Source organism: Arachis ipaensis, chromosome B5 (genome assembly GCF_059453495.1).
Source record: "Arachis ipaensis isolate K30076 ecotype BB chromosome B5, ASM5945349v1, whole genome shotgun sequence".
NCBI lineage: Eukaryota > Viridiplantae > Streptophyta > Magnoliopsida > Fabales > Fabaceae > Arachis > Arachis ipaensis.
Window position 1 is genome coordinate 151,579,626 of NC_142440.1, and position 60,351 is coordinate 151,639,976.

A 60,351-nucleotide genomic window follows, 5' to 3' on the forward strand; every position below is an offset into this window, starting at 1 on the left:
AAAAATTATATTTAAAAATTATTTATTTGGTTTCATAATAAATGATCTTTTTAAATTTGAATAATTTATTAATTAGTTTGTACTTATTGTAGCATATATTTAATAATTTATTAAAAAAGAATATTAATATAATGAATAAAAAATAATTAAAAAATATTTTTTAAAGAATGGTAAAGACAAATAAACCCCTAACTAATTTAAATTTAGAGACAATTAGGTCCCTGTCCATTTTTGAACCTGACACGTCAGTAATTTTCGTCGAGTTTTCGCCGTAAAAGTGACAGAAGGACCGGGTTGGTAGACGGAGTACATGGTCAGGGATCGTAATAGAACGTGTTTTTGGTTAAGGATCGCCTTGTCATTCGGAAAAATGGATAGGGACCGGGTTGGTACTTTACCCACTTAATCCATAAGTTACAATCGCAAATTCAAAAATAATGACAAATATAGACAACATAATATTCTACATTCTTAAGATTATAATTTCAGCTTCAACTGCACTAATTTTTCATTTTAGAGATATTTTTCACCCATCTTTACTAACTGGAGTTTCATTTCTTCTAACTATGGCTTCTTCTTCAACATCTGTCTATTTAAAAAAATCGCACCATCTCATATCGGTAGTCTACAACATAAAAATCCAGAATAAATTAAAAGGAAGAACAACTATAAAACCAAGAAGAATTTGAGAAATAAGACACAGAATCAAGTTGCAACCATTCAACCTACATTATAGTTAGGGCATCCATAAAATGGTCTCTCTGGATTGGAATCCATCCCGGACCATCGAAGAATAGGTCGCAACCCACAACCGCACTAATGTGAAACCTTTCTACCTCTGTCACGGTGTGCGTTTTTCACCCATCCATCATGCGAACGAGCTTTACTAGAACTATCCAAGTCTTGGCTGGTGCTTCCCAACATCCTTTCCTACTCTTGAAGAGACTACTATGATTTGGAGAAATTGGGGCGCTAGATTTTATCAAATTGTAAATGGTTAAATTGATGTCTTAAAGAATTTGGTCACGTCATCTCACCGTTACAGTGTCAGGTGTCAATTAAAATTGGCAAGTCATCTTTTCGATAAAGGAAAATGACAGAAGGGTCGAATTGAGGCACGAGTCAAAATTTTTTAAAAGTTTTGAGGGTTAAATTGAGTTGGGGTTAAATTTCAGGAACCATTTTGAGTATTAACTCTATTGGCGCATATTGGTACATATACGTCTTTTTCCAAAAACATAAAAACCTAAAAAAAAACAAAAAAAAAAAGTATAACCGTTGCTAAGTTTAGGGGTTTCATGGACTATCAAATTGGGTTTAATTAAATTCAAACTCATTTGAATATTTTATTAGGTTTATTTTAAAATTTAAACCCAATTTTAAATTTTGTCTAAGTAAATCAGATCTACCCAGTAATAATTAGTAGTATATACAATTCTACAAATTATAATTAAATAACAATTTGATAAAAATTTGTTCTAAAAAAATTAAATTTAATAAATATTATATAATATATATATCAAAATAAATTATTTTAAAACAAAAGTAATATCACATAGTATAAAAAAATATTAACTGAAAATAAAACATAATATTTTATTATTAATTTTACTAAAAATATATTTTAATTATAAACATGACTTCGAGATCGGAGGGTTATGCTTATGCATATATAAAATCTTCTGAATGAAATAAGTACCTTAGAATAAGTTTAATAGAAAGCCATTAGCCAATGAGTAATAGCTCAAATGGTATAGACTTCTCATACTCAATTAAGAAGTTGCGGGTTCGAGTCTCCTATCTTTTTAAAATTTGAGCCAATGAGTAATAGCTCAAATGGCATAATCTCCCCATACTCAATTAAGAGGTTGCGGGTTCGAGTCTCCTATCTTTGGTAAAAAAAACAAAAAACAAAAAAGCCAGTTAGGAACAAGAGGGTTATGCATATAATATATCTTCTGAATGATTCTTTTCAAATTGATATATCTTTAGCATGTAACATCCTTTTCTCCCTGACTGAATCAGTATAACAAACTAACTAAACATAGCATTATTAATCTATATAACCGAGGTCATCTTCTGCTGTTTACGAGTTTCTTTAATTTCTTCTTTTTTTTTTCTTTCATGATGTGAGTTCTTCCTATTTCTTAGGACGAAGGTTTTTCATTAATAATAATGTGAATTGAGCTCCCAAAAAAATGTTGATCTTTAGCTTTAATAATATGGTAAAAACACATGAAAATCTTGGGTTTTTTTTTTTTTTTTTTGTATTGCAATGTTTAGTGACTCATTATGGGTGCTTTAATGATCAGCGTTGAGTGTTACCCTAAATAAACTGTGGCGACTGCGGAGTGTGTGGGTTGATGGGGTTTGCCTACAACTACTTTTATGTGATTGAAACGTTGGGTTATCTCTTTATTGTTAAAAATGCTATTACACTAAAATATATAAATACATTGTTTAACTTATTTCTAAGAAAAATATCAAAAGACTATCAATATTTAAAAATATGAGATAAAATATGTTGTTGAATTATTAAACTAAAAAAATTTTAAACTAAAAAAATTAAATTGATGATCTAATGTTTCTCTATTTTTAATATATCTTTTATATTTTAATATATATTTTATATTAATAGATTAATTTTAATGTATACATAACATGATTAATACATAATTTCATTCTAATTATATTTATGGCATATTGTGTATGCAAGTATTATGGCAAAGGATTTGATGGTCTTGATTGAACGTATTTTAAATAAAAGAAAAAAAAATGTGGTTGAATTTTTATTGCAAAGACAAATAAAATTTTTACTAAATTAAAATACGTAAATAGAAGACACATCGATTCTTCTAGTGATGATATAAATCTCGTACGGAAGGATTTATGTGTCTCGCAACCCATTTATAAATATTAAAGATTTATTTATAATTAAATTTAATGATAAATTTATTTATCTACAAAAAAAATTAAAAATTTATTTATCATTTATAAGAACTGACATTTAAAATTTATATTTGCATACAAGTCTTATTCTTATTTTTTTATTTAAATCTCACACAAGACTCTTAACTCAGGAAAGACCAAATAACAGCAGTATTAGTTTTTTATTAAAGAAGAAGAGCATGAATGGTAGTCCTCTTTATTTCATCAGGATGATGATATACACTTCATGAGAGCTTCGAGTTAATTTTTTCTCCCAACTAGGAGAATGAGAATGAGAAATGATATAGATTTTAGGAGAGAGTCTGATAATTTTGATTTGCTAGAATTAAGTGAAATAGGGACGGGGTTTGCCAGATTGGTAATCAAACCTGCATCAATCGATTATAGATTTGCTCCAAAGCAAAAAGCGAAATCCAAGTGCAATTAATCGATTGGTTAAACTAAAATCAAATGTGATAAAACTTTTTGAACTTGAGAAGGGAGCTAAATCAAGTTAATTTAGAATTGAAGTTTTAATGTTTTGTTTTTGTGGAAGTTAAATATGCAAAAGATTTTTTTATTTTGTCTCATATTCAGAAATAAAACAGAGAAAGGAAGAAGAGATAGAGCCCAACATGTATCTTGGTTCAGTTTCTATGTGTCATGAAACCTACATTCAGTCTCCACTAGAACTATGGTGAAATTTCTACTATAATCAAACAGATTACAAACACCAATACTAATGAATTACAACCTAATTCATCTAGTATCTTTCACTAAATTTTCTACCCCAAAACCTAGCAACCCAAGTACTGTCCCAACTTGGAAGGAGAACCTAGTCAGATTCAGAAACACGAAGTGCTATTCCAACTTAGTAAGGGGAACCCGCAGATTCAATCTACCACTAAGTGCTATTCCAACTTAGCAAAGGGAACTAATCCTAGTTCAACATCTCAATTACACAGATTTTTCAGTGGCTCTTTCATGCATCTTTCTAACCTTTTCTCTCATGGCTTTTTTCACTCAAATAATCAGCATTTTCTCAATACAAAAGATGACACAAGACAGCCATAACAAAAAATCAGAAATGAAGCACTAGTAGAAGAAAAAGAATTCAGCTCGATTGAGAAGATATGATGCTCTGAATTTTCTCTCTTTTTTTTGCTTTCAAATGTTGAAGTGAGGCTTCTTATAGAATCAGTTTGCTCTTCCAATTTGCTCTTCATTGACTCTTCCAATCCCTTGTACCATCAATCCATTGGAGCTGTCACCTATGGCATGCAGTTCTTTTTCCATCCTGCTCTACTAACGCTGCTTGTTGGAGGGTCTAATCCACCAACCTCTATTGTCTTTGGAGCTGTTGTCTTCCTTGGCATGCAAAACACTTCCATTTTTTAGTCATTCCAATTATTGTCCATAGCTCTGCATTTTTGTTTTGCTCTTTCAAACTTTACTTGTGATCTTCTGCATTTTGATTTGCTGATGTTCTTAGAGTGTGTTTATATCCTAATGTCTTGAAAGTGTCCTAGTTGTCCTTGTTGTGTTATTAATGTCCTTTTGTTCTAGCTGTCCTTTATTCCATAATGAAGACAAATGCCCATTTATCACTTTACAAATCCATAGCCTTCTTCCTTTTCATTTTTGTTGAACGGTGCTTGTTAAAGGCATTGGACTTATGCATTGAATTGAAGCATTAAAGGAATACTCAAGCAACATTGTTGGGCTGAGAAATGAATAATAGGCCTGCATTAGTAAAACATACTTTAAACCATAATTGGGCTTTAACCCAATAAATGTTTGTCATCATATATATAATCCCAAAATCAAACTTAGCTCAACAATCTTTCCCTTAATGACAAACATGATAAAAGAAGATAATTGAATTTAAAATGTTAATTTAAATAAGTTGAGAACACTTTCCTTTGATGACCATCCAAAATGTATAGTGCTCCCCCTCAAAATTAGCATTTCTCTCCTTTAATCTTGGCTTACTTCTTCAAGTGGTTATAACTTAAAACAGCCAAAAAAAATTACTAAAGCAATATATCACAACAACAATAACACAGAGCATAAGCAATTAAAGTTAAGCAGAGTAACACTGCAACACACAAGACAATACATATCATTAAGCATCATCATCCATAACCTAAGCCAAATCTAACATTTCTTTTCTTTTCTCCCCCTTTTGTCATCAGGGAGGAAAATGAAAGACCCTACAAAAAATTTGTTAGTGGCTAAACACATGCAGTCTGAAGTAATAGCAAAGCAAAGTGTTAAATTAGAGATGAGAGTAGCTAGGCATCAGAGTTGGAGTCATCAGAGCCTTCATCCTCATCCTCATTGTCAGTGATGGTACACTCAACTTCAATTTCCTCCACATAATTTTTGAGAATGCGAATGCATCCCTTGTCTTCTTAAGTGCAGTTTTCTCCATGCCTTCAGCTCTCTTCCTTTTGGCCCCAAAGTTGATGAGAAGATCTGTCAGATTCACGAATTCTTGGAGAAAATCCTCCATGATTCCAGTCATGATTCAGATTTTGGTTGAATTGAACTTAAGAATCAATGAATCATTACCATGAACCGGAGCTTTAGTATCCTCATCAGTGCTTCTACGTTTGGTCGCTATTTTCTTTACTACACCACCCCCTTTAATGTAAGAATTTAAATTTCCTAAAAATTTCAGTCCCAAAATCAAAATTATAATACTGAAAAAAATATTTGTGAGCAACATGGCAAAAGGCAAAGCATTTTTTGAACTCACACATGCATGCATGTGCCTCAACAACAAATAAACGAATGAAATGAAAATTTTAGAAAGAAGAGCAAACATAATCCATGTATCACAGAATGAGAAGTGGGGTGAAGGAGTGAAGAGTGGCGTGTGTGAAATGATTCATGAAGAGGAAAAAAATAAATCTAAAGTAGTGCAAAGGTCTCAACTTGAAAATATTAAAAAATATTTTGAAAATAATTGAGTTTAACAGTAGTAACCAAATGAACCAAGTTTTCAAAAGTTGATAGAGTTAATTGTTGAAAACAAAAAATAAATCCAAGTCAAAATAGAAAACAATGGTTTTAAATTTTAAGTCTCAAGTAGGCCCAACATTTTTGGACATAAGTGGTCCATCTGTGAGTATGCAAGCAAACACCCTAAGCCCACCAAATTTGAGAAGCCTCCAACGATTTCAGTTAGTGACAAGTTAATAAATGAAGCCCACTCATCATCCTGTCCAAAATAATCTCATCTCGATCTATGAGACAAAATGCTCAAACCAAAATATCAGAAAAATTAAGAAAAATTAGATGAATCAAGAATGTCCAGTGCAGTTCGTAATTTGTAGAACCTCTCTTCTATCAATGGTTTAGTGAAAATATCAGCTAGTTAATCTTAAGATTTAACAAACTGAATATCTAAATTTCCATTTTGCACATGTTATCTTATAGAATGAAATCTAACTTCAATGTGCTTTGTTCTTGAGTGCAAAACAAAATTTTTTAAAATATTTATAGCACTTATATTGTCACAAAATAATGGAATATTAGATACTTTCAGTTTATAGTAAGCTAACTGAGTTTTCAACCATAGTAATTGAGAGCAACAAGAAGAGGCTGTAGTATACTCAGCTTTGGCAGTGGATAATGCCACTATTGCTTGCTTCTTGCTTGATCATACATTGAGTGATTTGCTAAGAAAGCAACATATACCATTGGTGCTTCTTCTATCAATTCTATCCCCAGCAAAATCTGCATCACAATAACCCACTAATTGAAAAGAATTGATTTTGGGATACCATAAACCATAATTAGTGGTACCAAGCACATATCAAATAATCCTCTTGACAGCTGAGAGATGAGATTCCTTGCGTTTGAATTGGAATCTTGAGCACACACCAATACTTTGTATGATATCAGGCCTTGAGGAGGTTAGATACATCAAAGAACCAATCATCCCTCTGTAACGTGTCTCATCAACATCTCTAGCATGTTCATCTTTGTCAAGCTTGATATTTGAATGCATGGGATTTTCATTGGCTTGGCACATTCCAGCCCAAATTTCTTGACAAATTCCTTGGCATATTTTTCTTGATAAACAAAAATGCCTTCTGTAGTTTACTTGATTTGCAAGCCTAGGAAGAAAGTTAATTCTTCTATCATGATCATATCAAATTCACTTGTCATTAGCTTAGCAAAATTTTATGCCAATTTGAAATAGCTTGAAGTCGCAATGAGCCGCATAGGCTAAGAGCAATCTAATGGCTTCCATTCGAGCTATATGTGCAAATGATTCATCGAAATCAATCCCTTCCTCTTGATCATAGCCTTGAGCAACCAATCTTGCTTTGTTTTGGACAATGGTTCCATCTTCACCCAATTTATTTCTGAATGTCCATTTTAATTCCTCTTGATAAACGATGGCCTCTGCATCAGGATTTTCTGCTGCGACAGGAGATAATTCCAAATTGTCTCCTGCAGAATCAGTGTTTTCATTGCTTGCAGATGGAGTTTCTTGAGGGCTTGAATTTTGTTAAACTTTCTCAATATTTTTGGTCAATTCAACTTCAAAACCTGGACTATCATCAATACAAATACTAGGAACAATGTTAGATTCACAGAATATGACATGCATGGTCTCCTCAACTGTCTTAGATTTCTTGTTATAGACTCTATAAGCTTTGCTATTTGTGGAATAACTAAGAAAAATACCTTTATGTGTTTTAGGATCAAATTTTCTCAAATTTTCTTTGATATTCAGTATAAAACGCTTGCAACCAAACACATGAAAGTAATTGAGATTAGAAGGATGTCCTTTCCAAAGTTCATAGGGAGTTTTCTTTAAAAAATTTCTTATGAGTGTACGATTTAAAACATAACAGGCTGTATTTACAGCCTCAGCCCATAAGAATTTGGAAACCTCATATTCACATAACATAGCTCTAACCATTTCTTGTAAATTTCTATTTCTTCTTTCCACAACACCATTTTGTTGTGGTGTTCTAGAACAAGAGAAGTTGTGTGATATGCCTAATTCATCACAAAAAAATTCAAAGTATTGATTTTTAAATTCTTTGGCATGATTACTTCTAATTGAAATAATTTTTAAACTCTTTTCATTTTGAATCTTCTTGCTAAATTTTTCGAAAATAGAAAATATTTCATATTTATGAGCTAGAAAGAACACCCAACCAAATCTAGTGTAGTCATCCACAATAACCATTCCATAACTTTTTTCTCCTAGACTTTGAGTCTTAGTTGGTCCGAACAGATTAAGATGCAACAACTCCAATGGTTTCTTAGTTGAGACATCTTCCTTGGGTTTAAAAGAGATTTTGGTTTGTTTATCCATTTGACAAGTATCACAAGTGATGTTTTTTATTAAATTTAATATTAGGAAGACCTCTTACTAAGTATTTTTAACAAGCTTAGAGATTTGGAACATGCTAGCATGTCCTAGTCTCTTATACCACATCCATTTTTCAAATTCTATTAAAAAGAAACAAGTAACATTTTGAACTTTAAGATCATCTAGTGTGAGACCATAAACATTGTCACTTCTTTTTGCAATAAATAAAACAACCCATGTTTTCTCATTAATAACCCTACAATCTAATTTCCTAAAGGTTATAGCATATCCAAGGTCACACAATTGACTTATGCTCAATAGATTATGTTTTAACCCATCTACCAAGAAGACACTATCAATGCAAGTAGAAAAATCTTTGCCAACCTTACTAATAGCAATTATTTTACCTTTACCATTATCTCCGAAAGTGACAAATCATCCATCATACTTGTTGAGTTTGATGAAGAAAGTATCATTTCCGATCATATGCATTGAACATCCACTATCAAGATACCACATGTCCAATTTCTTCTTGGATGTAAGCCAAACCTGCATGTTCTTCAACTGACCTTAGGTATCCAAATTCATTTGGAACCTCTCATGTGAAATCTTCTTGGTTGTCTAAGAGTTTTATAATCATGAACAGCTTTATATAGTTTACTATCATTACCAAAAAATCTTAGAAAGATGAAGCATTGTAGAGGATTATGACCTTTTCTATTGCACTTATAGCAATGGCTCTTGTTCATTGATTTTTTTGGCTTACTAAAAATTTTTGGTTTGACACTCTTGAAAGAGGAAACTTCAAATTTTTTAACAATTTATTTGAAAACAGCCTTGTTTTCCTCTTTAAATTCAAGTCCAGGTTTTTTACAACCAAATCTTTCACCAACAAGTAATTTGTCAAGATTTTGTGAACCTTGAACAAATTTTGTTAAGTCTTTTCATTAAGGCTTTTAATTTTTTTTATTCAACCTTTCATTTTCAGCAATTAAATCAATGGAAACAGTGATTGTATGCTTGAGTTTTAATTTGTTTAATCCAGCTCTTAAAGCATCATTTTCTTCTTTTAAAGAAATTTCATCATAAGCTTCAGTTGCCTTTACTTTTTTCAGTAAAAAATTATTTTCAGCTCTCAATGCTTCATTATCTTTCTTGCATTTAATATATTTATCTACGAGTTTCTTAGAGTTCACAGTAAAGTCTTTGATAATGTAGCGCAATTCATCAAAAAATAGGTCAGAGAGATCTACCTCATCTTTATCATCGTGATCAGCCATCAAGCATAGTTGAGCCTCTTGATCTGAGCCTTCAAAACTGGTGTCATTTTCCAAATCTTCCCATGTTGCCATTATCACTTTCTTTTTCTCCTTTTTTGATTTTTCGCCTTTCCTTAATTAAGGACAATCTGACTTGAAGTGACCCGGTTCCTTGTAGTGGTGACATGTGAACTTGGCTTGATCCTTCTTGAAGTCTTTGGATGAAGAACTTCCTTTGCCTTTATTTTTGAATCTCAGTAATCTCCTCATTTTTCTTACAGAGAGCACTATTTCTTCATCTGAGAAACTATCATCAGATTCCTCTTCTTTGGATGTCATTCTTGATTTCAGTGCTACATTTTTTTTCTTGTCATCTTTGTCTTGAGACATGTGAGTAGTTTTATCATAGGTAATTTTTATCAAATCATTTTTTTCAGAGATGGCTGTGTTTTTTACTTCTCACTTCTTAGTAAGACTCCTTAAGATCTTCCTTACCAAAGTTTCTTCGGAATAGCTCTTCCCTATGGCATCCAGATTGTTGATAATTATTGAGAACCTTTCGAACATTTGATTGATGCTCTCATACTCCTTCATATTGAACATTTCATACTCCTTCATCAGCATGTCAATTCTAGTATCCTTCACTTGTTTAGTATCTTTATGGGTGAGTCTGAGCTTGTCCCAGATTTCTTTAACCGTCTTGCATCTTGAAACTTTTTTGTATTCTTCAAAACTGATTACGCAGTGCATTAGGTTGATTGCCTTTGCATTGAGTTCAACCTTCTTCTTTTTTCCTCTGTCCACTCATTGTCTTCTTTTGCCACAACTTCTCCATCAGCAATTTGCTTGGTTGGAACATCTGGTCCGTTGAGAATAATCTTTCAAATATTGTAGTCGATTGATTGCACGGAGATTCTCATTCTCTCTTTCTAGTAAGAGTAGTTGTTTCCATTGTAGTAAGGAGGTCTATTATTTGACTGCCCTTCAATGAGTGTGTATGCCATGATGTTAGGACCCATATTGTTGGCAATGGATCTTTGCTCCAAGTTGTGAAGCTTGACTTCTTGATACCTTGCTCTGATACCAATTGATGGAACTTCCTGAACTTGAGAAGGGGGCTTGAATCAAGTTAACTCAGAACTGAAGTTCTAATGCTCTATTTTCGCAGAAGCTAAATATGCAGAAGATTTTTTCGTTTTGTCTCATACTCAGAAATAAAATAGAGAAGGGAAGAAGAGATAGAGCTCAGCATGTATCCTAGTTCGGTTTCTATGTGCCATGAAACCTACATCCAGTCTCCACCACAACTATGGTGGAATTTTTACTATAATTAAACAGATTACAAACACCAATACTAATGAATTACAACCTAATTCATCTAGTATCTTCCACTAAGCTTTCTACCCCAAAGCCTAGCAACCCAAGTGCTGTTCCAACTTGGAAGGAGAACCTAGCCAGGTTCAGAAACACCAAGTGCTATCCCAACTTGGTAAGGAGAACCCGCAGATTCAATCTACCACTAAGTGCTATCCCAACTTGGCAAGAAAAACCTAAACAGATTCAAACTCATCAAGTGTTATCCCAACTTGGCAAGGGAAACTAATCCTAGTTCAACATCTCAATTACACAGATTTTTCAGTGGCTCTTTCATGCATCTTTCTAGCTTTTTCTCTTGTGAATTTTTCACTCACATAATCAGCCTTTTCTCAATACAAAAGATGACACAAGACGGCCATAACAAAGCAAATAAAAAATGAAGCACTAGTAGAAGAAAAAGAATTTAACTCGATTGAGAGGATATGTTGCTTTGAATTTTCTCTCTTTTTCTTGCTTTCAAATGTTGAAGTGAAGTTTCTTATAGAATCAGCTTACTCTTCCAATTTGCTCTCCATTCCTCTTTCAATCCCTCGTACCATCAACCCGTTGGAGCTGTCACCTATGGCATGCAGTTCTTTTTCCATCCTGCTTCACTAACGTTGCTTGTTGGAGGGTCTGATCCATCAGCCTCTGTTGTCCTTGGAGCTGCTGTCTTTCTTGGCTTGCAAAACACTTCCATTTTTGAGTCATTCTAACTGTTGTCCATAGCTCTGTGTTTTTGTTTTGCTCTTCTAAACTTTACTTGTGATCTTCTGCATTTTGATTTGCTAATGTTCTTGGAGTCTGTTGATGTCCTAATATCATGAGAGTATCCCAGCTGTCTTTGTTGTGTTGTTAATGTCTTTTTGTTCCAACTGTCCTTCACTTTCCATAATGAAGACAAATGCCCATGTATCACTTTACAAATGCATAGCCTTCTTTCTTTATATTTTTGCTAAACGGTGCTTGTTAAAGGTATTGGACTTATGCATTGAATTGAAGCATTAAAGGAATACTCAAGCAACATTGTTGGGCTGAAAAATAAATAATGGACCTGCATCGCTAAAACACACTTTAAACCATAGTTGGACTTTAACTCAATAAATATTTGTCATCATATATATATAAGCCCAAAATCAAACTTAGCTCAACAAAATGTTTAACTTTGCACGTCAAATCTACACATATTCTCCCTCCTCTGTCCTCCATGTTTATTTTCTCTCAGACAACCGTAGATATCTACTTTCTACAACATTCATATTTTGCAACCTTTTATTAGTCTCTTATACCTCTGCGACTACTCTGTTCTCTATTGATAGCACTTCATTCAAATCCCCACACTTCATCCCATATTATTTTCCATCCACCTACGAGTTCGTTATACACAATCACCGCTGCTACTTCGAATCTTTTCTTTATTGTCCCTCATCTTCTGATGCAAATCCACCTTCTACTCTTTTCTCTACTTATTTCTTTAAATTCTGTTAAAACCGTGTGAATATGGCTTTTTTTTGCAATAAAAGTCAACATTGTTGGCTAAGAAAATAAAAGAAAGAAAGGTGCAAAATAACCACCGAATCGGAGAATAAAAATTGGCACTACAGTTATATTGTAGCACATGCCCAATTTTTTTTCTATAAGTAGAACCCTTCTTACAACATTGTTACTCGTCCAAAACAGAAGCAATTCATAGTTTCTGTAAAATAAATTCTCTTATAGTGAATGTAATACTATAGAAGATAGTGTATGATATAAAATTAGAGTGTTGTGAGGAATAAACATTTGATTTTAGATAATTTTTTTAGTATTTGTTAGTTACTATAAATTATAGTAAAATAGTGTCTTACTATGATCACACTATTATTACAAGTACGATTGAATATAGTAGATTTTTTTAGAATTCGGCCGGTAATTTTTTTTCAATAATTTTAAAATTTTCCATGTTAAATTAAGAATGTTATTTTATTGTTCATGGTACACCTACAGTTTTATTTACTGTATTTAGGGTGATTTTCTACATCAATTTTACGTTAAAAAGTACCTAATTCTGATTATCTCCAACAGATTCCCCAATTCCATATACAAAATCTACCACATTCCTCCGCTATTATGGTCATTAGTCTGTTTGACTGTTATGACACTAAAAAGGACACATAAATTACTTCTCTCACATATTGTAATGTATTGTAACAGCATGGGCTACAATATAATTTTATAATTGTTTCTAATACATAACTACAATATTATGTTCTTTATAATTTTTTTAATATTAGATATGTTCCAATTATCTAAATGAGCTATTAACAATTTAATATTAGGTCCACCAACATATATATGATTAATGATTACTTCGGATTTTTTTTAAGGTATTCCTAATCCAGCAAATTAAAAATTAATTTGTTGGATATTTAATTAAGCGGATTAATGAGATACCATTAGACCAATCCAACTTAATTTATCTCAGATATTATATTGATACAAATTTAACCTGTATCCACTAATTTGCGTAAAAGCCAAGATTTTGTGTTTTTAACCTAGAGAGGCCCATGATGATTCTGTGTCCAAAACCCCATGATTTATTTCATCCCAGCCCACACAAATTATTGGATATTGTATTTTGTTAACTTGCATCATTTTCCACGTCCAAAAAAAAAAAACTTGAATCATTTTCTCGAATTTAGCTTCATATTTGTCATTGTTAGTTCATTTGTCACCCATACGTATTGCCAGTAATTTTCTTTTACGCCATATTATATTGAAGTAAGAAAACTAATTCTGACAAAAAATGTAGGATAACTAATTAAAGCACGACCAAGAATCATGATATTCCAATGTAGATAATAATAAATACATACAAAATACGAAACACATTTTACATGTAGTAGACAAGCAAACATATTATAATTCATGATAATCATAAAGGTAACTTCGAAACAATGTAGGAGTTATTTCGAGAATTTGATCATTTTTGTGATCAAATTATTATAAATATAGTAGTTCATGCATGCAAAACTCTGCTGTGATATTCTCCCAAAGCCCATATAGGAAATATCATTCGATACGAAGCATAGGTCAATAAACCGTTCCTAAAATATGCTCCTGTGACATCCTGTATTTAAAAATTATTGAAATTATGTTGATGATTGAACGTCATACAAGATATATTTTTTTTTCTTTGCTAAGTGCTACAAAAATAAATATAAGAAAGAAATAATGAAGGTTAAATTATCTAATCAGTTCTAATAGTTTTATTAAATTTATAATTAAATTTTTATATTTTTTTAATTGTCTCTCTAAATTATTTTCAATTTTTCAATTATATTTTTATTGTGATAAAAACGTTTAGATTAATCAAATATTCTGTTTTGAAATTAAAGATACCATCACTAATTGCTAAATTTTTAAACATGACTTCTTCTTTTTTTCATACTTTGACAGAAAAATCCTTCACTTTCTCCCTTTTTTTAAGTGTGAGAAAGAAGGAAGAAAAAGACTATTTTACCATTTCGGAAAAAAAAATCATGTTTAAGATTTTAAGAAATTAATAATGGTATTTTTAATTTGGAAACAAAATATTCTATTAATCTAAATATTTTTGTCACAATAAAAATTTAATCATAAAATTAAAATGGTTTAGAGATTCAATGTAAATAAAAAAATAAAAATTTAATTACAAATTTAATAAAATTATAAAAATTAATATAATTAAACCAATAATTAATTAGTTACCGGTTGAGGGAAGTCTCCATCTTCCATTTGTAAATTGATTAGTAGCTTCATTCCACGGTGTATGGGTGTTGGATCAATCTCAGCCTTTTTGACACACAATAAAATTTTATATCATAAGCACAAGTGCACAACATGTACACGTACAATTCTTTGCATCTGTATATTAATAAACAGCCTCCGCGCATGAGTATATTACTATGAGTATATTAATCACATTCATTTTTTTATATGATCATTTGCATAATTAATTTAAAAGATAATTATTTTTTATAATATAATATTATATAATTAAATAACTATATAAAATATTTTATACGATTAGTATATTAAAATTAAATTCTAAAACAAATAAAAATATATCTATCACAATATCTTATTTGATCATGTTTTCGTTCCAAAAAGATCTAAGATTTTACTTACTTGTCCTGCCCCAATAAGAGATAATAAAACCCACGATGTTTGAACTATATTTTCCCGGTTACCTTCTAAATTTGTATACACCTGTTTAACAAAGAAATTAAACATGTTATATATATGAGCACAATTTTAACCATTAGGAATATTTTGTTTGTTTATGTCCTCTGTATAGTATACATTATTCAGAAGCAAAATGAAAGTAACAGAGACCTTGTTTCGGCATGACAAGTAACTTTCACCCCAACCGCCATTAGGAAGTTGTTTAGACAACAAAAATTGACAAGCTTTGCGCAATGAAGGACAGTTATGGTAGTTCTTTCCAACGGCTTTTAGTGCCTCTACAGCAAACCATGTGCCATATGTATAACAAACCCCCCAACAACCATACCTGAATATGTATCATTGTGCTTACCATCTTTAATTACTTTGAATTCTTATAATTATATTTTTTTATATAAAAAAGGGAAAAAATTGAACAAGATTACCAAGAGCCATCAGGATTCTGTGTGGTTTCAATGAAATGGATTGACTTGGAAATTGATTGATCTATTTCCTTCCTTCTGTGGTTTGGGTAAAGCTCTCTGAATATAACCAAGCCCAGCATTGCTGATGAAGTGCACTCCACGTACCTGTGAACTCAAATTAGTTGCATTAGTTATAGACCAATAAAGTATAATATATGTTGGCAAATAATTGTTTGAAACAGTAGTATTAAGGGCCAGCATATTTTGTGATTTGTAATCATCAACTAATTATTATTAGTATTTTTAATGGTGTGAGATTATATCTAGTAGTGTAAAATTACACACTCTTTTCTTAATAGTTAAATGCTATCTAGATTTTAATGAAAGGGTTGACCCACTAGACTTTCTATTTTCGAAATTCAGAATATATATAATTAAGAAAACGTTTAATAATAAAAAAAATTAACAAAAAAATAGTTCAATTAATAAATATTAAATAAATTAAGTTTGAGCTAATTTTTTATTGTCTTCCTAACTTACTAATGTAATTAATAATAATGCTAAAGAGATAATATTTAAAATTACTTATATAATATAATATCCATAATTTTATACATATAACATTCATAATTATATATTTAGTATATTTAAAATTGTACAATTATTTTAATAATAATTAATAAATATTAAATAAAATAAAATAAAATAAATTATTTAAATTTATTTTTTATTATTTCCTACACATTATTGATATAGTTAATTGTTGAGTTTAGATAATCAAATTATGATTAAGATGATAACTAAACATTAATGGGTTATTGTCAAAATTGTTTGTGTGATTTGTTTGGTTTAGTGTACAGAAAAATAAGTTAAATGAAAATGGACCAAGAAGCTTGAGATGCAACCCAAACCCCGTATAGCCCATGCATACATACAATATGTATCACACATTGATCATTCTATTACTCCAAATTTTGATCTAAAATGGAAAACGGCTGAACCAAGAAAAAGGAAATAAGCCACATGTTATGTGTAAAAAATAAAAGTTGGCCCAATTAAGCAAGCCTATTTTGGTCCATAATCAAATTCAGCTATTAGAGCAAATTGATCTAGAACTTAGTAGCTGAAATTTGAAAAAGAAAAGACAAGCTCAATCAACAAAGTAGCCCAAGAACCAAGTGTGATGAATTAAAGAAAGAAAACCCAAGAGACCAAGCTTCATATGTTACTCATTCATAGTAATTGAAACTTAAAATTCAATTCAATTTAATTCTTTGGAAAACTTCCACCAAAAGTTTTTCTCTTCTCTCTCCTCTCTCCTCTCTAATGCTTCGATTACCCCATGTCTTGGTAACTGAAAGTTAAAATTCAATTTGATTTAATCACATTAAAAGCTTCACACGTTACTTCACTTCTTGGGAACTGAGACCTGGAATTCAATTGAGTTTAATCTGCTTTGATGGCTTCCATTAAAAGTTTCTCTCTTCTCTCTCCTCTCTCTCTTTCGGTCACGTCTATCATCAGAAAAGAAGATAGCAGAAAAAAGAAGTCTCAAAGAAAAGGCTATGAAGAAAGGCTTAGAAAGATATTTTCTACAGAAGGAGAGATTTGAAGAAAGGTTTCAAGATTTTGTTGCCAAGAAAAGGAAAGAATCGGCTTCGGTCAAGAAGCAGATATACCTCGATAAAAAGTTTATTTTCGTTTTTGTTCCACCAAGAAGAAGATAGCCTCTGAGTCTCAAACTGAAAGAGACAAAAATGGAAAGTTTGAAGCTAGCTTGAGTCAAACGCTCATCAATGATCAGAATCAAGACTTGGAGCTAAAGCAAAGTTCAACAACTCAGATCTAAGATGCATGAAAAAAAAGGTTGAAAGAGAAGATTGAAGGTATGGTTGCATGTTTGATTCGGTCACTGCTTCTACCCTCTCTCTCCTCTGTCACGCCGCTGCTGCATGTGTATTGGAAGAAGAGAACCAACATGTGTTGAAGAATGTTTCAAGCTCTGGAAGTTTCACTCCTCTATAATAGGGGTGAACGGCCAAGGATTGAAATAAGGAGTGAGAACACACGTTTGGGTTCCTATAGCTCTTTGAGCTGTTTATTCTTTTCCTTCATGGCTTTCATTGAATATTTCTTTTTCTCCATTTAGTCTGTCTGTATTTCATCGGTAAAAGGCAACATGTGAAGTTTTATAAGAAAAAGTCAATGAGTGAAAAAAGGCAGAGAGTTAAAGAAAAATTCATAGTTATCTCAGAAATTCTTTGTATGTATTTCTGTTTTGTTGTCATGATCTTGAGTGGATTTCCTTACAAGTTGGGTTAGCACTTTGCCATTGAAAGTTAGGTTTGAGTCCTAGTCAAGTTCAGGTTAGGTCAGAATCTGGACTTGTTCTCTTACAAGTTGGGTGAGCACTTTGCTGTTGAAAACTAGGGTGAGTCCTACAGGTTGTGTTAGAATCTAGACTTGTCCCAGATAGGATTGGGTAGATCCTAGGGAGAATTAGTGAATGTAATTCTGTTGAAAGATAGTGAAATTCCGTCACTGTTGTGATGGAGACTGGATGTAGGCTGCATTATACTTAGCAGCTGAATCGAAATACATCTTGGTATGATTCTTTCTTCTCTGCTTCTTCTCTATTTCTGGTTCTCAAAAGACAAAATAAAAAATATCTTTCAACTTGTTATGAGACAAAACAAAAATGTCTCTTAACTTGTTACGAGACAAAAAATAAAAATATTTCATAAAGTTTATTGAAAAAATAAAAATAGTATTCTATAAAAAGAGAAGTTAAGATTTAACTCATTTCTCTTAGCCACTGATTACTATCGTTAATAAAGAACCAAAAAAAGTTGGTTAGTATATTTAAAATTTTATTAGTCTGTAAGAATTTCAAATACACTAACTAATTTCCTTTTCACTCATTATCTCTATTAATATATATCAAGGATAAATCTTACTCCATCTCAATGATAGCGCACTCAAAGAATTCAGTTGGATTGAATTTCTGCATTAAATAAATAAAAAATGTGTCATATCTTTTCAGTTAAACGAAGTCTTAAATTAATATTGTGTCCAATTTTTTTTCAAATTTTCTTACTTCTAACCACCGAAAGGCTATCTGAGGCTCCCAGACGGGATATCCACCATTACTACTCTGCAATTGAAATCCAATAAAATCACATTAAACTATTTGTTGCTTCCACCAAATTGTATGGGTGAACAAATTGATTTAACTATTTATAAATTATTCAGGAAATTAAACAATAAAGAGCTAATAAAAATTAAGCACATCTAAAAGTTGGATATATATATATATTTAAAATATTTTCATCTAAAGTTTATATTAGCTAATTATTTTTTTTCCCAAATTTATTCTAAGTAAACAATTTAAATCAAGTCCTCAATAACAATTGACATTAAAAAGAAATTAAAGCAGAATATTCTGAAAATACTCACTACTGTTTGATGCAAGTTTTTTTAATATTCTCATAATATATATTCAATTCCTTGTTTTGTTGGCAAGTTAATATATAGGATTCTGATGAAAAAATTTTATCAATTAAGAAACTTAACGATCAACTTTTAAATTATATAGACCATGATAAAACTATAAAAATTAATAAAATAATTAAACCAATAAGATCAGTATTTTTAACTGGTTAAATTTTTTTATCAACTATAAAAATTTAATAATAAACTTTAAAAATACATAAACCATTGCAGAATTAAAAAAATTTACAATTAAACGAATAAAAAAGAATGCATATATATAGTCAAATAATAAAGTAATAATAATGAAAAACGTCATGATAGAAAGACATACTTGTAGAGAGAGAATCACATTCACAGCATCATAATATCTTTGCCCTTCCATTTTTTCTCCAACTAGTTCAGTTGGCAATTTTGATAATAGAAGTGCAGCCTACATATAAATTTAATTTGTAGCAAATGTCATCCTTTGAATGCAATTAATAATATACCTACCATCTGTCAAGCACGCTTCACAAGATAAGATTTTACAGTCTATATTTTGATAATAATACAATAAGTTTGTGACTTATTAACATATTATATTATAAGATAAGATGATATAACCATTTTTTTAATTATCACGTAAATTTTTTTACAAAGATAAAAAGTTAATAAAAAATGAAATTATGATAAACAAACTAACTAGATTACTATTTATTTGTAGATATAATACATTATTTAAATATTTATATTTATCTTTTTAAAAAATATTAGGTGAACAAATATTTTTTAATTAAGTAATATTACACATTCAAATTTTTTATAAATTAAGTATAACTAAATTAAATAGTAATATTTGGAATATAATATATACTACTCATAATTAATTTTTATTGATATTAGACTAATTTAATTAACAAAAACACTTAGATGTGTAATATTATTCTTTTTAACCAAATTTTAAACAGACAGTCTCCAAAAAAAATTATTGTTTTTTAAATTAAAAACACATAAATCTTTGAAAAGAATACAAAAAGTTTTTGGTTATAAAAACAAAATTTCTGTACAAGTATCAAAACATTATCAGAAACAGAAAGAATAACGGTTGAGAGGGAAGAAGAGAGAAAACAAAAGTTGAGTGAAAAAAAAAACCGAAAAAAATTTGTCGTCACACATTTATTAGTGAGGCGATGCTAGAAAGATTTAAAAAATAATTAAAATTTATCTTATTTAATATTTATTAATTATTGTAATAATTAGTAAAAATATTTGATAATCAAACAAAAATAATAAAAAATAATTAAAATTTATCTTATTTAATTTTTATTAATTACTACAATAATAATTAAAGTTAAATAAAATAAATTTTAATTATTTTTTTGTTTTTTTAATATTATTGTAATTAATAAATATTAAATAAAATAAATTTTGACTATTTTTTAATAATTTTCTCCTAAACATTTTTGTATTAGCGAACTAACCTTTAGTCCTTCTCCAGTGCAATCGGAGACTGGCATACCTTGATCACGAACTGAGAGTGGCCACCCTCCTTTTGATATATGTCTAAGCATTGCCTTGAAGTCACCTTTTGGATTCTCACGAATCTTTGATTAACATGAATAATATATGTTATTGCTTCTGTATTAGTAAGGCATAAATGATTATTTGTTATTAATTACCTGCGAAGCTTTGATGAAGTCATGTGCTTTCTTAAGTACATATCCATATTCCTCGTTCATATTACATGCAATTATTGCTTGTACCGCAAATGCAGTATCCCACATTTGACTTCCCAGAGCCTGTATTAAATTTAAATCAATCTATCATAAAAGAAATGTATGTGTTGAGGATTTTATTAAATTTATCATAAAAGAAATGAATCTATCATTAAATTTATTGCTTGTACCGCAAATGCAGTATCCCACATTTGACTAGCTAGTATTACTCAATTTTACAGGATAAAATATATTTTTTAATTTTAAAATTTGACAAAAATTTTAAAAATATTCATAAATTTTATTTTGTTTTAAAATTTTTCGATTTGTATCAAATATATTTTCGACGGCTAAATTTTTAAAAAATTTAAGACTAATCTAACAATAATGCATAAAAATTATGCTTGATTTGCTTGTGTTAAAGATTGTTCTTATGAAATTGTTGTTGAATTGGTTTTAAATTTTTTAAAAGATTAGCCATCAGAAGTATATATTTGATGCAAATCGAAAATTTTTGGACAAAATTAAAACAAAATAAAACTTAAATATATTTTTAAAACTTTTACCAAATTTTAAGGATAAAAAATATACTATTAACATTTTATAAATTATGATTTTCATGAACCCAGTTATATAATTTCAGACACTTTAATTTATTACGTTGATCAATTTGATAAGATTTGATAAAATTTGGATACAATTCGATACTTAATTTCATTGTATACACTTATTTTATTTTGATCTACAGTATAATCTTAAAATATAAAAGTATCAACTATTAAATATATCTATTAGTATTTAAATTTTTTAAATTTTATTACCTTAATTATTAAAAATATAATATAATAATATAATCAATCATTGATGAATTGGTGAAATTTATAATTTACATAAAGATTATTCAATAGTAAGAAGTCATAAAGACTCGGGATTTGCTTGGATGGGATTTTAAGAAAAAATTTCTTTTTAGTTATATTTTTTAAAAAAATTTTATAAAAAATAAAAATAATTTTATGTTTAAATATTTTATGTAAATTTTTTTTATTTATTAATTATGTTTGGGTATAATAATATAAAAATAATTTTTTATTTATTTATTATGTAAACATTTTTTTAAAAAAAATTAAAAATATATAAATTATAATTTCTTAAAAAATATTTTTATTTTTTTAGTATTTTTATTTTTACTACTATAAATTTATCAAATACACTAAAATATAAAAAAAACAAATTAAATCTTTTTTTAATAAAAAAATCTATTTTTATTAACTTAATAACACTCAAACAAATATTTACACCTCATTATTCATTCGTTATCTAATAAAAGTATAAAACCTCTCTTTTCCAAAAACTAAATGTACTTTCTAGAGTTATTGAGACTTGAGAGAATGATAATGCTAACCACAAGTTTTAGGCCATCTTCAGCAACCCAGAAATAATCAGGGATTCGAGCTAAGTGAAGTTTGAATGTCTCTGAATTTGGCTCCTCAACCCAATGAGCAATTAAAGACAAAACCTTTCATTTTCATTCAATAACAACTAATTACGTTTACAGATATTTAAATTAAAATATATTATAAACAATCATACTATTTGCACATAAAAAATCATTCATTCAATAAGAATAAGTACTTAATTTCCATAAAATATTTTAATTATGCTGTCGGAAAAAAAATTAAATTATTAGATTATATAACATATTTAATTATTTTAGTAACTGATTATTTTGATCTAACAGAGTATTTTAGTATTGCAAATACCTTGCATTAGGAGAAGGTAAACGTTGAAATGGATAGAAAAATATAATATTAATAGTTATATATTTATATCTCTAACATCCTTTTTTAATAAGAGTTTCTTTTTTGTTTAATTTTTGTGCAGGCTTATTAAACTCTCTTAATTTTTTAGATAGAAAGTTCTAATATCATGCCATGAAATTATTTATTCAAAAAATTTAAACTGATAGAAGAAGATAATATTAATAATTATATCTCTAATATTATCTCTCAAATAAGAGTCTCCTTTAAATTTGTTTGATTTTTGTATAAATTTTTTTTTTATCTGTCTTATTTTTTATTTTTGGGGTTTACTAAGTATCAAATTCTTAACTTTTAGACACTAAATCCTAATACCATGTCATAAAATTATTCATCCTGATGTCCCAAAAATTTAGAGTTCAATTTTTGGTAAATTCTAAAATAAAAAAATAACATAAAGCAAATAAAAAAAAGAAGGCCTGTATAAAAAATCAAACAAATCCAAAAAAGATTCTTATTTTAAAAAAAAATATTAAAAATATAACTATTAATATTATTTTTTTCTATCAATTTAAACTTTTAAAATGGATAATTTTATAATACTCAACAACCACAATTCAAAGCTCAAATAATCCAGGTGTAGAAATGTAATCTGGTCTAATCCAAAGAATACAAAGGAGTTCTTTAAAATATGGACAAAGAAAATGATAGGTAGCCATAAACATATAAAATAATTATGTATATACTTTGTAATTATTTAAGAGAAATACTAAGACTATCAAAATTTTTTGTTTATAGTCACTATTTAGTCATTAATTTTAATTTTTTTAGTTTTATTTTATTAATTTAATAATTCAATAACATATTTTATCTAATATTTTTAAATATTAATAATTAATTAATAATTAAAAATAATAAATTTTAATTATTTTTTAATATTTTTTATCATTTAACAACTAATGGAGTTTGGCAAGAAGAACAAGAACAAATAACATCTTAGAAGAAAGCATATTTGTTTGAAATTTTACATTGTCTTCTTTTTTATAATTTATCTTATGTTAATTATTTTTTAGCAATGTTATATAACTAATAAATATTATTATTTTAGATTATTATTTAATTTTTATATCCATATTTATAAAAATTTATACGTAAGAAACACATAGTTTATATCAATATTTATTAAAATTTACACACATGAGTTAATACAGTTTGTATCTATATTTTCTAAATTTTACATATATAAATTAATATGTTAAAGATAATTTAATATTTGTGTTGATTAAATATAGACTAAAATTATTAAAAACTGCTAACTCTTAAAATTTTTTAATTCTTTTTAGAGATAACAAGTATCAAATTCTAAACTTTTTAATCATAAAATTTTAATACAATATCATAAAAAAAAATTTTAAAAATTTAAACTGATAAAAAAAATATAAATAATTATATTTTTAACCCTTCCACTAAAACATAAAAAGAGAAATAACAAACGAGTAGATAGGTGCCAAGTAAATATGGTGGCAACGGATAAGGTCACGAACTCAACATATGCAGCCAAGAAGTGACTACTTATATTACAAGGATATATAACATGTAATATATTAATTTGGTAATTAAAAATATATATAAAAATAAAAGTAGTAGTAGTAGGTACAAGAAGAATATATAATTTATAGTTTCATATATCAATGTAATCTTTCCACTAACTGAGTAAAATGTAACAAACTTCTTTTTCTAAAGAGTGTAAAATTTATTTTGAAGCTTTTTAAAAATTTTAAAAATATTTATAAATTTTATTTTAATTTTAATTGTGTCTCAACAATTTTTAAATTATATTAAATATACCTTTAACAACTAATTTTTTAATATATTTAAAATTAATTCAGCAATAATTTTACAAAAAAAACTTTTAACACAAACAAATCAAATATAATTATCATGTATTATTATTGAATTTGTCCTAAACTTTTTAAAAATTTAGCCATCAGAATATATTTAATGAAATAAAAAATTTCAAAAAAAAATAAATAAAACTTAAAAATATTTTTAAAATTTTTTAAAAAATTCAAAAATAAAAAATATACATCACCTTAAAAAACACCAAACATTGGTAAAAATATTAATAGATCAGATTCATTTAATGGATAATAATTATTATATCAGTAATATTAGAAAAACAAAAAAAAAAACAAAATTTATCTTATTTAATATTTAATAATTAATAAATATTAAATAAAATAAATTTTAACTATTTTTAATTAATTATTTTTTATTATCAAATATTTTCATTGTTATATATACCTTCTCCACAACTGCCATGCAAAGGTAGTTACTAATGTCATCCTCATATTTTATATGATTCATGGTGACTTTTAATGCCTTCTCTCTAAGCTTGGAAAACGGCCAAGTGTTTAGAAAGCGTTCTCCAACGTGATAAAGAAATCCCCATAACATATCTTGGATCAGAGGATGTGGATAGTAGAGGTCCTCCTGTAATTCGAGCATAAAATCATCAAAATCAATCAAAACATAAATTTTATATTTAATTTCACAAATTAAATAACTATTTAATTGATATAATATTTTAATTATTTTTTAAATTATATATTATATAAATATAATTGGTATTATATAGATTATATAATTATCTGTTATTTTTTATTTGAAAAAAATTTTAAATTTTAACTCTTATATTATCTTAAAAAAGTTATATTTTATATTAATTTTTTTAACATAAAAAATTCTGATCATAATTTTTTAAATATCAATGAGTCAAATGATGAATTTTAATAAATTTTTAGAAATTGTTTAATGTTTCATTTTACATTCTTAAGTTTATAAAAATATAAATTTTTTAGAATTTGAATTAAAACACAAAAGTTGAATTTCTATTTTTATTTATTTTAATTTTTTAAATATTTTATTTGAATCTAAATAAAAGATATTTTTTTATTAACATTTATATTTTAAAGTTTATATAATTAACGTAAAAAATGTCAATAATCTATATCAGTACTAAATCGAATAAACTATATTCGATTTATTATTGATATAGCACATATAATAAATCGAATCCAATTAATTTGATTTACATTAAAAACGCGTAAATCGAGTTAATTCGATTTACATATTGATATATATATATATGTAAACCATTTTATTTTAGGACATTTATATAATATTGATGCTATTTGATTTGTTTGTGTGATTTATCCCAAAAATTAAGTTATGAAAAAGTTTAAAGAGTGGTTTGTTAAAAATTTTACTTTAATTAGGTGATAATATTTTTGGAAAAGTTATTTAACAAAGTTAAATTTTTTAAAATAAACTTCTAAAAATATTAGTACTTATATTTGATAAATTAAACTAAAAATAATTTTTAATAAGATAGTAAATAAGATAGTAGACAATATATAGGGATATGAGCTTAAAACCCATGTTTTAACATCAGGGAATCGGAAAAAAATTAAATTAAAGTATGTATTAATTGACCTTAGCAACAATATTTCGAGCTTTATTCCAATTGATTTGATCATAAGGTTCGTTGTACATTTCTTCTCTTAAAGATCTGATCAAATCAGTGAGGGGAGCCACAAATTTCTTGCCATATACGTATGATATGGGCATGTAAACCAAGCGAGAATAGGACAGCATTTGACCTATCATACAATGAAGTACTTGACTTATTAGGACAAAAATTATATAGAAATTATATAGAAACCCAAAATGTATCTCATGGACTTATTATGAACCTGGATGAATAGGGCTACATTTGGGTACGAGCCATACTTCTGGTGGAAAAGGATTGGAACCTGACCACTCATAAACTCCAAGCACCTTTCATCAAATCAATTAAGTAAATTAACATGCATGTATATATGTGTGTGTTTTCATACGTGCCATTTGTCTAGTAAATATATATAACTTTCATATATTTAAAAACTATATTTATCAAGTAATGTATATACCGAAACCCAGAACTTTCCCCATGAAGGAATAGCCACTAAACCACCATGGTCAAGAATCCATTTTCTGGCTCTGGCCATTGGCATGTCTTCATCATCTTCAAGTTTTTCTCCAAGTATTCTCAATGCAACATAACTCAATGCTGATCCAAACATTGTGCTGTGACCCACAATATGGGTTCCCCACCCACCATCTTCATTCTGTCTCATGAGAAAACGCCAAGCAATAATTACTCAAAAGTCAAAGCATCCTAATAACTGCGACATATTTAAGATACAACTATACTAGTTACGGAAATATTTGGTAACCAAAGAAAATCAACCAAAAACAGCCATAATTTATTTTATTTAGTATTTATTAATTGTTGCGATAATTAATTAATACTAAATAAGATAAATTCTATCTTTTTTTTTGTCTACGTAACATATTAAAATCAGTCACTAAAATTATTCATTAATATAAAATATATGTAAAAATATAAAATAAGTTAAATGACACATATATTTTTACACAAATACATGATAACTGACTTTAATAGTTAATTTTGATATACAAATAATATTATTATTTTGTTAAAGAAAATTCTCTCTATTTTTTTTGCAAGTTTTATTCGAAATATAAATTGACTTTGAAGGATATTAGAACATGTAGGATGCTTGGTCACCAGTACTTTAGCGGAAAAAAATCAGCAGAAAACTAGTGTTAGTTCAACTACAAAATAAATATAAAAAAAATATTAGTCGATTACCTAATATTTCTCTATCAAATATTTGGTTTTCCAAATAAAAAATTAAGAATTAAATTGATTGAGCATTTTTTTACATATATACCTGATGATTATACAAATACCGTATCACTTCCTTCTTATGTTCTGCTCCTAAAACAACATCCAAAGATTCTGTTATGTATAGTGCCATTACCTGCACCACATACATAAATAATATAATACACTTAAGTAAAATAAAGTTGAATATGAGAAAATTTTGCGAAGCTAATTTTTATCCACAATCAACACACTAGTGACTAATAACTCTCTTATCGCATGATTAAAAAGAGTGTTTATCATATATATATATATAAATACGGATACAATTAGGCTTACCAAGGGTTGAATGAAAAACAAAGGGCCAGCTAACTCATTAGGCCAGTAACCTTGATGTGATTGAACGGAGGAAGAGAAAGTGAGAGCTCTTCTCATTGTTGTAATCAATGCTTCTTCTGTTATCTTCTCTTCTTCTCCCACTTTCACTGCCGCTGGAATTGCTCCACATATATTCTCCTTTCTTAGCTGCAATCGTACGAGTCAAGTTATTACTTATTAGTAAGGTTATCTTTTTTCGACAATTTAATTTAAATATTAGTTACATTGTAGTGGCAAGAGATATATAATCAATTTTGTAGTTTATTTTTTGTATTTGTGGAATATTATTTTTAAAGAATAAATCATGATTAGATGATTAATACATAGAAAAATATTATTTATATATCCTACAAACTTCTATGGGACGTAATTTAAAACTAAACTTTTAGAAAGTTTTTAGGTATATTGGTACAGCGATATTTTAATAAATTTTAATTATTAATCTAAATTATATATATTATATATTTTTTTATAATTAAAATAAACAATTAAAAATTATTAAAATACCAATATATATCGATGCACTTAAAAATTTTTTAAAACTTTTTATTCAAGAGAGAGAAAAATATACCTGCATCTTCATCAATAGATCAGAACTTTGTTTGGTGGAAAAACGATTATTTGTGAACTCTTGGCGAAATCTTTCAACTTGAGCACGTTCTTGTGGTGTTCCTGCATTTGGATCAAACTCCCAATATTGTCTTCCTATAAAGTTGTTCGTTGAGATTAAGTCCTTTCCTCCTTCCCCAATCTTCAACTTCCACATCCTTCACTACAATCAAGTTCTCTCCTTACTCTTGTAATTCATCAAAATCAATACTAAAATAAAATAAAATAAAATAAAATAAGGCAAGGTTTTAATTGATGTTGGCCCAAGTTTGAGAGTAGTAAATATACCCCAGAAATAGAAACTTTCCTTTGTTAGCTTATTATTACTTGATAAGGATGAGATTCTAGCAATTCAAACCTAAAGGGGACCTTATATATATATAAGGAGCGAGGAGTATGACTAATATCTCTCCTTCCGTTGCCTAATTTAATATAGAAAAAGTACAGATAACTAACAACATTTTTAAATAATATGTAAATAATATAAATTAATAGAGTTAAAAGAATAAATTAATTTTAAATTTAATTAATAATATTAAATTAAAATATAATATATTTTTATTTAATTAATAATTATTCATATTATTTAAGATGGTTATTGTTTACTTAATATTTTTCTTTAATATATGCTTCGATAGTAGCATTAAAAACAACTAATAATTAAATTCCATTAGTTGTGTTATTATTGTCGGTGGTCATTAAAAGGGTCAATAATTGTGTTAGTTGTTGATAGGAGTGACAAACGGAAACTTTGTCTGCTCAATCAAAAGTTTGTCTTTTGTGGATTGGTTTATTTTATCTTATCTAATGAGACGGTCTTAAAATTTTATTCTGTCTTGTCTAATAGGAGATTAATAGGTTAAATTTATCAATTTTTTTATTATTATTAAATATTAAATAATATATATAATTTTATAATTATTTTAATAAATTTATAATTTTTAAAAATATAAAAAAAATTATAAAATTTAAATTCACAAATATTAAAGTCTTTAAAATTATAAATATGTAATAAATATAATCATAAACCAAATTTTTGAAAAAAAAATAATAAAATTAATATTGTCTAAAATAAAATAAATATTGTCTAAAACATATAATTAAATATCTACAAGTTTAGAACATAATCAATCAAGCGTAAAACATAATCCAAAACACTAAATTAGAACATTTTCAAAAAAGAAAAAACTATTATTTGTACCCATAAATTTTGCGAACGCTGACAAAAGTACTCATCAAACAAGAAAACTAACGTTATACCCATGAAAGATGGATTTCGTGTGACAATAGTACCCAAACCGTGATTTTTCGTTGACTTTTTAATAAAATTCCCAAATTACCCCTTGTATCTTCTTTCCCAAATTTCAAATTTCGCAACCCATTACCATGTTCAACAACAGTCCCCTTTTGTCTCTCTTCACCATCATCATCGATCGTCATCAGAATCCAAAGTGAAATTCGTGGAATTCTCCAACTGCTGCATCTCAACAAAACCAATCGGCCTGTAACTGGCAGCAGCAGAAGAAGATTCTAGAGATCCTCCATTCCTCGCAGAGATTACCGAATAAGCACCAACAGAAAGAACAACCATGAGAGCAAGTTGGCAGTTGAACTGAAGCGTGGCAAGGACGCTGGCTCTGTGGTAGTCCATGTGGCCTTGCACCTCAGAGTATAGTTTCCCCTGCTCAGCTGGTGCAGGGAGCACCCTTGCGCCACCCAGCCGGAGAACAAAGCCAGGCCAATCTGAATGATCCACGTGCCCTGAAGGATGAAGCCCATTCCACGGCCCAATTTGGGGAAAGCGGAGCCCGGAGACTTCAATTCAAGAAAAGCGGAGAAAACACATATAGCAATGGGAACCAGCAAGAGACTGTAGTAACGGTTTTCGACCCCGCTTGGATCCTTCCTCTGAAGGTAGAGAACAAGAGGAATTCTTGGACGAAGACGAAGGCGGCAAGGAGTTCTAATAATGATGAGGGGAGAGGGGGGGGGAAGGTGAAGAGAGAGAGGAGGGAGTAAGAGAGGAAGAGAAGGGCGATTGGTAGGAGCTGGAGTTGGAGGACGAAGCCAACGGTGTCGTTTGAGTTGTGTGGGTCGAAGAGGGAGACGAGGGAGTTGATGATGAAGAAGGCAGAGAAGATGGAGACGGAGATGGAGAAGAGAGAGGATTGAGATCGAGAATGGGAATCTTGTTTGCGGTTGGAGAAGGTGGCTTGGAGGGCTTCGTGGGAACTCACCGGAGGTGCAGAGGAAGACGAAGGATGAGGGTTGTGAAATTTGGAATTTGGGGATGAAGATAGAAGGGTTAATTTGGAAATTTTATTAAAAAATCAACGAAAAATCAAGGTTTGGATATTATTGTCATACGGAACCCATCTTTTATGGGTACAACATTAGTTTTCTTGTTTGATGGGTACTTTTGTCCGCGTTCGCAGAATTTATGGGTACAAATGGTAGTTTTTCCTTCAAAAAATGTTCCTAACAAAAAAAATTGTTGGACCCGCTGGGAAAGCCCGTCCCGCCCTGCCAAAACTTAGCGGTACGAATTAGGTGGACTTTTAAAGTGTGATGGTCTCATTTTTTCAGCTTGACCTACATTTTTTAACAGGTTATGCGGGCCGACTCGATAAATTTAGGCCTATTTGTCACGGTGGCTGTTAATGACTTTACCATTAGCAAACATGTTTAAAAATTAAAGAAAATTATAAAAAATAACTTAAATTTGTCTTATTTAATAATTATTAATTATTATTAAAATTAATAAATAATAAATAAAATAATTTTATTTTTTATTTTTTTAATATTATTATACTGTTAAATGGTTATATTATATTATTTATTTATACTTTTTTTTTTATAGAATTTTATTAGTAAGTGTTTTAGAAGTAGTATTATATAAGAACATTACAAAATAGTTTAAAACGTGACAAAAATGCTTCAAAAATTAAATATATAGTCTCCAAAGATATTTTAAAGGTTAAATTTTGATACAATTTTTTACAAGTATATATAATTAAAAAAATTATACATTTTTCCCTTAAAATTCAATGAATTTAAGCAAAGTAGATTTTTTTTTTGTGAATGGTCAATAATATTTTAAAAAAAAAAATTTAGAAAACAAAGTCTGGTTTGATTTTTTGTATATACATACTTTTTAAATAGTTTATCTAAATAATTTTATAAAATTTTGAATTAAATATACAAGCGATTTGTCGAATACAAAACTTATTTATCACTTATAAAATTAATATTCTTTTTTAGTATTTTTTCATTTAAAAAATTTTCAAAATAATTTTATTATATTTTAAAATATATAGAGGATTTTTTTGTCATTCACAAATTTAGAAAATAATTTATCAGCTATCGCAAAATATTTTTTTGTAATTTACTCTTATTCTTTTAGCTAATGTTATTAAAACACACATTATAAAAGTGTAAGTCTAACATCAGCAATATCTGATCTTCAGCAATATAATATAATATCCAAACATATTTCTAATCAAATCAACAAGGGAAACGGATGAGAAGTACCCTCGTATTCAATGCGAGTTCTCCCGGTCATGGATGGTGCTATAGTAGTTATCACTTTATTTTTTATTTCTTAAATAATAATGATAATATAAAAAATTAATAATAAGATAAAATATATTTGTTGTCTTTAAAATTTGTTAAAAATTTTAAAATATTTTTAAATTTTATTTTATTTTAATTTTATTTTAAAATTTTTCGATTTGTATTAAATATATCCTGATGATTAATTTTTTCGAAAAACTTAGCACCAATTTAGTAACAATTTTACATAAACAATTATTAATACAATCAAATTACAGATAATTGTCATGTATTATTAAAGTATTAGTCTTAAATTTTTTGAAATTTTAGCTAACAGAGGTATATTTGATTTAAATAAAAAAATTTTACGACAAAATTAAACAAAATAAAATTTAGGAATATTTTTAAAATTTTTTACCAACTTTAAGAATAAAAAATATACTTTATCCTTAATAATAATACAATAAATTTTAAAAAATGGTATCCTATAGATTCAAACGTGGACAAAAGTATCTGATATAAGTTGTCATAAAATCACTCATCTCAATAGTCTCTTTTAGATTTGTTTGATTTTTTGCATAATTTTTTTTTATTTTTTATTTGCTTGATGCTATTTTTCTTTTATTTTTAGAGTTTACAAAGAATCGAATTCTAGACCTTTTAAATATAAAGTTTTAATATCATATTATGAAATCACATATTTAAAAAATTTTATGTCATAAAATTATTTATTTTAAAAATTTAAATTAATAAAAAATATTAATAATTATATCTCTAATACTAACTATGATGAATTTTATTTCTGCCGGAGGATTTTAGATAGTCATTTCAAAAGTGTGTGAAAAAAATTATGTCAAAATTAATATTTGTACTACTTTTAGTTATTTAAAACAATAAAAGTTGGTCATTCACATAGTAATAAAATTCACAAAAAAAAAAAAACTCAACATAAAATTATTAAATTTTAAAAATAAAAAAAAAACTTAATATAAAATTATCAAATTAGTAGTGTTTTTTATATATTTTTTTCACCTACATCTTTTGATTTATTATCAGTACAATCTTTTGAGTACATTTTTCCCAATAATTTACTGAGTAATAATACATGCATGACTTGTCAAAATAATAAATAGTTTATTCTCTTAATAAAGATTTTCAAACTCAAGTTCTGTGAAAAATATATAGGAATTTAATTTGGATTTAGTTACTACTATATATAATATGCTTACTCTCTCTTAATTAATGCTCTCTCTATTCACTACAAGAGAGGCGGGAAATGGCGGCGGTTTTTTCATGAATTGGCGGTGGTTTTAAACCGCCGCAAAACCATTTTCCGGCGTTTTACTGGTCTGCCATGGATATGGGTGCCGCGGTTGGATTTGGCGGCGGTTTCCAGCAACCGCTGGCATAACCGCCACTAAATCAAAATTTCGCGGCATAATAACAGAAAACCGCCGCCGAATTGTGCTGACACAATTTCCCTCGTATTTACCGGCGGTTTCTTAACTGCCGCAATGTTTTTCGAAATGTTTGACTGGCCACACGTTTAGTGGCGGTTTTAAAACGGCCGCTAAATGCTAATGTAGTTTCTGTCGGAGATGCTGGCGGTTGCAAACCGCCGCCAGATATAAAAGTTTCCACACTCATTGAACCAAAATAGAGGCGGTTTAAAACCGCCGCTATGTAAACAGAAATTTAAAAAAAAATAAAATTTTGGCTCTTTCAAAAAATAACGCCAAATTGATTCAAAATATTATTCAATGATTTTTTATAATTCTTCTTATATTTTTTATTATTTTAAAGTTTGAATATTTTCAACCTTAGAATCTAAACTTGTATCAAAAACAAAATCGAGATATAAGCAAAACAGGAAATATATATATCCATGAAAATACGAACAAAAAGAAATCTCTTTCAAAGAGTTGCTCAATCTAATTCAATAAAATGTTTGCTTCAATGCAACATATCTCAAATCCTAATATTCTAGTATTCACTCTATCATTCCACGAAACACATTCCTGCAGCGATGTCTGGTGGCAATTCCTCACCCTGCCGTTGAAACAGATAAATCAGAGCACTCTCCATCGCCTTCATCTTTTTCTTATCTGCTGCTGCCTCATCCTCCATCGCCTTCCTCTTTAACTTCTCGCCTTCCAGCTGTCCCTCCAGTTCAAGCAGCTTCTTCTGAGTCTCCTCTAGTTGGACTCCGTTGCCATACCCATGTGAATTTGGCCCGAAGAGCTGACTAGGAGTCGGTCCAAAACCCACACCACGTACTCTACCCGGTTTCTCTTTTCCAAAAACCTGAGCAATGGAATCATTCTGAGACAACACCCTAGATGACTCATCCTGTTGCTCAATCTCCTCAATTCTTTCCTACAGACACAGATTAGCAAATACAACAATTATGTTGATGGGTCCATCTCATGTCAAGAACACACCAAATGATAACATAGGTAAATTAGCAATGACAACTAGAGTCTATAAACATAACAGGAAAATTAGCAATGACAATTAAAGTAAGCTGGAATATGAATTGTGAGAGTATCTTGGTCCACTTTAACATAGAGTATCAAACCATTCATCAAACAGGAACAAAAACAAAATAACATAGAAAAATAGACTATTACCCTATTTGAGGTCATAACTTTATCGATCAATTATAAATATTGGTACTTACACCGATTGCTCTTGCTTCATCATTCATGTAGGAGCCGTCCTTTTTTTTGTGCACTGCGATCCATAACTCCCCTCTTCCGACTATTCTCCCTTGTTGTTCCGACTGCATCAACAAATTTTATGCTATTACCGTTCTCCACACAATCAAGGCAATCTCAAGTCACGGAAATAGTCCAAAGAGTGAACAAAAAAAGTTATATACCTCTTCTTCGATCCGTCGTGCAAAGCTTTTTGAACCGCCAGTGTGTGTATATTGCTGTTTTGATCGATTCTTCGCATTTTTCTTGCACTTCTCCTATTGGTCCAATAGAGACAAAAGGCGAAGATAAGATGATCTAAAAAGACTCAATGCAACAATAATTTACATAAAAGTTGTTTACCAATGATATACTAGATTACCTTCGTTTCAGGTTTGGCGCGATACTCAAGGAACCATCTCCAATGCTCTCGATCGATTCCCGGCGGACGGTTCTCAATATTTTCTTCAGTCGTGGACGTTGGCTCGAAATAAGCATTATACAACCTCAGCCTTGTCTCCTTCCAGGACTTCCCCATACTTTTCAAGATATTTTTTTTATAACTCCTTCGCTATCTTCATCAATGTGGAAAATTTGCTATACAGATAACCAAAAATTTGTCAAAAATTGTAAAAATAAGCAAGATATTTCAAAGGGGATATAAACTTTTACCTTCACACATTCGCTATAAACTTTGTCCTTTGTGGTAATCTTCCGCCAGCTTTCCTCACAGATAGGAAACTTTCCAAAGTCTGATCCTAGCAGACCAAGCACGCCACTCAACAGTCCAGCTTCGTTTCCAATGGCTTGCTTTGCTCTGTTGAACCTGAGGACGATCTTTCTACCGTTAGGCCGTTCCATAGCCTCCCTCACGCTTAGTCTTGCCGGCTTGATTGTGCCATCGGAATCTATAAGCCAAACATAATACCTTATGTTTATCCGTAGTGGATAGCATACGAGAATAATAAAACTTAACAAGAGTATAAATCATATTGAACACATCAAATTTACTAGCTAAATTACCGATTATCCTGACTTCCCAAAACTCTGTAGTCTTGCGTCCTTTGCGATTCTGAGCTCTAGAATCAACAACAGACTCATCAGCTGCTTGATCAACAGAATCTACATCATTAGCGTTATCTGCCGAGTTTACATGGCTTGGCTCCGAGTTCTGAATGTTAGTTGTGCTCGTTTGTGGAGTCGGCCTTGGTATACTGCGCGGCGGAAGGAACGGGCGTGAAGTTGGAGGGACACTATCACCACTGTCCAGGAGAATTTCAAATTCATCGTGGTGGGAAACCAAGGCCGGAGGTGGGACCGGAGGCGGAGCCGTTTGTGGTTGCTGACATCCTTGTCCTACTTTCGGTTTTCTTGTGAAACGCCCTTTTCTAGCCATTTTAGGAGGTATAGGGCGCCTGTTTCAACCTAAAAAAGAAATAAAAATAAAAAAAGTCAAAGCACATTCATGCTGTTTTGGTAAATTTGTTACAATCAGAATTGATATATAATCCACATTAACTAATTCATATAGAAAACACAAGTCTGAATATGGATATAAGATTACATATATGTGGAAATATAATTTCTGCCTAGAAATCTAAGATACTCCCAAACATTTCACGGGAAAAGATCCACATACATTCACGAGTGTAGCAAACGGCAACTCCAAATTTCATACATTTAAGGCTAAGTGACTAAATAATTTATATGAACATGTTGCACCAATCAGCAGGGAATATTTGAAATATATATAATGCAGTATGTATAGGTAAGTATCACCAAACCAGAGTATAATGCAATGTACATATTAAACTTAGGTAAATGCTATGGTATCTATCACTTTGTACCTAAGTTACTAAAAAAAAGTCAATAAATAATATTTAATAAATTTTACATGATTTACTTTTTATTTTAAATATTTTATTTTTTACTTTAAAAAAAATGTTAGGCAATTTAGGTACCATAACAAAGACACTATAGAACTTACCTTAAATTTATTAATGGTTCTGTTATCTAAAAAGGAACATAAAATTTATAATTGTTGAAAATAATTATTGAAAATTTAGCTATAGAGATAGAGAGTATAATTGGCTCAGTAAAGAGTAAAGAGTAAATAAAGATCCTATTTGTCCAATTTGTCTCCAAAATTAAGAGACAGTGAAACATTTTGCTGTTCTCGTAGGCCTATGGATTGTAGTAGAGTTGCCATGTTTGGATCTCAAACTTTAGCTTTTGCATGTTGGCCCAATAAATATTTCTATATAGATACACAATTATACACACAGAAACGTGAACCAATTAGTTACATTGATTTAGTAGCTAGTTTATTAATATGTTTAAATAAGTACTTATGCCTATACACATATCAATTCTATAATAATCATCGAATAATAATCAAATTTGAACTGCAATACAATAAGAAAACCATGCTGCTCTGAGGATTACATATAAATATTAAGGATGAGATAAAGTAGGAAAGAGACAAACAATTGTATTGTAAAGTGAATGGAAATATGTAATGAAGCATGACAGCAAGCTAAGAAGGTATTGAATCTTACTAAGCTTTAGGTGAAAATAAGACAAAACTATGCTAAATGGCCACGCTGGTGAGTGCAAACGGGGGTAACATCTAACTAGAAGCTCTCATAATTTCCTGAATTAGTCAACGCATTTTTAATACCAAGTCAAGTATACTTCTAAAAGAGTGGTGCATTTTAAACTACCAAATCTAAAACCTGTATCCCCTTTCGATACACAAACTTCTAGGTCCCACTCCTCCGTTCCCAACTTTACATTGGATATACCTCTTCATAAGATTCAAACATGCGCATCAAATTAATCCTTTTCAAGTGATATATGCATTTCGGTGGTTCAAATTATACAACCCAAATTAGCCCATACATAAAGCGGACGTCAATCTAAGAATCTTAAACAATGATACTACAGAGCAGGTTATAATAGTGTAGCCTCAAGTAAGCAACAAACTGAATCAAAAGGGGATCCTCATTGTTCATTAATATTCATAAGTCCTTATTGTATTACGGGCCTATACACCTTCATATTAATATTCTATTCTGTTCACCTCTTACCCAGAAGAAAATAGGCTTACGGTGAAAGGAACAAAACAAATTTCAGTCATATTAAGAGCACCCACTGAAATCAATAATTTTAAATTCACCCATTTTGGTGTTAGAAAGAGGGAGGGTTACCGGAGTAGAGAGGTTGGGCACCGGAAGACGACCACACAGGCGGAGAGACCTGAACGACCGGCAGCTTCTCGAGACAACAAGGTTCCGACGCAGGTTATAGATTTCTCCTTGGTGCCCGAGATGTCAGAGCTTCTATGGGTTGGGGGATGCCTTCGTTAAATGTTTTTGAGTTAGGGTTGGAGTGTATAAGGATTTGGGAGCATATTATATGACTGCCGCAGAGGCTGGGGCACGAAAATTTTCAATCAAAGGAGTTCAATTAAATTGGCGGGTCATTGATTTTGCCTAAAACCCAAATACCTTACACCTGACTTTTAAAGCTAATTTATTAATAAGATAAAATAAAGCATCAGTAACTAAATACAATTGAAAAATGCACTATGTTAGCGATGACGCAAAATTGTATAGGGGTTAGTCGATATAATAATAATAATAATAATAATAATAATAATAATAATAATAATAATAATAATATAGTATAGGGGTTAGTAATAATAAATAAGATTTATTATCAATCGAACAGATTAATAAATATTTAATGAAACATGTAGTAAACCAAATTTAATGGATTTGACTTAGCTGAAAATATTATTGAATAAAAATAGAATCAAGTATATAGTCGAATTAGATGTATGTTTAAAATGCTAATAAATCGAATGAATTGGCTTTGATTTACATGTTTACTGTAATTAAATTCATTTTTAAAGGAAAATATCATTATAAATGTTTAAAATTTATTTTTCATAAATCAAACTAAAAATAATTTTCAATGGGCATAATTAATAGTAATTATATTTTGCAAAATAATTTTTTAAAGTTAAAAATATTATAATAAATATAAATATTTAAAAATTAACTAAATTTATTCATTTTTTGATATTTAAAGATACCCTAAAGATTTTAATTTTCACAAGAAAAATTAAAAGCTTGCCGAAGAACCATTCACGGTTTACCACAAAATTTTAAGCCCTGGCGAATGAAAATTTAGTGCTGTGTCACATTCTCTAAGTTATCCAACATGAAACATTATATATTTTATTTATTATAATAACTTCGCAGTTAATAGATTATTTATTTAATATAAATATTATTAGTTGTGCTTACTGAAAATTATTTTTAAAGTTTAATTTATCAAACTTACATACGATGTAGTTTATTTAAAATTTATTTTTAAAAAACTTTAAATAACAGCAAATGAAATATGTATAAAAGTAGACTTGATGGCCTTCATTGTGGCATGGAATAGTGATAAATCCAATTCATCAATTAATCGACTCTAAAAAATAATAACTGTCCCAATCTTGGCTAAATATTACATTCCCCAAGTTCTGTAACATGATAATACTTTTCAACAAGAAAACCGTCTCAATATAACAATCTGAGAAGTTATAAAGTCACGACAAAACCAATGAACAAGGTTCGACTTTCCTAAATAACCTGAATTGAAAATGTTCAAATAACTTAAAGCTCTGTCCTCACGGATTCAAGTACCGTGTTGCCCAATTAGCCAAGTGCCATGCATTCTTCTTTCCAGGAGACATTCCACTGTAAGGATATTCATTCTCATCTGGTGTTTTGTTGAGGTCACATGACAGCATTGAGCAATTTCGTCCTGCAGAAGTGGATTCATCAGACCCATCAGAGGAGACAACGTCCTCTTTCTCGATCGAATCTGGAACCACCTCTCCTGGTTCTTCGGATGCCTCTTGGATCTTTGGACGAGATAACCCTAAGAGTCCAGCATCATATCGAGACACAAAGCAACAATTGATAGATTAGAGTGTGACATACAATCATATTATATTACTATTGCATATATAATGTATTTCTTACTGTCCCATAGTCGTTCAAGGCCATGTTCTATGAGCTTGAATTCCTCCCGTGATGCAACATCCAGTTCAACGACCAGAGTATTTTCATATCGTGTCTGTACAAAGTATTTATTATTAATACTATGAATAGGAAGCAGAAGAAAAAATGAAAGCACACATAGACCAACTATCAATCAAAAAGATAATAAGGACAGCAAGATCATGCCCATTATTCTTATCACTGGCATTAACAAAAAATTCTAATAAACCACCGTAAACTCTTTCTCAAGTCTTAGATTCTTATCACAAGCTTCATAATTAAGAAAGAAGACCACGTGTTTTTTTATGAGAGATAAGTCCATGCATTGGTCTCAACTTACCATTTTATCAACTACACTTTTCCAAGGCTGGCCTCTTAAACAACTCAATCTTAAGTATGCATTCTTAAATGGGGTTTTTAACTGAGATTGTAATATGATCCAAGTATCCATCCACCTGGATTTTTCCGAAGGGTTACTTTCTTAATTTGAACTCCATTTTATTTGGTTTTGGTTTCAAATGGTGAGATACACAATATCACGGTCATGATATATCATGGACCACCTGAAACTTGTAGGGATATGTTAGTAATCTTTTACAATGCTAAGTGAATTAGAAAATCACTGGCCATACTAAATAATTGGGTGCTTTCTTGAGCTAGCTCAGACCATGTCAATACAAGCAATTACAAATTGAGTAAATACAGAGACCGGCACATATTTGTATGTGGTAGATGCTAGCAGACAACTTAAAGCAACTAAATTTCTTCTAGCAAGGGGAATAGAGTTTACTCTCATATAAAATAAGCAATTTTACCAAAACAGCACAACGTAGGCATTTAGCTACATAGACAGAGAGATGTTGTATAAATTAGATAAATCGAAAGGTAAAATAGGAAGTATTACCTTCGCCTCGTCAAGTATTTTCTGTGAGAACCACAATTCCGTACTTGTTCTAAACTCAAACCCAAATTTAGCCCGGTACTTTCGGTCCCATTGATGCAATTCCTATAGATTTAACATAACCGCGTGAAATGGGTTACAACAAAGAATTTGACAAGGAAACACATACTAATAAATTTGGGATCAGCAAACAAACCCTCATCAGAGAACCCGGCGCATGACTAATGGCTCGAAAGAGGTGACTTTGCCCAGAAAAGGCATCCAGCCATGACTGTATACTCGACTCTTTGAACCACAACTGCCTTGCAAAGGATGTTGCGTGGTCCAACGAAGGGAATGGAGACGCCTCTATCATCTTCTCTGCGAACAAACGGCTTGTGGTAATGGGATAGAAGTCTCGACTCTCCAATTTCCCTGAAAGGCAACGGAACTATTACCAACGTACAGGGACAATTAAAAAAACGTGATTGTAGGAAATCTTATATGAGAGGCAATAGTTAAAAAAAATCGATTTATATCAGAACCCAGTCAAATAATATCGATTTATACGAGGGGATAAGTACTAAATAATAAGAACTAACTCAATCTAGATATCTTTATATGAGGCGGCCTCATCACAATCCTCAACCACGTCATTTGTGGACTCCTCTAAAATCTCATCTCTTGTCAACCGCAAGCCTTCGACATCAAATTCAGGCAAGCTAGTCATACACAACTGGGGATGAAAGTCGACTTCACAATGTTCATAATCTTCGCCCATGTCAAACAAATCTCTTGGCATCACATGGACTACTACACTCCACCCGTTGTCCACCTCATCCTCCACGTAGAACACAAGACGCGCCTCAGATGCTAGGATGTACGGCTCATCGTCTTCTCGATCACCGGTGTGAATCGGATTGGCAAAATTGACACAGGTATGACCCAACTCGTCTTGTCGTATGCCTCTGCCCGACGTGGTGTCTGCCCAGAGACATTTGAACAAGACTACATTGAACTGACCACTATAATTTAGCTCGATGATGTCTACTAATCTCCCGTAGTACGAGACACCGCCAACGGCAACATTGAGATCCCGTTTGCTTGCATAACTCCGGGTATCTGAAGTGACATAAACCCCGCTATTTTGTGTTTTCAGCCCTTCATCCCTTGAGACGGATCTAAATTTAAATCCATTGACGTTGTAAGCTTGAAAGCGTCTGGCCTGAGCACGGGGCCCACAGGCAAGCCACTGCAACTCGTTCGAATGACTGGTGCTTCCGAATGGGACCTGGAATTGAACCATTAGATGAAAGATAGCATCAAATGGTACTGGGATCCTATGATATTAAGGATTACCTCATGCCTGAACCAGTTGGGGAATTCTCTGTGCACCACACTATCTATGTGAGCCTGGGACCTCGTTCTACTTCGCAGTTTTCTCTTTGTGATGGCTCTGTACTCCCTATGCATTCAGATAAATATTGACGTATTCAATACTATGATTATCATATAGGTTCACTGCAAAATTTTGGACCTCGGTCTTGATACTTACTCCAAAAATTTCTCAACAGCAAGGCAATTGACCAGTACATGACGATGTGCTTGAAGGATCTCAGTGGCTGTCAAAGTAAAATATGAAGCAGCCCCGGCCGCCTTTCCAACTACTGGGAACATGCTAGAAACCTCACTGGGCAGGGCATCATTCAGCCGATCGTCAACCCGCGTCGGTCGGTTGATCCTAGTCTCGACATTATCTAGATATCTTGAACAGAATGTGAGAATCTCTTCTGACAGGTAGCCCTCTGCAATAGATCCCTCCGGTTGTGCCCTATTACGCACGTACTGCTTGAGACGACATAGGTACCTTCGAGAACATAACACGTAAAATTATAGCTGCCGGCTATCTTAAAAAAACAGGTCGAGAATGTCAAGTAGATTTTTACCTCTCAATTGGGTACATCCACCGGTAATGCACTGGGCCACCGAGGCGTGCCTCCTCGACCAAATGAACCGTTAGATGAACCATGACTGTGAAAAAGGATGGTGGAAATATCATCTCCATGTGGCATAGTGTGTGGACCACACGATCCTGAAGGATAGGGAGTTGATGAGGATCTATGGATTTGCTGCATAGTAGTCGAAAAAAGGCTGATAACTGAGCCAAGACGGCGGACACTTGGGTGGGCAATGTGTGTCTTGACGCAATTGGAATTAGATGCTCCATTAGAATGTGGCAGTCATGACTCTTCAAACCCGATAACTTGCGCTGTTTTAAATCAACACAACGAGAGATGTTGCTGGAGTACCCGTCTGGGAAGACCACATTCTTGATGGTCCGAAGAAAGACATCCTTCTGTGGATTAGACATGGTAAAGATTGCAGAAGGATACTTTCCACCTTCAAGTGGCCACATATCATGCCTGATTCCCATCAACTGGAGATCTTTTCGAGCCTTTAGGTGGTCTTTGGACTTTCCACTCTCGTTTAACATGGTGAAGACGATGTTGTCGCACACATTCTTCTCTATGTGCATCACGTCAAGGTTGTGGCGTATTTCGTTGTTCTCCCAGTATGGGAGATCAAAAAATATACTCCTCTTTTTCCAGGGAGACTCGTCTTGAACCACGGTCTGCTGTCCGCGCCTTCTTTTACCGCCCACCGCGCCCACCTTGCCGTGTGTGACTGGCACACCCTCCAACTGTCTCAAGATATCCCTGCCAGTCAATTTGACAGGCGGGGATCTATCCTCTACATTTCCATCAAATCTAATCCGGTCCTGTCTATATCTGTGATCGTGATTCAAGAAGCGACGATGACCCATGAAACACCATTTCTGACTGAAGGTGAGTCGCCTCGGATCGGCGTCCAAATTGCACGTGGGGCAAGCTCTCCCGCCGTACGTATTCCAGCCAGATAAATTGCCTAATCCAGGAAAGTCGCTGATAGTCCACATCAAAGCAGCACGCATCTTAAATGTTTTCTTCTCAGAGGCGTCGTACGTATCAACACCGGCCCACAACTGCTTCAACTCATGGATGAGGGGTTGTAGGTAGACATCTATGTCATTGCCAGGCATTTTAGGGCCGGGAATAATCATAGAGAGAATAAAGTTGGTTTGTTTCATGCAAATCCAGGGGGTAAGTTGTACGGAATAAGAATCACTAGCCATATTGAATACTTTGAACTAAGGTTTCCATAAGGATTGAAGCCATCGCTGGCCAGGGCTAAGCGAACACTGCGCGGATCACCAGAGAAGTCAGTGTATCTCCTATCAAATGCTTTCCAGGCCTCACCATCCCTGGGATGCCTTAAATAACCGTCAGAATTGGTTCCTCTCTTGTGCCACAACATGTCCCTGGCTGTCTTGCTGGACATGAATAATCGCTGCAACCGTGGAATCAGAGGAAAGTAACGGAGAATTTTCGCCGCCTGAGGTTTCCCATTCTTCTTGACGACGACGTTGATCCTTACTACAGAATTCTTCCGGGTCTTTTGCTTCCACCTGGATGCTCCACACTGTTTGCATCTAGACAGGTCTTGGTCGGAGCCCTGGTATAGCATGCAGTCATTTGGACATGCATCTATCCTCTTGTACTCAATACCAAGCTTCCGTATGATCCTCTTGGCATCGTGCAAGGTCTTCGGAATCTTTGCATGCTGAAAGGCTTCCCCCAATAGCTCTAGAATCAAACCGAAAGCCTTATCACTCACTCCGCACATGCACTTTATATGGTACAGTCTTACCAGGAAAGAAAGCTTCGAGAATCCTAAGCATCCCGGATATAGTTCTTGCTCGCCATCCTCAAGCAAGTCTTGTAAGGCACGAGCCTCGCGGGTAGGTTCATTGGAGGAGTACGGCAAGCCATCCACACCGTCTCCGACATGTTCATCCATCGAGTCTTCATCATCCCCTTGCATTCCCGTGAAGTTAAATGCCTCGTGGACCATGTCACGCATTTGATCACCAGAGTTACGAGTGGGTTCTAATTCTTCTCTGCCGTTAGAGCTCTCATCTACGATCCTCTCACCGTGATGTAACCAAAAGGTATAGTTCGAGGGAAAGGGTTTCATCAGAAGATGATCGTAGGCGTCCTCTCTGGTTTGGTAAAACCGGAACCCACACAAAGGACATGGGCAAAGTATCATCCCATCGGATGATGCATTGGCAAATGCGAAATCAAGGAATCTATTCAGACCATCCATATATTCTACACTACCACGTGGCTTTATAATCCAACTCTTATCAATGTCTAAATAGATGAAATAGCACAAACAAATAAATGAACAGTAAGACTTTTACATAGAACTTAAAAAGCAGTAACAGTTTATCACAGTTATTGGATGGGAGAGTACCATACGTAGTAAGCTCCACAATATATTGCAATCAAAACTATGTAGAAAGAATTGGGGAGGTTGCTTACTCATTGTCAAAATTCTGTGCTTTATAAAAAATTACTGGTAGAAAGAATTGCTGATCCCAAGTCCAAAAAATGAAAAGACAAAGAAGGAAAAACCTTAAAAAATGATGGAAAAAAAATAATAGGAGTAAGTTAGATTTATGTAATAATTAATAAGAAACTAAACTATCATAATGAACAGAAACATCAAATACAAATTTTCTGCCCTTAATTGCGGGTTATCTAAACAAAATAAGGAGAGAATAGCCGGATATAATATCCTCTGTTATGCCTAATTTAAATTTTTTGAAAGATAAATTTGACTAAAAAGATCATTTGAAAGAAATAAAAAGTTCATTTTAGGGAAATATTAATAAAAAATTAATCTAACATGAAAAATTTTGGAGATAAATCTAAACATTTACTACCAAGTTTCTCGAGCAAAGCATGCTGGCATGTTTATGTCGATGATGAAGCTCTTAGCCATGATTTCAAATGGTTATTAATAAAGCAGCTTAACATGCAGTGGCAACTACATATATTAATACTTATATAATTCATATATAACTCTCTCATGCAGTGGCAAAAGCCTATAAATACGTTGAAGACAACCATCTAGATATCACAAGCCAAGGCTAAATTAATCCTTCTAATCAACATTATGCTGCCAAATGAACCACAAGTAGAAAAATTAAATAAATAAAAAGAACATTCAATTACAAAGCTCGAATATTGTTTCGGATATTGGATAATTAATGCTCTGCGGCATATTATTTTATCTGTTGATAATCCGGGATGCTTTGCACTAACTCATTGGCAGCAAATTCATCCTGGACTGAAGTGGCAAGTAAACATGAACCCCACCCCCATCCCCGGTGGCGGAAAAAGAAACCGTAATGAAAAATCCATTGTAACTTCTCAAACAACTAGCTCAAATCAAATGCCAAGTAATAATTCGTACGTAGGGTCATAGACAGTGAAGCAGCAATTCATTCATCAAGACAACCAGCAAAAGCAGCTAGTATTTCCAACATGTTCAGCCCACAAAACATTAAAGTTTGTTTTCATCATCAGGGTCATATTCATAGCAGATATATTACATATGTAGATTGAGTAAATTGGACTGAACCTGGTTCAAGACCGCCACCAAGCACAATGGAAACTTCAATTCTGAAAGTACCAGGCCTGAAATTAAAGGAAACATCAAACTACACAATATAAGACTTAAGAAAAGAAGCACATTTCATTTCAAATAGCAATGGCTACACGTACAATTTTATAAAGTGAGGCGTTGTATTTATTTGCATCAAATTTATTATTGGATAGGAATTGAAATCCTAAATTAATCATGATAAAATAAAATGTTACACTCATCAGTCATCACGTACAATTTTTTCCCACCTTCGGATTACTTAGTGTGGCAGCAGAAATATAAAGGTGAATCATATGATAGATAACAACAGAAAAGCATGCAGAATCTAATTGAAATATAGTTCAAATAGTGTTTGATAAAGTTTTCTTTTCCAAAACCAACTGTAGTCGGTCTAATAGTTAGTTCACTAGTTCATTTAAATAAAGTGTTGAAAGTTCGAATCTTGTTTTATACATGTAACAATTCGTTAGCCAACAATAAAACTTTAAATGAAATTTTAATTTGTGATAAATTAATTTTGGATATGCCGAACTGATGAATACCGAGGAAAAATAATTCTCTTTTCCTGGGCCTTGATATACCACAGTACAGGTCCCAAATTCAACTTTTACAAATGGAACCATAAAGTTTTTATAATTTGATAGTAACGCCTCATCATAGTTCACCCAAATGAGCAAATAGTTAATTACTAATAATTCAGCTCATTTGTTTTGCAGTGAATAAAACAAAAACCGTAAGCAAGGGAAACAGAGCACAACAACTATAAAGTTAGGACAAACAATTTTGAGTTTACTATATTTTAGGATGGAAAAAAAAAAAGCTCATGTTGAGAAAAGAAGTTAAAATCTCATACCTCATTTTTTAGTCTTCTAATCAGGTGTTATTTTCCAAGAACATAAAAAAGATTAAAAAAAATAAAAGTTTTTTATTTAAAAATAAAAAATAATTAAATGAATGAATTAGGACTCTTAATAATTTGGTATGTTTTTTGTAAGCAACTTGCCTTATGAATGTTGGACAAGATCTTCTAGTCTGTGCCTTGTCTTCACAACAACAATATCATTGAATTAATTTTCTTTTTATTATTATTACTATTATTCTTGGTACAAATCTCTAACCTAAAATTTTATTATTAAAAACTCTTATCAAAATTTGTTTAGGCTCTTTATCATGTCCTTTTGGTTAAAATGAATTTTAGGACCTACCGAAAAAAAAAAGCGCCCAAAAAAAGAGTGTGTTTTACCCTACTTATAATGTTTGATAATTTCTCAGCAATCGAAACAAACACTCATCAATTTTGAGAGACGCATATATACTAAAATTTGGGCATACTGATAATAAAACTTATGCTGTTAAGCATGCATTTCTCTTTGCCAAATAGAACTTGCCACTAACATATAACATTATCCCTCCTAAGTCCTTGCCTTTCTTTAATTCTATTTTTAAGCCAAGAAGAGAGATCTTGTTTTTTCAAAAGAAAAACTTTGATTGATGATCACATTACATACTGAAGAAAAAAAAAATAGGGGAAGTAAAGGTCCCACGTGTGGAACAAAATTTGAAGCATATATATGTAATCAGTAATAAACTGTAATTATATATCTTTATCTAAATTTTCTAGCTTTATGTATAGTAGATGTTGGTGTCGGTCTACTTCTACTTGGAATTCCTATATAGCATTGTGGGAACCATGCTATTACTTTTGGATAGATTGGAGCCACCATTTCCAAAGTGCTTTGGATTTTCACTTCACTCACTTTCTCACTTGCTCTCTCCCTATCTTTTCTACTTAGCATATGCACTTGCAAACCAAAAAATAAAAAGAAAAGAAAAGTGAATTTGGGAATCCTATGCATCCCTCCTTATATTCCCATCTTTTGTTTCCTTTTGTTGTGTCATTTGTTTGAGATTACAAGACTCCCATGTTTGCTATATACCTTCATGTAGTATTATTCGATTTAATGGACTAAATGCTTTTAAAATATGTTACTTTGATGAATGAAATCCACTAATTAATTAAATAAATTATATACATTCACGGTTTTGCTAGGTAGACATAAAAAAATTTAAACTAAGGAACAAAACAAAACCAAATCCTAAAGGACTTTAACCAAATAGCATTTCATAACTAACTCAGAATTAAAGCAATGCAAAAAAAACCAAATCCTAAAGGACTATAAGTTCAAACTCTAACATGGTTTTAATTTATTTTATTGTATTACTTTAAAAGCTGCAAGGGAAACACATCTCATATAAAGGATTAGTTTCACCGTTTCTCATAACAATTGAAAACAGGGAAGTCCATAGAAAAACAAAGCTATTTCTTTGGTTAAATTTATCCCAAGGTGACAATAATGCTATTACTTCTATCAATCAAATATGCTACTTTAAGATAAACACTATATACCCCCATTCACCTCTGTTTCTTATAAATACAAAATGTATATGTGGAAAATATAGAATGAATGTTGTTTTTTTTAGGGATAAGTATACACTATTAAGGAACTAAAATTTTGCAAGTCTTTTAAGTTCAGTAAAATAACACTGTTAAAGGAGATTGAGATCAAGAAAGATCAAGAAAGTATCTAACTGCAGGGGAGTTTTTAGGTCTCTTGCTTATTGCATTAGGAGTTGACAATTGTTCAAACAAATAGGGATTATTCTCTCAACCACAATCTTCTGGTGTGATGGTGTTAGCTGCTATACTCCTATTGGTCCCAATAAGCCAATTTTGCCTTAGCCTCAACAATAATCATATAGGAGACTCAAACTCAAATGATGTTAATATTAACTCCATATTTTTCCATGTTTAGGTTCTAATTAAACAGGGCAAGCGCTATCAGGGAGACAAGGTTTTTTTAGTTTTCGGGCACATATAAATGTGTTAGAATCCTGCTTGTTTTCCTGCAGTTAAATATTGCAGTAACCATTAAATGCATGACTGGTTCATTATACAGTTTGAATTCATTCTTCTCACTTTAGCATCTCATCCTAGATTGGGGTGAGCTTGGTTTCTGAATTCTAATTATTTAACTTCAAAGGAATCACAATGTTACCTTATTTATTTGCTGAAAAAGGTTAATGAAATTCTGCTGAAATAAAATGTTAACCTCTTCTAGCAAAAATGTTTTCACAAAATATACCAAGGTCTAAAGCACACTTAACGGACCAGCAAAACAGCAGTTGAAAAATAAATTACCAACGTTCAATGATCACTTGGAAGAGTCAATTTTACAAAGTGCTAGTTTTTTTAAAATATGGCTTCATTAGATATGTATTCTCAATATACCATTCATCCTTTATCCTTAAAGCATCATGTGAATTTTAGCCTTTTTAACCCCAACCCTTCCAATTTAACAAACTACCAGGTAATGCATTCTTTTTTTAACTGGTGCTGAGATCGTGCAATATTAGATATGCATTCTTGTGTAGTTTGAATGATCAATTCTACTACTCACCAAGCCTAACGAGGAATAGTACAACAATAATAAATCAAGATCTTGATATTCATATATAATAAGAAAGTAGAAAGAAAAAAAACCTTGTTTGGAGTGTGCTCTAGAAGCTTCTATGCCCCAAATTATTTTGCAATTATTATCAACAGCGCAAACAACATCACCCTTTGGCAATTTTTGTGCACAATACTTAGCAATCGACACCGAACGAAGTCGCTTCCTGCAACAGAACCGGGTTTGTTGATGAGGTTCTAATCAGCAATGTCTCTTAAAAGATTGAAATACAATCTGCTAAGTAATCTAACTCAATTATCTATCTAGCCAATCACAACTCACGTGTTCAGTTGGTTAAAATTATGACAGGAGCAGAATAATGAGTAGCCAGCTGAGCTTGCTCACATGTGACCAAATCAGATGAATCAAATCCATAACCCAATCAATGCAGCAGTTAAAACACGAAGGAAAGCTTAGGGTGTTAGAACTAACCAGGGACAAGGAGAAGCCGCGATAGCTCAGGATAGCGAACGGTGGAAGGTGGCTCAACAGTTTCGTGCACGGCCGGCAGAGGACCCAGTATCGGCAGCACCTTCGCAGTGAAACAGAGACGGCAGCAGATCTCGCGCGCTTCGAAGGACTCTTCGCGGGGTTCTGCTTAATTTGGGCAGTTTTTGAATTAGAATTTATAGGAAAAATTAAAAAGGGGTAAAGGAGAAATTGAGTTAGCAAATCTTCACCTGGTGGCGTTTTGCGATGCAATCGCCGCTGATTTGTGGCCCGCGAAAGAGTCCTGCCTTCACAACCTTATTTTGGAATAGCAGCAATGGGTGTGCTTCGCGGGCTCCCAATTACTCTTCGCGGGTTTTCTGCACATTTGGGGGGAATCAACTCAGGGTTATAGGAAAAAAAAAGGGGGCAGAATAAAAATTAGAATGCTTAAGATTGAATCCTCACCTGGCGGCGTTTTGTGATGGAGTCGCCGCTGATGATAAGGCACGCGAAGAAGTTCTGCTTCCCCGGCATGTTTCGCGGCGGCGAGGTGTGTGGCCTCCAGATCTTCGCCGCTATTTTTGCGTCCCGTTGGTGATGGCGGCGTTTTTGGTGGAGTCGCCGCTGATGATCGTGGCACGCGAAGGAGTTCTGCCTTCCCCAGCAGCTTTGCAGCGGCGAGGTGTGTGGCCTCCAAATATTGGCCGCTATTCACCGTGTTTGGCGTAGTGATTACTTTATTTTACTAATATTATTCACAATATTTTTTTATTTTCTCCTTTTCATATTAAATTTCAATTAATATAATAAAATTGTAGGTAATAAATTTGAATTCAAATTTTATTTTTCATTTGATAAATTTCTAGTCGCATAAGGATGGCTATTTTATATAAAAAATATTATATATAAACAAAAAATCAGTTCTTAAATTAATTATTATATATTAATATATAAATATATGTGATATTTAATTTATTTTTAATATTATTTATATTTTAATATATATTTTATATAAATACTTAATTTAATGATTCATTTTTTATATATATATAATATGATTTATTTTATATTAACTGGCTTTTTTCTAAATCTATCAAGATCAAAAAAATAAAAGATATATTAACATAAATATAGATATTCAATATTAACTTATTACTAATGTTAAAAATCAATAACCAACGAACTATAGTTCAAATGACAATCTCCCACCTAATCAAAGTTACAGATTCGAGTTTCATTCCAATCTTTAAAAAAATATTGAAAAATAATAAAAAGTTATTAATTTATTATAGTGATGACTGCAGTCCATGCATATGAAAAGCTCTTCAACAAAGTGCCTGATATCAGCCACTTTAAAATTCTTGGGTGCCTTACCTTCGCTTCTCCTTAGAAGCTCATAGAAAGAAATTAGATAAGAGGGCTCAGAAATGTGTGTTTTTACTTTTTAGGCTTAAAAAATGGTAATATGTTCTCATGGATATTCCCAGAGAAATTTTTGTTTAAAAAAATATTCAATTGAATGAACAATGATGCTTTCCTTTTCATAGCCCTCCGCACCACCAGCATCGTCTATCTGAAAGAGCCTAACAGCGAAAACGATACAAATGTTCAACACAAGAACAATATAGAAGCACTCACAACACAATATGGCAGCAACTATAACAAGCAAATATAACAAGTAAAGCAATAACAAGAACACACCGAGATTTTAACGTAGAAAATTCTCTCAATGTGAGAGGTAAAAATCACGGGTCGTCCAGACCAATGAAATAGCTTCACTATAATCAAATAAGGTACAAGAGAGTCTCAAACAAAGCACAAAAACGTGCATATAACCAGCCAAAACATCAAAGCACCAAAACTTACAAATTAGAAGAAAGAAGATGAAATATACCCAAAAAAATAGAGCTGCTGTCGAAGCCAATTTATCCCTCTGAAGATCTCCAATTAAAATCTCCACAGTTCAGAATGAAGAACAAGATGTGAAAAAACTACAGTCCAAATTTCAAGTCGATCCAACGGTGAAAGAATGAGAAACTGCCGTTCCAAGATTGCTGCTCTGTGTAAAAATGGAAAACCTAATTTCTCTCTTGCGAAGTCAATTTCTCTCACTATAAATCTCCAATCAACATCTCCACCGACCAGAATGAAGAAAAAGATGATAGGAACACGCAGTTTAAATTTTAAGTTGATCTAACGGTGAACAACTGAGAAACTGCCATTTGAAATTTACTGTTTTGGAAAAAAACAGGAATTCTGTTTTTCCCCTTCTCTTTCTCTCTTTGGTGGCTACTCTCTTTCTCTCAAATAACCTCCAAAATCTGAATTAGGGTTGTGACACTAGCGTGCAAGAATACACCCCCAAAATATTGGGCTTGGGCCTCACAAAGGAGAGAAAAAAACCCAACAAATCTCCCCCTTCTCGACTAGGTGGAGGCTCTCGCCATTCCGGCGATCAAACAACATGTTTCAAACTTTTCTCTTGACAATGCTTTTGTCATCATATCAGCACCATTGTCATCAGTGTGAACTTTTTCAAGTTCCAACAACTTGGAATCTAACACATCCCGTATCCAGTGATACCTAACATCAATATGTTTAGATCTTGGATGAAAAGTAGAATTCTTGGCAAGATGAATAGCACTTTGGCTATCACACAACAACACATAATGGTCTTGCTTGAAATCAAGTGCTGCAATAAACTTCTTCATCCACAACAACTATTTACATGCTTCAGTTGCTGCAATAAACTCTGCCTCTGTGGTAGAAAGTGCAACACACTTTTGTAGCCTTGACTGCCATGAAATAGCTCCCACTGCAAACTTGACCAAATAACCTGAAGTAGACTTTTGAGAATCAATATCTCCTGCCATGTCTGCATCAGTAAAGCCAACTAGCAAAGGTTTCTCATCACCAAAACTCAAACTCAAGTTAGTTGTACCTTTGAGATATCTCATAATCTATTTAACAGCATTCCAATGTTCTTTACCTGGATTAGAGAGAAAACGTTTCACAGTACCAACCGCATGAGCAATGTCTGGTCTAGTACACACCATAGCATACATCAAGTTTCCAACAGCTGAGGCATAAGGAATTTCATCCATTGCTTGTTTCTCCTCATCAGTGATTGGACACTGCTTGGTGCTCAACTTAAAATGAGGAGCAAAAGAACTAGCAACACATTTGGCATCATTCATGCCAAACCTTTGAAGCACCTTCTTTATGTACTTCTCCTGTGACAAATAAAGCTTCTTGGAATCTCTATAACGAGTAATAGTCATGCCCAAAATTTGTTTGGCAGGACCCAAGTCCTTCATAGCAAAGAACTTGCTCAATTGTTTCTTCAACTCATTAATCCTCAAAGCATTCTTGCCCACAATCAAAATATCATCCACATAAAGCAAAAAAATGATAAAATCATCATCAGAAAATTTTTGCACAAATACACAATGATCTGAAGTTGTCTTACGGTAACTATGCTTCCCCATAACAGATTCAAACTTCATGTACCACTGTCTTGGAGCTTGCTTCAACCCATAAAGACTCTTCTTAAGCTTGCACACAAAATCTTCCTTTCCTTTAACAACAAAGCCCTCCGGTTGCTCCATGTAGATCTCCTTATCTAAATCACCATGAAGAAAAGTTGTCTTCGCATCCATTTGCTCAATCTCTAAATCAAGAGACGCTGCTAATCCAAGCACAGCACGAATGGATGACATCCTCACAACAGGAGAAAAGATCTCCTCATAATCAACACCTTTTCTCTGGCTAAAGCCTCTAACAACCAAGCTAGCCTTATACCGAGGTTTAGAATTGTGTTCTTCATTCTTGATTCTGAATACCCATTTGTTCTTCAAAACTCGCATACCCTTTGGTAGCTTAACCAACTCATAGGTATCATTGTCAAGCAAGGACTTTATTTCTTCTTGCATAACTTCAAGCCATTGAGCTTTGCTTTCATCTTCAACAGCCTCTCCAAAGCATTCAGGTTCTCCTCCATCAGTCAACAAAACAAACTCATGTGGAGAATACCTTGACGAAGGCTTCCTCTCTCTTGTAGACCTTCTGAGTGCATTTGCAGGAATTTTTAAAGCTGGTTGTTCATCTTGATCATCATCACCAACTTCATCAAGTATCGGATCAATTGTTCCATCTTCACCTGCACTTGTATCATGCTCATTATTTTGAGCTTCAACTCTACCATCTTCTACCATAGGCATAGAGGGAGTAATATCCAAGTCAGAAAAATCATCACTAGGCTGAACCATTGGCTTTTCCGCATTATCAACATCCTTCAATGTTTGGTCTTCAACAAAGACAACATCTCTACTCCGAATCACCTTTTTGTTAACAGGATCATAAAACCTATAACCAAACTCATCCATGCCATAGCCAATAAAAATACATTGCCTAGTCTTTACATCAAGCTTAGATCTCTCATCTTTAGGAATATGAACAAAAGCTTTACATTCAAAGACTCTAAAATGATCATAAGAAACATCTTTACCTGACCATACCTTCTCTGGCATTTCAAATTGCAAGGGAACACATGGTGTCCGGTTCAAGACATGAACAACAGTGCTCAAAGCTTCACCCCAAAAGGATTTTGCCAATCCAGACTGTGACAATAAGCACCTAACTCTTTCAACCAATGTTCTGTTCATCTTTTCAGCCAAGCCATTCAACTGAGGAGTCTTCGGAGGAGTCTTCTGATTTCTTATACCATACTCTTTACAATAAGCATCAAATGGACCTGAGTACTCACCACCATTGTCAGTACGAATACATTTCAACTTCTTCCCAGTTTCTCTTTCAACAGAAGCTTGAAATTGCTTGAACACATTCAAAACTTGATCTTTGGTCTTCAAAGTGTAAACCCATAATTTCCTAGAATGATCATCAATAAAGGTTACAAAATAGATAGACCCTCCAAGTGTTCTTGTCTTCATCGGCCCACATACATCAGAATGCACCAAGTCAAGTATCTCTGACTTCCTTGAAGGTGGGTGGCTCTTGAAAGAAACCCTGTTCTATTTCCCAGCAAAGCAATGGTTGCACTTTTGCAAAGCAACCTTACAACCAGATAAAAGATTCCTCTTGGATAACATATTCATACCCTTCTCACTTATATGACATAATCTCTTATGCCATAAATCAGTTTCATCAACAAACTCAACAGCATTAACAACATCTTTCACAATCTTTGCTTGAGTTAAATAAAGAGTAGAGTGTCGAGTACCTCTAGCAACAACCATGGAACCCTTGGTAAGCTTCCAACTATCATGAGAGAATGAGCTATCCAAGTCTTCATCACACAACTTACCAACAGAAAGTAAGTTCAACCGAATATCTGGAACATGCTTCACATGCTTCAAAGTCAACTTGGTACCGTTGGAGGTTTCTAAGCAAACCTGTCTAACACTGGCACATTTTGCAATACCTTGATGAGCCATTTTCATATAACCAAAATCACCAGGAGTATAGGATGTAAACAAATTCCTCCTAGATGTAACATGAATAGAAGCACCGCTATCAATCACCCAACTAGTGCTATTATCAACAAGGTTAACAGATTCAAATTCCTCAACAACAAGAAAATCATCATGAGTTACATTAACCTTGTCTTCCTTGCTACCATCATCTTTATTTGTGCTCTTGTCTTTACCTGCCTTGGCTTTCTCCTTCTTTAGCTGCCAACCAAATTTCTTCACATGTCCCTTTTGACCACAATTATGACACTCAATATTCTTATACTTTCCTCGAGACTTGCTTCTGCTTTGATCTCTACCTTTAGGACCTCGACTTTTGCTTCTCCCCCTAGACTCAGAAACAAGAACATCTGAATGTGTAGTCGATGTACCTTGTGACTTTCTTCTCATCTCTTCATTCAAAACACTGTTCTTGGCAAGATCCATAGAGATTACACCATCAGGAGCAGAATTGGACAATGACATTATGAGAATTTTTCACGAGTCTGGTAAGGAGCCAAGAAGTAACAATCCTTGAACCTTTTCATCAAACTTGATACCTATGGAAGATAACTGATTCATAATTCCTTGGAAATTATTCAAGTGATCTGTCATTGATGTCCCATCTGTATACTTCAAAGCCAACAACTGCTTGATCAAAAACATCTTGTTATTCCCAGTTTTTCGAGCATACAACTGTTCAAGCTTAATCCAAAGAGTCCGAGCATGTGTCTCTCCAATAATATGGTTCAACACATTATCGTCAACCCACTGCCTAATATATCCACAGACTTGTCTATGCAACAAAGTCCAATCATCATTAGATTTCTCATTAGGCTTCTCTGTACCAAAAACTGGTTGATGAAAATTCTTGACATAAAGCAAATCTTCTATTTTTGACTTCAACAAATCATAATTAGGACTATTAAGAGTGATCATCCTACTAGTATTAGTATTAGCTTTCATTGTTCACAAAATCACAAGCCCAGAAAAATACCAACAAGCTCTGATACCAGTATGAAAGAGCCTAGCAGCGGAAACGACACAAATGTCCAACACAAGAACAATATGGAAGCACTCACAACACAATATGGCAGCAACTATAACAAGCAAATATAACAAGTAAAGTAATAACAAGAACACACCGAGATTTTAACGTGGAAGACCCCCTCAATGTGAGAGGTAAAAACCATGGGTCGTCCAGACCAATGAAATAGCTCTACTATAATAAAATAAGGTACAAGAGAGTCTCAAACAAAGCACAAAAACGTGCATATAACCAGCCAAAACATCAAAGCACCAAAGCTTACAAATTAGAAGTAAGATGAAATATACCCAAAAAAATAGAGCTTCTGTTGAAGCCAATTTCTCCCTCTGCATATTTCCAATTAAAATCTCCGTTCAGAATGAAGAACAAGATGTGAAAAATCTACAGTCCAAATTTCACGTCGATCCAACGGTGAAAGAATGAGAAAATGCCATTCCAAGATTGCTGCTCTGTGTAAAAATGGGAAACCTAATTTCTCTTTTGCAAAGCCAATTTCTCTCACTACAAATCTCCAATCAACATCTTCACCAACCATAATGAAGAAAAAGATGATAGAAACACGCAGTTTAAATTTCAAGCCGATCCAACGGTGAACAACTGAGAAACTGCCATTTGAAATTTACTACTTTGGGCAAAAACGGAAATTCTGTTTTTCCCCTTCTCTTTCTCTCTTTGGTGGCTACTCTCTTTCTCTCAAATGACCTCCAAAATATGAATTAGGGTTGTGACACTAAGGTACAAGAATACACACCCAAAATGTTGGGTTTGGGTCTCACAAAGAAGAAAAAAAAACCCAACACTATCTAATAATGACAATTCAAATGGTACTACCAAAAATCCTAATAATTCTGAAGCTATATTATATTGCATGTTGCACCACATTCACATTACACCTCATTCACGTTTGTCTTACAATCATGCATCTTTAGTTCAAAAGAAGGCACAAGGGCGGCTTGGTTGCTAAAAATTTTACACAAATGCATGGCTTCGATTATCTTGACAACTTTAATTCTGTGATAAAAATCACCACAATTTGATATAGTTGGAATAATATAACATAAATTTAAAAGTTAATCTTCTCCAAATAATTTGATTTAATAGTTAAATATTTATTTATCACAAAAAAATATAGAAGTGGCAAAGAACACTCCAAGAGATTAATTTGAAAATAATTTAATACATATTAAAGATTGTTTTTGTCACGGTTCGATTTAGACAGTAATCGACGTGAAAGAAAGATTTTTTAACAAGTCTATTTATCGTATAATTTTTAAATGTTAATTGTTTTTAAAACAAAAAATTTAAAGCTGCATCTATTATATAGCACAAATATAAATTTATAATTTTATAAAACACGAAAGATAGCCCTTGCTTGTAATATATGGAACATTAATTAAAAAATTTAATGTTACAGTATAAATTATATGACCTTTGAAAGATAAGATCTCATTAAAAAATATATCTATATTGAGAGAAAAATTATTAGAACTTTAATCTATATCTCTATCTGAAAAAAATAAAATAAAAAACTGATAGAATAAGTTTTCACAACTTAATGAATAAGCAGTATATCTATAATTCATATGAAAAAAATACAAATTATATTAAAATAAATCATGAGTTTAATATCTATATAAAAACAAAAAAGGAGTTTATAATTTTAAATTTTATTATTACACACTGGTGGCTTCACTTTTATGGTAGTCTTTTCTTTTAGTGTATTAGAACGAATTAATAGATTTAACATGTGACTTACATATTAGACTATTAATATCATCTCTATTAGCTGAAGTCTGATTGAAATGTATTTACAGTTCACGTTATTATCGTTAGCTACAAATTTTCGTATTAGAATTTCCCGAAATTATTTAAAAAGTGTGGCAATAAACATATTTTCTTGTAGTGTGATAACAAATAAACAGATTTTAATTTCGAATAATATTTATATAATATTTTAAAACATAATAAAAAACATAATTTTAAACAGTAAATAGTATGAGTAAATGATAACAAATACATACAGCTAAATTGTAACATAATAAAATAATACATTTGACAAAATAATACATTGGAAGAAAAAAACTATAAATATAATATTTACTCAGATATTGATTATGAATAAACGGTCGTTTGATTTACTACTTATTTCTTAATCGATATAATTTTAACAGGAATTAGAATTTAAAGTGAGAATATTTTTCTCTTTAGCATAAATTTTTTTAAAAGAGTTTTCTTAGAAGTAAACCAAATTATATTAAGATAGAGAAAATAATATATGTGTGTATGTGTGTGTGCACACTCATTTATGTGTGAGTAAAGAAAGCGAGAAACTGACGCCTATTCACTACAAGAATTCCGGCAGATAGCGATGAAAATTTTGCGGCGGTTTTATATAAAATCGCTGCAAAAGGATGACATGCGGCGGTTAGGGGTTGGGGCTGTAATCAGGCCTACATTTAGCGGCGGTTTTTCTCAAACCGCCATTATATTTCAATCAGGTTTGTATTTAGCGGCGTCTTTTAGAAAACCGCCGCTATATATATCATCGAGTGAGTTCTTGTTTTACATTTTGCGGCGGTTTTGTTTAAACCCCCGCAAAATACATATTACCACGTATTGCAATGTTTTCTTTAGTAATAACCATCTGGGTATAATCTAGTTAAGTAAAGACTACTATCTTAAGCTACATATGTTTAAATCATTGTTACTTAAACTCGTAACACTTTCAAAATTCAGTTTACGTAAAAAAAATTCACAAGTTAAATAAGCTATATATGTTAACTCATGTGAACAAATTTACCAATAAGATTTTCTTGTTTACTTTATTGGCATTTAAATTTTCATTCAAACATGGATGTAAAAGAAGAAAATAAAATCATACTCTGAATTTATAAAGTTAAAATAAAGTTCTAGAGAGCATAAATCAAATTACGCCTCTTTGAAGTTATGCCTTACTAAACCTAAATCAAGAAACTCTAAAAGTAGATAAACATGTACAACTGCGACCCAAATCATTAAATTAAGGGAATCAACGTAACTCTTATAATAAAAGATCAAAATTTCTCTCCAATATTATATTGAGCTGATGAAAAATACTCTGTTAAGAATCTATGGACTTCACGTTTTACACGATCTGATATTTCATCTCCATACCATGGCCTTTTGTTTAGATCAAAGCACCTTCTCTTAACATGTATATCATCTTGTCTTTGTTGGTCTTCTAAAGTTTCATTGTCTTCTTCCGAAACCTTATTGAGATTAAACTGCATGGATCTGTCAACTGCAACAGAGGAGATATCATCTAAATTGTCTTCTAAATCAGACTCTTCTCCATCTGGACTGTCAGGAGCTATTTCTCCGGAATATTCAGGTAAGACTGAAAATATCAACATGCACATAACAAAATGAGTATACATAGAAGAAACTGAGAACTCCGAGGTCATTAAATACTTCTTAGAAAAAAAAACAAACGACAATATGCTAAGACAATAATTTTAAAACTAAACGTAAATTTTCGACAATTACCATCTCCCTTGTTAGTAGTTTGGGCAAATTTCTTAAACAGAAGCTCTGGTAGCAATTGTTGTGCTTGCAGAGGATGACGAAAAGTCCTCAATTTTTATTGGTCCTGTTCCACCGTCATGTTATGTTCACTAGTGTTTTCAAAACATAACACTAGTGAAATTATATTGAATAATAGATAGCAAGATTATCAAAAATGCAACCCTAAGAAAAATAACAACTGAAACAGCATTAAGGATTTAACGTAAACTAACTTTTCCATATTAAAATCGTTGAAAAAAACAAAAAATCTGCTTTTATTCATGAAAATTCACAATAACATAAATATTCAACTGCAAATAAAAATTACACAAGTATAAAGTAACCAAAGAAAACAACGTACAACGTTGAGTTTATTTAACTTAGTTTATGACAAAAAGATCATTTTTAAATTACATTAAAATGCTTCATATAAGCATCACTCGACATCATCGAA

At 31.6% G+C, this 60,351-nt stretch overlaps 4 protein-coding genes and 1 pseudogene across 7 annotated transcripts; all 5 read right to left on the reverse strand.

The window, feature by feature from the left end:
* Positions 1-13,695: 13,695 nt before the first annotated feature.
* On the reverse strand, positions 13,696-28,359 carry LOC107642153 (lupeol synthase-like). Its single transcript, XM_088487907.1, has 18 exons — positions 28,119-28,359; positions 27,509-27,694; positions 27,237-27,326; positions 26,409-26,606; positions 26,193-26,277; positions 25,933-26,099; positions 24,742-24,930; positions 22,083-22,196; positions 20,645-20,764; positions 20,447-20,569; positions 19,318-19,416; positions 18,592-18,648; positions 18,452-18,498; positions 15,516-15,659; positions 15,241-15,418; positions 15,034-15,114; positions 14,614-14,697; positions 13,696-13,993 (listed from the first exon to the last, which is right to left on the reverse strand). Exons 1-18 carry the CDS (start codon positions 28,311-28,313, stop codon positions 13,883-13,885), a joined length of 2,268 nt encoding a protein of 755 aa, XP_088344033.1. The 5' UTR covers positions 28,314-28,359; the 3' UTR covers positions 13,696-13,882.
* An 897-nt stretch (positions 28,360-29,256) lies between these two features.
* Positions 29,257-33,355, reverse strand: LOC107641337 (uncharacterized; annotated as a pseudogene).
* Positions 33,356-33,568: 213 nt separating this feature from the next.
* LOC107641338 (uncharacterized) lies at positions 33,569-37,887 on the reverse strand. 2 transcript variants are annotated; one of them, XM_016344832.3, is made up of 5 exons: positions 35,077-35,216; positions 34,787-35,001; positions 34,590-34,682; positions 34,389-34,490; positions 33,569-34,084 (listed from the first exon to the last, which is right to left on the reverse strand). In XM_016344832.3, the coding sequence occupies exons 2-5, from the start codon at positions 34,940-34,942 to the stop codon at positions 33,707-33,709; spliced, it is 729 nt and encodes a 242-aa protein (XP_016200318.2). In that variant the 5' UTR covers positions 34,943-35,001; positions 35,077-35,216; the 3' UTR covers positions 33,569-33,706. The 2 variants fall into 2 exon arrangements, with proteins under 2 accessions (XP_016200318.2, XP_088344032.1); XM_088487906.1 differs by lacking the exons at positions 33,569-34,084; positions 34,389-34,490; positions 34,590-34,682 and adding exons at positions 35,428-35,829; positions 37,614-37,887 and having other exon boundaries at positions 34,803-35,001; positions 35,077-35,312.
* Positions 37,888-38,843: 956 nt separating this feature from the next.
* On the reverse strand, positions 38,844-50,563 carry LOC107644508 (uric acid degradation bifunctional protein TTL). 3 transcript variants are annotated; one of them, XM_088488587.1, is made up of 10 exons: positions 50,304-50,563; positions 50,087-50,215; positions 49,839-50,000; positions 49,439-49,572; positions 45,874-45,929; positions 44,769-44,818; positions 40,562-40,779; positions 40,369-40,470; positions 39,447-39,540; positions 38,844-39,342 (listed from the first exon to the last, which is right to left on the reverse strand). In XM_088488587.1, the coding sequence occupies exons 6-10, from the start codon at positions 44,770-44,772 to the stop codon at positions 39,089-39,091; spliced, it is 672 nt and encodes a 223-aa protein (XP_088344713.1). In that variant the 5' UTR covers positions 44,773-44,818; positions 45,874-45,929; positions 49,439-49,572; positions 49,839-50,000; positions 50,087-50,215; positions 50,304-50,563; the 3' UTR covers positions 38,844-39,088. The 3 variants fall into 3 exon arrangements, with proteins under 3 accessions (XP_088344713.1, XP_088344712.1, XP_088344714.1); XM_088488586.1 differs by having other exon boundaries at positions 44,769-44,861; XM_088488588.1 differs by lacking the exon at positions 44,769-44,818.
* Positions 40,812-43,517, reverse strand: LOC148566234 (uncharacterized). The gene is made up of 4 exons (XM_088488589.1): positions 42,291-43,517; positions 41,900-42,211; positions 41,704-41,809; positions 40,812-41,635 (listed from the first exon to the last, which is right to left on the reverse strand). Exons 1-4 carry the CDS (start codon positions 43,514-43,516, stop codon positions 40,952-40,954), a joined length of 2,328 nt encoding a protein of 775 aa, XP_088344715.1. The 5' UTR covers position 43,517; the 3' UTR covers positions 40,812-40,951.
* Positions 50,564-60,351: the final 9,788 nt, after the last annotated feature.

Excerpts from the sequence above, each read along its gene's own strand:
- LOC148566234 (XM_088488589.1), bottom strand. The coding sequence starts at position 43,516 with ATGGCTAGTGATTCTTATTCCGTACAACTTACCCCCTGGATTTGCATG. Across the intron at positions 42,212-42,290 it reads TGGATGTACCCAATTGAGAG|GTACCTATGTCGTCTCAAGC; the intron begins GTAAAAATCTAC and ends ATGTTCTCGAAG. Across the intron at positions 41,810-41,899 it reads GCTGTTGAGAAATTTTTGGA|GGAGTACAGAGCCATCACAA; the intron begins GTAAGTATCAAG and ends CTGAATGCATAG.
- LOC107641338 (XM_016344832.3), bottom strand. The coding sequence starts at position 34,942 with ATGGGGAAGTCCTGGAAGGAGACAAGGCTGAGGTTGTATAATGCTTAT. Across the intron at positions 34,683-34,786 it reads GCGCCAAACCTGAAACGAAG|GAGAAGTGCAAGAAAAATGC; the intron begins GTAATCTAGTAT and ends TTGGACCAATAG. Across the intron at positions 34,085-34,388 it reads ATGAAGCAAGAGCAATCGGT|GAAAGAATTGAGGAGATTGA; the intron begins GTAAGTACCAAT and ends CTGTGTCTGTAG.
- LOC107642153 (XM_088487907.1), bottom strand. The coding sequence starts at position 28,313 with ATGTGGAAGTTGAAGATTGGGGAAGGAGGAAAGGACTTAATCTCAACG. Across the intron at positions 26,278-26,408 it reads GGGGAAAGTTCTGGGTTTCG|GTGCTTGGAGTTTATGAGTG; the intron begins GTATATACATTA and ends ATTTGATGAAAG. Across the intron at positions 15,660-18,451 it reads TGCGCTATCATTGAGATGGA|GTACGTGGAGTGCACTTCAT; the intron begins GTAAGATTTATC and ends TTGAGTTCACAG.
- LOC107644508 (XM_088488587.1), bottom strand. Across the intron at positions 40,471-40,561 it reads CGCCGGGTTCTCTGATGAGG|GAATTGCATCAATGGGACCG; the intron begins GTTTGTTTGCTG and ends TTAAATCTATAG. Across the intron at positions 39,343-39,446 it reads CCTTGAACGACTATGGGACA|GGTTATCTCGTCCAAAGATC; the intron begins GTAAGAAATACA and ends CTGGACTCTTAG.